Raw genomic sequence first — 72089 nt, forward strand, 5'->3', positions numbered from 1 at the left:
CATCTAAACTCAACACAACCAAGCAGTGCAGGAAGACAGAAGCTATCTGTGTCAGTTATTTTTTAAAGTATGCTGATAGTTCAGGTCGCATTGCACTTGGACCGCACCTCTCATTTTTGTAGCCCTTTTTTTGGTGTTATCTCCTAAAATTGGATTTTGTAAGACATGGTGGTGGACTATAATCAGTAAATCATAATTATTACAGTAAGTCAGTTACAGATTCTTTTACTTCAGAAAAAGTTAATTTGTGTCCTCTCTCTCTTTTTTTAACCATTAATAGTTCCATTGTTTAAAATAAAAATGTCTCTAATTTGAGGTTTCCTCTTTTCCCCTATTTTTCCTGGAAGGAAAAGTCTGATAGCTGTGATGTCTTAACTTGGTTGTTTTGTTGGGACAAGAGCTTTCAGGTGACGTTTGTTTTAATTAATTTATTTTTTTGGGGGGGCTCTAATTTTCCCATTTTTTGTATCAGCAGAATGAGCAAACATCTTTTGTAGCTATTGCTTTAACAGATAATAAACCTGTGCTTTGAGTAGGACCAGGGGCCTAAAAATAATAAAATTCATTCCAGTCCTGTATTCTGTGCTTTTCACTTACTTCATACTCTTTTCTGTGCAGTTGCTGTTGGCTGATATTTAATTCAACAGCATGTCATTTAATCTTTTGATTTTAGGGCCATGGGTTGAAGACAAATATGAAATCACTTTGCTAAAATTGACAGATATTGCTTTCTGAAGGCTTAATTTTACAAAAAAGCATTAAATAGTTAGCTTGTTTAAAAGGTTCCCAGCTGTGCTAATTATATAGCTGTAGATTTTTGCAGTTAATTATATCAGCAATTAGTCACAAGTCAGATTTGCTTTGTCCTATTTTATTTCTGTACAGAGTAATGGCAGTGGGGTTACCAGCCTGCTCGCGATCCATTCATTGTGACATTATGGTGAGTTATGAGCTGGCGAGAGACGGTTGTGATTGTGAAGTGAATTGTGAAGTGGTAACAGGAAAAGGGTTAAACAAACAAACAAAGAAAAATAAAAAAATATTTCTGCCAGTGCATCTCTAACTATAGTTAAATAACTGCAAATTGTACTGATAAATTGCTTATTTATTTATATTTATAAAAGAAAATTGTATTTTAGTTTTACACAAGTTCAAAGTTTGATACAAGTTCAAATGTTAATATAAATAAAGCACTATTGTTTTCTGGTTATATTTTGTGTTTAATATTTTGTCTGTTCTTCAATTTGCATTTAATTGTTGGTATCCCACAATTGCATTGGAGTGGGTGGGGTTACATAATTATGAATGCAAAATTTTATGTTAATCAGCATACAGATTTTTGGCCAGTTGTACCTACTTTTCATGGATCTTTTCCAGATTTTTGATGTTTCCAGGTTGAGAGGTATGATTTTCTCTACAGACCTAATACCTTTCTATTGCCAGTCTACTCAGTAATACTAGTTTTCCACATTGTATAAAGTGACATACTTCTTTTCTATCTCATTTTCCCAAAAATGATGTCCCATATACCAGTTACTTGGGTGAATCTCATAAATGTTATCATTTTCATCTAATAAATAATTTCTCTTCTATTTATAATATTTTTCTACTATGTAACATTAGCTTCCATATTGTGCAAAATGACACACTTGTATTCTACCTCATTTTCCTAGAAATTATCTCCCCTATAGTATTTATTTACATGTATCTGAAACATGTTGCATTTTCATCTCTGTAAATGATTTAATTTCTATGTATAATATTTCTCCTTGCGGTCACTCCTTATTATTCCTACTCACTATGTACAACATTCTCTGTGTAACCTTCATGAATTGTTTCATGTTTCATTTTCATGTATTCTATTTGGAGCTTTTCTCCCCAGGCCTTCACTGAAAATGGGCTGCTTTTGGCCCAGTGGACTGTCCCAGTAAACAAATGCCAATAAATAAATAAATAAACATGTAATATAATAAACATTTGTCAGAACTTTGAGATTAATTACACAGCCTGTGGAAGTTAAGTTTAATAATTTGCTGAATGATTTCATACACAGAGATAACTGTTCTGGTGATATCAAGGCATTGGATTATTTGGTTCAACACTGGAAATACATTTATAAGCTTTATATATGTCAGCACGTTTCATAGCATTTCAGTATCTCACCACGAAATATGACTATGCATGTTACATGTAGGGAACATGCTATTAAATGCAAATGATTCAGATATGGTAATTATCATGTCATGCAGTACCACACAAAAGTTCGAGAAGGCTGAGTTTGCAGTAAGACTTCCAAAACTTCAGACAGAATCTTTTGCATGTTTGGGTTAGATGCTACTGTTCCTGATGTGACAAGCTCTGGGGTGCATGGGGATTTTATTTGGAGCAGGTTTTCAAGCATTCTAAATGCTAAACTAATAAATGTAACATATATTTCACAAGAAATAGCTTAGCCACTTCAGAAATAAGAAACTGCAATGGGAACTGGGATAGGTCACATGCAATATACAAGAGCACACATCACACATAATAAGATGGTCGCAGCATTTCTACTGAGGGGAGCCCGCATCACACAGATTAAAATATACCCAGCATTTCTATTGAGGGGACAGACATCACACAGACTAAGATGTATCCAGCATTTCTAATGAGGTGAAACTATTTGGACCAGTGAAGAGTTTAAGTGGGAGAGTGGATGCCACATAAATTTGTTTAGAAAAATACTCTATTGGAGGAGGTCCAAGATGGCTACTAATTTGCAGCTCCTGTATCACACTCCTGAGAAAGGAAATTATTTTGACCTGAAGTTATTCAAAATATGAAGTTAGAATTCAATAAAAATATCTAACTTTATCTTATAAAGACTGAAAAGAGGGATAGTAGAATTTAAAACATTTTTCTCTCAGAACAACTTCATATAAAAAGATATATAAATAGATTATTTGCTTTACTTGAAAAAATGTCTTTGCATGCACTTTCATCATGTTGTACATCTGTATAAGAAATTTCTCTGAAGATAGATCACTTATTAAATAAAACTGACTTAATACAAAATAATTGTTCATATCATGCAGAGCAACATAAAATAATGACTGGAAAACATAATATTCAAAACACAGAAATATCAATAAATGACTTGAATGACAGAATGAAACATGATGAAACTCACACATAATTTTTTGAAGCAAAATACCAAGCTAAACAACAGAGTAGATGAACTGGAAAACAGAGAAAGAAATGAGGTTTGGTAACAAACCAATTTGTCCAGGGACATCTTTAGAGTAGGGTTAGATAAATTATATATTAGTAGGAATTAAGAGGATGGGGGAAGGAAAGGGTTAAATGGGAAGAAGGGATGATTGGGAGGAAATGAGGTAAGGGTAGGGAGGGGCTTAAGGGGCTTATGCAAGTGTAACTGAGTAAGGAATCATATTTTGGCGTGGACTTGCTACTGCAAGCATGACATCCATGATGACCAGTAGGTACTGTGGAGTAAGTAGGCCTTGGGCTTTAACGGAAGGGGGTAATGTTTGGTAAGTAGCCATGATCAGTGTGAAGTGTTTGGGGATGGCAAGGGTGTGGAGTTATTTGTTATAATTTTGGTGTGGGTAGTCTGGGTGTGTGATAATTATTAGTGAATATATGATGGATGCGGCAGCATTATTTTGGTGGACCTGGGTTTTCGGTGTCAAGTGGTAGATGTGGGAAGAAGTAGTGGTGAATATTCTCAAGACAGGGCTTAGGTAATGTGATCATTGGTGGTCGGGTGGTTATGTGCTGGGCTTTATTGTAGACAGTGGTTGTGAGGTGCTTTATTCTCTCTCTCTCTCTCTATCTCTTTTGTTTCTCTTAAATTAGCAGTTTCAGTTGAAATGGGGCAGATAGTAAGAGAAAGGGAATCGCGCCTGACCTTCTGGTGATACTGTTTCTGTGAGAATCAGTCTGTACCTCTTGTGTTGTTTAGTAGGCTTGACAGACTAGATGCAGTGGGCAAGAGTAGAGCGTGTCTGTCTTCCCTGGGTTGTACGCTTACGTCTAGAGTCTCTGGTTACTTCTGGAGATGAGCTTTACTAAGCTCCGTCTTGTGCAATCCCTGCGTTTTTAATCAAATAAAGGGTTAGCTGAGGTCTAGTAAGCTCATCATTGGATCCATTTGTGAATTTGTGGGTCTCTTTGTTTTTCACAGTGCAACCAAATAACCCTGTTTTCATCAGCGAGTATGTATAAAGAGGCTGAGTCTATTACAATATAGGTTGAAGTACAGAGTGACGGTCATTAGTAATGGTCGGTGTTTTCTAGGCGACCACTTGGAAGGTTATCATGCGTACAAAATTGGGAGTGTGAGGCATACCACTTAACTTTACACATTGGGGTACACTTTGGGTCTTTGCTGCGGGTCTAGCTGCTTTGTAGATTTCTATAGTTTTTGTGTGGTGTTGGAACACAATGTTTACCAGGAGGTAAAGGTAAAGGTTGGGTGAAGGTGGTTGGGAGTATAGTGCCTCGGCTGTTGTCTTGCTTTAGGATATTTTCTTGGATTGCAGGGCACCAGCGAGTAACAAGGCCTTACATGCATGGGTGTGCCATTTGGGCTTACCTTTCAACTGTCCAGAATGGGGCACAGATTTGTGGTTTCTGGCAAATTTGTATAGAGTGTAGTACAAGATAAAAAAAAAAAAAAAAAAAAAAAAAAGAGGACACTGAGTTTATGGCGGAATATCCTTAGTAAACTAATGCAATATCTGTTCTATTAATTCCTAAGCTTGTATGAGCTATATTTAAAAAGTGTTCCTATTTTGGGTCAATGCTCCACTTTTTGTTATGGTGCGTAATGGCGCTGAAGGAGTTCCGGTGGTGGCAGGTGTACGAATAAGTCCCTCTTGCTTTGATATGTGTGTGTATGTATGTGTGTGTGTATATATATATATATATATATATATATATATATATATATATATATATATATATATATATATATATATATATATATATATATATATATATATATATATATATATATATATGTGTGTGTGTGTGTGTGTGTGTATATATATATATATATATATATATATATATATATATATATATATATATATTTTTTTTTTCCCAGTCCAGAGCTTGCCTCAGTGTTCCATTGATCCATTTTGTTTCATCAGCTCTAGTCTGGGTCAAGTCATACACTTCAGGTTCGTTTTTCATGAATTGTGGTATTATGGCAAATTAGTGGTAAACCATTTTAGACTGCAGTTAGAAAATAATCCTGTCATGTTAATGCAAGCCTGTTATGCTATCAACTTTTAAGTTGCTTTGGGGGGGGCAGTTAATGACATCAAAGTTTATTGACTTCTAAGTTTGTAAGAGCAATTGGTTCATTTTTCATAAATTGAACTTTAATGGGAAATTAATGGCAAACCATTGTAGACTGCAATTAGAAAATGAGACATTGGAGGTTCAGACTTACCTTGCAATAAAATTCATGTTAATGCAAACCTGTTATGCTATCGACTTAGTTGTAAGAGCAATATATAAAATTGTCCCTATTTTGGGCTTCATTTACATTTTGGGGCCTTTGGCAGGTCTTGTGCTGTGGTCATCTGATAGGTTGCTGATGGGCTGTTTCTGGTAGAGTGCCTGCGTCTGGAGGTGGGCTGCCCACAAGTCTTTGCTGTGTCAGTTAAGTAACTGTCCTGTCACTTGGCGGTTAATGTCAAGAAGGTGGGTTTGTTGGTGGAGTTTTGACTTTCATTGACCTTGGAGGGGGTATACCGGGGTGAATCTGGTCAATCCTCTAACATTGCACGGTGTGTCAGGGCTCTGTCCAGTTCAGATTTTAGAGAGGGTCCAGGCTTTGCCATGTATTTCATGTCTTCATGGGGCTTCTGTCATTTGAATAAATATGGGGTCATGACATGCCTCCCATCTGTTCACATGTTCACAGAATGGCCAGATTTTACATCAGTTCGGCAATTTCTGAATTTCAGGCTTCATTCCATTTAGAAAAGGCAGGCTAATGCTTAACCTGTTATTTGTTCAGCTTGCTAACTTTGTAGGAAAAGTGCTTGAAGAGTGTTTTCCACCTTTCAGGGGATGGGGAGGGGGCATAAAAATAAGCCATGTGGTAATATTTTGTCCTACAAGAGAGATGTTTGTGCAAGTAGTAATATGGCCTTGGATGTGGCTAAGGAAGATGGATTTATTGAGGGCATTCAAAAGGTGGGCAGGTTGTCTTTAAATGTGTTTCATGTATATCAGATGATTTACATGCGTCTTTTCTTGCAGGCTGGTGTTAACGCTGGGTTTTTCAGTTGGTGGAGTGTTACGCAATAAGGTCACATATGGTGTAAATGCAGAGTTCGTATCAGCCGATGGGCTAAAGGAAATGGTCTCATCAGGTGATGGATGTTGTGGCAAGGGGGGGTTTGATTGCTGGAGCAGCACAGAGTGAGGTCACAGCTACTGTTACAATTTTACCCACCCAGTTCGATGTGTGAGAGTTTGTGCGGTATGGGTGTACTATGAGAAATAGTAAGGATGAGAAATGTCAGGGCTTCTGTGAAGCAGGTGTGTAGCAATGACTGACTGGCTAAGTTTGCCCTGAGGCCAGTGAGGGGATTCATTTCACCTTCTGCTTTTTACTGGGAAGAGGGGCCTGGAATGGGGGAATACATGGATATGTGAATTCACTGATGTGGATGCAATTCCACTGATATGGGGAAGAGAGGTTCGGAATGGGGAGTACTTGGATATGCAAACTCACTGATGTGGATTGGGTTAGTCTGATGGCATTAGGGACTTTAAATAGTAATCAAGGTTAGGAACTTTTAAACAGGAAGCAAGGGTTAAGGATTTATTAGCTTACTGCTTACACATGAGGGGACCTCTGAGTATTATGTTTTCTTAGGCAGTTTGGTTGCAGTAAGATACAGCCTCACCCTTCTTAACATTGTGTAGGTTTCACTCTGGTTTGAAATGAGAGGGTAGGTATTCAGTGGTACAAGTGATAGATGGGGAAGACATTCTGGTTAATTTGAGTTTACAGCATACGGAATTGTGTAGGTTAATTTGTTACACAGACAGTATGAAGGGGTTTTCTTAAGGATTTTCTATTGAATCAAGGAGTGTGGGGACATCATGTAGGATTACTTGTTTCTTATAAAGGGAACTAGGGATTGGAGCTACTGTGGATTAGGAATGGGGAAGAGTAGGTTATTTAGCTTGGTTGTTACTCCTTTCTTTGGACTGAAAGGAGGTTGAATGTTATATGTGCGGCTTTTAGTGTAGGAGGGCTTTATGGGTGTTGCAGGTGCATATGTGTCAGGGATAGGTAGGGCGTATGTGCTCTAGTGGCTAGGCTGAAGTTATGGAGTGTAAGCAGGGCATGGTTTTGGTCTTCTAGAAGATGTTTAGGGCTTGTCTCATATTGTATGCGAAAGTAATGCATTGAAAGGAAAGCTTTAAAGGGTAACTCCAAGGGCAGGCAGTGGAGTAAGGATTGTGTTGATTTTGGCAGCTGCATTGCATAGGTCAGGGGGATATACATTACTTTGCAAATGTAGCAGGAGGATTGGGTCAGGGCATACCTTTGGAGGGACTGATTATGACTTGTCAGTTAAAGGGGTAGGATGACTGGAGGTGGGATGTGGGACTTTGAAGTTGATTTTAAATCAGCAGGCATAATTTTAGCAGGAGAAGTTGGGGAGAATAGGGTCCATTTTCACTTGGTTGATATGACAGTGGTATGGTTTGCTGATGCGGTCAGCTGAGGCATGTTAGTTTGAGTTAGAAGGATTAGATGCTTATGGCAGGATTCTGGGGTAGCTTTTAGAAGTATAGCATATGGAAGGGTGTTGTTAGCTTGGTCATATTGTGTTGCAGCCACCAGGGGTTAGGAAATTGGTTGGATGGATTGTTCAGTTATTTGGTTCTGGCTTGTGAACAAGTTGGGACATTTCAGTTGGTCAATGAGCTTTTAATTGCAATTCTGTCAGTTCTGTGGGTGACAGGATTAGGTTACTTTACTAAATTTGAGGATTTGGGTGGTGGTTCATGCTGAATGGTAGGTTTGATAGTGGGAAGTCTGTCAGACATTGCCTATTGTCAAAGTAAGTTGGTTGCAAGGGTTGGTATTGGTTTATGGAGGGGAATTGACCTACATATCGTCTGCTTATTGTTCATGGATGTACTGATGTCATTAACAGGACGGTTTTGGTTGCCAGAGGCTTTTTTGCCCTATAATAGTGGGTTTGATGTCAGGATTATTAGGTGATTGATCCATTAGGAATGAAATCTCATTCTGGTCATTAGTATATACATTGGGAGGAGAAAGGGGATGTAGTTAGACATTTATTTATATATTTACATTTGTTTACCAGGAACTTCTGACTGGACACAGGTCCTTTTTCAGCAGAGACCAAGGGAGAAAAGCTCCACAGAATGACATGGTAGATGGTAAACAATAACAATCAAGGTAGTTATACAGTAGAGGTGATCATGACATGGAGAAATAAAGGAGCAAATTAGGTAGAATTGACTAGTAAGCTTGAGAAAAAGAAGTAAAACACAGTGCTACAAATTTTCTAAACAGTAACTAGATGACCTATTTTGTTTTGTGTATCATTGGGCTTTTTAGAATTTTGATGGTACACTGTTCTGGTGTAGTTTCGCCCGGCGTGGGTTTAGTGTTTTGGTGGTACATTTGGCAGGTAATGACCTAGAAAATATTGTGAAGCTACTATTCATGGCTGTGTAAGTCAGTTTAGCCAATATACAGAGGTTATGCTAGGTTATGAGGTAATGGTTGGCCACTTTAGCATAGTAAAGTGATTGAGGTTTAATTTTAGCCAGTTAGGCAGTTGGTAATTTGGTTATTTATAAGTTAGGACTTGGAAAGGTGGTGCACAGATCTAGATTGATAAGAGGGGATGTTGTACACTGATGTTCTTAATGCCTTTTAATGAGATGTTAGGTTAGAAGTTTGGTAGGTGAGAGAGGAAACAGCCTGGTCAGGCTGATGGGCACAGAAGAGGGACAGGCGTGCCCTTTTCTGTTCCCCCTCTGGTTTGGATGTTCATCTCAATGAGCTGGGGAAAGGAAAGTGAGTATTTGGAGGTGGCCTGGTAAATAAGCAAGTGGAGGTAAGGACGCTGTTTATTTGGTTGGATGTTAATTCAATAAGTGGTAAATGAAGTGACTGGTGGGACACTGGACAAAGCCTAAAATTTTGGGGGGACAAATGTTCAAAAATAGGGACAGATTTTAAATATTGCTCGTACAAACTTAGAAAGTTGCTAGAATGACAGGTTTTGTATTAGCATGCATTTTCCAAATGATATAAAGTCTGCAACTCTAATGAATGTTATTATTTAGTGACTTCAATGCTCAGTGATTTGCCAGAAAACCACAAATTTTATGAGGAACAGACTAAAAATATCAGGCAAAAATCTGGACATTCTGCAAAAATCTGTACAGTTGAGGGGTATGGCTCTACTGTGTTTCAGTTGTAATTATTAAATATTGGCTAATAAAATTATGTTTATGGAAGTTTAATAAAGGTTGCAAAATGTCATTTGGTGTGATGTGTTTATTGAAGGGGACCGGAACAAATAAGGTTTCGTAACAAACCAATTTGTCCAGGGACATCTTGAGAGTTGGGGTTAGATAAATATATTAGTAGGAATTAAGAAGGTAGGGGGATGAAAGGGTTAAATGGGAAGTGGGATTATTGGAAGGAAATGAGGTAAGGGTAGGGAGGGCTTAAAGGGCTTATGCAAGTGTAACTGGTTAAGGAATCATATTTAGGCATGAACTTGCCACCTACCCTCCCTCCCTTTTTAAGTGGAATAGTGGAGATTGTGGTTATTTTATCAGACTGGGTAGGGCAGAGAAGACGGACAGGCATGCCCTCTTCTGTTCCCCCTCTTGTTTGGATGTTCATTTCAATGAGTTGGGGAAAGGAAAGTAAGTATTTGGAGGTGGCTTGATAAATAAGCAAGCAGAGGTAAAGACACGTCTTATTTGGTTGGATGTTAATTCAATAAGTGGTAAATGAAGTGAGTGATGGGATGTTGCTTCATAAGTAAAATAAGCAAGTGGAGATAAGGACACTGCTTATTTGTTTGGATGTGTAATTCAATAAATGTTAAATGAAGTGAGTGGTGGGACGCTGCTTCATAAGCAAGTGAGTGATGATATGGGCGCTGCTTACTGGGTAGGATGAGCAAGGTCACACAGTCCTGATTAAAATTACATGGATGTAGATGCTGAAATTCAGTAATCTATACTATGTTTCAGTTGTAATTAATAAATATTGGCTAATAAAGTTATGTTTATGGAAGTTTAATAAAGTTTGTCAAATGTCATTCGGTGTGATGTGTTTATTGAAGGGAACCAGGACAAATAAGAATTTTGAAGTTCCTTAGAAAATTAATTGGATTCCGCAAATACTAAACATAAAAAAGGTTCATATTTTGGAACAGACATAGAGAGAACATAGATCAACTGGAAAAGCTGTACCTGTAAATCCTTAGTCATCTCCTAGAGCTGTTATAGTCAATTTTCTTTTACATCAAATTAAGAAATTAGTACTAAAACAGTCTGGGTAGACAGCTCCAACAAAAGTGGACAACAGCATGCTCTAGGCTTGATAATAACTACGCAACTAAAACTTTAGATAGAAGAAGAGAAAGTCAGTCATTAATTAAGCTCTTCAGACAAAATAACTTCAATGTTCATTTGTTATATCCAGCAAAGTTAATCCCCGGATTTACTAATCTTCCGTGTAAGACTAGATTAGTTTTGCATGGAAGCGCCAATGTAAGCGTATGATGGCAGCGCGCCATGCATATTAATGAGGGCGGGTTGCCTCAACTCTAAAGCTTACATGGATCGTGGATGAGTTTAATGGGCGTGTCGGACTGCCAAGCAGTCCAAATATCCATGCCCCTGCAATGAAAAATGCTGCAACTTCCATTTAAATGAGCGAGTCCACTCACATGTGTACAATGTAACACTACACTCCCCCATATGTTAAAAAACTTACAGAATAAAAAATAAAAAAAAATTTTTTCTTCCAATATAGCTGCCCATAGTTGCGCAGGTTTGCCTGGGTTTGTCCATTGCTTAGCTACAGTTACAGCAGCTTAGACACCAGAAGAGGATAATAAGAAAAATATATGCAAATGACACAACATAGTGATAGCATAGTGGTTAGAGCCTTCGCATAAAGAGAAGGCATTCCTGGTTCGAGTCCCACTACTGCACGTTCCATTTTCTGTGGGAAATATGTATACAAAAACATTTCCTGACATTTTTTTATGTATAAGTTTTGTAAAAAGCATTGAAATGTTAAATGTAGTAGTGCATGAATTATATATATGAAGGTGAAATGTTTATGCATTCTGAGGCATGGGTACCCTATTTTAAGCAATATAAAGCACTGCTAAGCACATTTTGCCAGTATTGAGCATATTTAAATACATTTGCACATAGCTGCGCACCGCGCTAACCAGCACAACATCTTTGCATGTAGCTTTGCACCGCGCTAACAAGCGCAACGTTGGGCAATGTCGGGCAACATCAAGCAACGTAGGGCAAAGTCGGGCAAAGTCGAGCAAAGTCGGTTAAACACGCTCACACCTGCTTTAATGTTCCTTAACCAGTCAGGTCTGCCCAGCAGGAAAATAAAAAGCAGTGACAGGGCTCGAACTCAGGATACTGTGCACTATAGTCACAGTACTTAACCACTAAGCCATGATAGCACTTCACAAACATGCACTTTCAACAGACACATATCTATTAAAGGGATTTTAAACATTGTTAACATTAGCTAAGCAGGCATGCCCACAGCTGAGCGTTTCCAAAACTGGCCAATCACAAATAAGTTCGGGAAATGAGGCATATTTAAGCTCCACAGGTGGGGATACTTGCTTTAACTGGTTGTAGCTTCCTTCTGCAGTCAGCATGGCTGGTGTAGGTGAAGGCACTCAATTTAGAGCGCAACGCTGAGGCATCCAGGAGTCCATAATTATGGTTTGGCTCCTCGTCCACAAACATGAGGAAAGACTCCTGCAGGGCCAGTACCAGGGTACCCAATATAAAACGGAGGCCTGGAACAGTCTTGCCCATGAACTCACCAGTGCCACTGGTGTTCCTCGGATTGGTGAGCAGGTCAGGCACCATTATTCTGACCTGAAGCGGCGTAGGGGGGATGAACTGGACTGGTGGATCCAGAAATCCTATACAATGACTAATGCCCCAGTACTAAGTAGCCATTGTATTAAATAGTTAAGAATTTCCATGCTTGTCTATACTATGCATAGGTATGTCTCAATATCACTGCATTTACTTCACAGCTGCAGGTGACTGGGCTATGAACCTGCAAGCACATGAAGATAGGCTGCAAAGGCTGCATCATGAGGCAGGTTAGTAATTATTCTGCATCTACTGTTATATAAAATAAATGAGAGAGCCTTCAAAAAGTCTTTTAACCCAATAAATAAAGGTGTAATAATCCTTTAATAAATGTATGATTCATGGAGTGTGTCTGTGTCATTTTCTTTGATATGTTGTTGTACTGTTGCATTCTACAAATAGTAGTGTTGTATTAAGCAGTATCAACCCACACTTGGGTAGGCCCATATAACATGGATGAAGGGAGTGCTAGTAGCTTGTATGCATATGTACAGCCCTCAACTGTTGGCTCATGGCCAGCATGTGCAGGTTAATCTGGCACATGAGTAGCTTGGTATTGTGTTCTCCAGAAATGTCAATGTGCTGCCAGAAATGTAGGGAGCTGTCAACATATAAATGATACTTTCACCTGAACATATCTAGATAAGTATATGAATGTAGAGCTGTCAGTGTACCATCTTAGCAGTAGTGTATGTAAGCAATTCTCAAAATATGTTGCAGTAACATCTGCTTCTTGGACAGTTTGTATGTAAGATACAGCTCATGTATATAATGATCTAGCAAAATCCAATTGCACAATATAAGGACATTGGGTAGTGTAATAATACATGTAAGGGACATATAACTGCAGTTAATAGGAATGTAGTGAAACCTAGAAGGATATATAAGTTGTTAATTGAGCTATCTTTTTCCACCCTACTGTATGTGCATAAAAAATGCAATTCCACACCTCAATTGATATGTCTAATCACAAAATATTTGTTGGGACATATGTCCTATTGGTTTATAAATATTTGCATTTATTTCTATGCATGTGCCCTGTTAATATACCACAATATTGGTGGCCTGTTACCATCAATTAAACCTGCATGCTGTTGTAATGTCCACTATTGTTCTATATATGCATGTGTTATGCTTGCTTTTCAACTGTTAAAAATCTGGTTTGTTGGTTTAATGGGAATACTTCTGCATGCTGTTATAACTAGCTGGGAATGCTGTTGACTGTTACTAACCCATATCTTTATTAAACTCTCCAAAACATAGTTCGTATGGGAAGGCCGGTCCCAACGGACCCACCCGTCCCACCTCAGCTGTCCATGGCACCTGCACCAGCAGATCCGGTGCCCAGCCTGGGACCTCTTCCTCCATTGGCCCTGTGACACCTTCAGGTGGAAGCGCTGCAGGGGATGGGGCTTGGCCTCCCGTAGAAGCGTGGGTGGAGAGGCACCTATCACCCTTTGTACAGTCCGGGCTGTGGTGCGTAGAGAGATTGAACATTCTGTTGCAGAATCTCTATGCCAGCTTGAGGCTCGAGTGGTGCAACTCCCGGGTCAGCCTGCCCCTCCTACACAGCCCCAGCACAGCCACCTTCTGGGCCGTGAAGGTGCAGTGGTGACTGCCCATGGGTGGGGACCTCAGTCCCACTGTTTCCATCTGGAGGCTCATGGGCTTGCGATTTCCAAACATCCCTCCCCGTCAAAGGTGTTCACCCACCACGTGTCATATGCCACCTCTGTATGCGTCTTGTTTGTCTTGTCTGTTTACCTCCCCAACCTACCTCCCCAAATATACCTACTTCCCCTACCCCACATTCCACTCTCACCTGAAAATAAAAGGTCAATCTGCTCCCAAAAAAAAATTACGCCCCATACATAGCTTCCCATTTTGCACATATGTCCACTGGACACATGAAATGTTATTTAATTGGCATTACAACATACTTTGTTGTTCTCACCCCTCTCTCAGGGGTTGAAGGATTCATATCTACCTCCAAATTTACTGCATATGCACAGCTGTTGAAGAAATGGGCAGCTATGGACCTTCCCTACACCTGTCCTGCACATCCCAAGCTATTTTACATACTGTCTTTCCCTCTTTGTGCCCCTTTTTCACCACTTCCTATCTCCCCATTTTTCTTTTCTTTCAAAGAAATTAGCGGGGGGGGGTGAGCGGGAGTAAGCAACATTAAGAAGTAGTGAACGGGTTTGCATGGGTTTGCTCTTGTTTGTGCTTGGCTAAGCAATGCGGTGCATTGCACAAACCCACGCAAACCTGCTTATAACTGCTTAAAAGTGTCTTAGTCACTCTGTATGTGAGGGCCCTTGTTCTGCTCAGGAACAAAATAAAACACCTCTGTAAGTCTCGAACCCCGGACCTTGGACACACTACACAACATGAAGTACCACTAAGCCACGGAAGCTATACATCATGTTGGTGCTTAAATAATTATATCATGCATCAGAATGAGTGAATGTAAAGGAAAATTCGGAATACGATACCACACAACTTGTTCTGTGGATGTTGACCAACAGTTGTTGTGGGATTACATTACATGACTGTGATAAGAGAAGCAGCCATTCTAGCAGGAAATAATGTCACACCACCACCTTACAACCCCACACAGTATCACAGCAAGACAAACACTGGCATATATGTTTAGGGCAGAGGCCATACCTCTCAAATGTCCCTAATTGTCAGGGACATCCCTGCTTTTGACCCAAATTTTAGCTTTGTCCTTCTGAATCCCTCCTAAAACTACTGACTTTGGGTAGAAAGGTGGTGAATTACACTTAATGAATAATGACAATAATTAAGAGTTATACACTTATTTTACTTCAGAAAAGGTGTATTAATTCATATGATCTGATTCTCTCAATGTTTCAACTTAATGGCACTAATATTTTAAAAGAGTCCCTGATTGTCCCTGAGTTTTTCTTGACTTTTCCCTGATTCTGTTCACATTTGTACCTGATTGGTTGAGAGGTCTGGCAGAGGCAGAAACACAGAGGTATATTTGCCTTTCTGCTGTTACACACTGTGCAAATAGCTTTGGAAGGAGTTTTGGAAACATACTCTTATGTAGGAATAAAACACTGAAATACAAATGGATGTAGCCATGTACTGGTAGCAATCAACTATAAGAATGGCATTGTTCTATTGCTGAAAATACCTGTGTGGTGCACAGACAAAAAATAACAGGCTATTCTCTGGCTATCATGTGGATAGGTCCACAGTTGGGAGTTACGCAGACAGACTACATGCCTTGATAAACTAACATGTACACAGCAACCCTGTAAGTCCAGCAAGATAAAATCCACACAATACTACTTACGCTCTCTGTACTTCTGCAACCCTACCCAAATGTAGAATATACCTGTGTGTGCAGGGTCTACCAAGGATGTAAGTAAGCATATTCACTGTACTGAAATGTTTCCAGTTTTTCTAAGCAGCTCGTGCTAATGTCAACACTAAAAAAGCACAAACTGTTTAGAACTGTGTAAAGGAATATTCACAGTATAGCAGTTCACAAACAATTCTTGGCCAAAGGAATACATCTCTATAACTAGCTTTGTATGGCAGTTAATTGTAACAGTTGAAAAGAAAGTACATCTTTCCATGTATCTTGGGGTAGCATTTTGAGGGGTGAGTACATTTCTATACTGACAAGTGGGTACTGGAAGCAGCAACATTAGGTCTGAGTACAAAATGTAAATCTCTGGCTACACCCCTGGCTTCTGATATAAGAACTATATCAACCTTCTGTCTTAAACAATGATGTCCACACCAAACAAGAATGATCTCCATCTTGGAAAGCTGAAAGGGCCATGCCTACATGAGTCAGCAATTTATAGTACTGGGTTGCTATGGCAGTGATTACTTCAGTTACTACATAGCAGGCTGCATGCAATTAGCAAATGGTGGATACTAATTGGTGCAGAGGCCATCACATGTTCATGTGCAATTCCTACAAAAGCAGGCTGCAATCTCTGCCAGCAAACTCAATCACTCTATTGCAGAGACTGACAGAGAGAGAGAGACAGAGAGAAAGAAAAAGAAAAATAAATATTACCAAATTATACAAAGGAAAGGTATGTGACACATATGTATTTACTGACATGTAGTAGATGTTATTGAAGAATAGTCTACATAATGTGAAACATTCATATGTGGCAGCAGTACTTCTTTCTGCACAGATGTTCTGCTTAACTACTGCTATGGACAATACTGTGTGTACCTGTAGGCAGTGGGACATACCTGTGAAATGTGTAGCTCAGCATTAAATGTCACAGATCTGATCCATGTTATCTGTATTCTGTACAGCAGTGTGGCCAATGGCTGTTGGGGGGATTAGCGCTGATATTATATAAACATGAGTGTGACAGAACAACACATGCATGATAGTCATATTAAAGTGTAGTTTAGCATTGGCAACTGCTGTAGCAGTCTAGTATGCTTATCTAGCATATGTTGCCATATATACCCCACCTTATGTTAGTCTGTGTTTATATGTGACACCTGTTTGTTTTGCAGCAAGGCCCAACAGTTCAGCTGTGAGGTCCAGGGACTTACAACAGTGTGGACCATGTGTGTGTATGCCACACACATACAGAGAAATATGTATGTGTCATACATACATATTCACATCTGTATATGTGCATAGAGCAGGGGACATATTGCAACTGTTTGCGAAGGGGGGAGATATATATGTTGTTGAAAGTTAGTATGCACATATTTGTATGCAGGTTTTAGTGTGTGACAAACAAGACAGCATACAGTGCTGGTATATGACATGTGGTGGTTAAACACTGTGGGTGGTTCGTTCAGTTTGCAATTTTTGTGGCCAGTACAGCCTGCTAAAGCTACCTGGGCTGTGAACACCTTCAATGCATTTATCCCAAGATTGTGCGATTTTATTACATTACTGTACACGTTACATCCTTTGTATAATTGATATTCTTACTATGAAAGGTGAAATGTATATGTGCCTATATATATATATATATATATATATATATATATATATGTAGACAAATGGATGTGTATATGTATATACATATATATATATATATATATATATATATATATATATATACACACACACACACACACACACACACACACACACATATATATATATATATATATATATATATATATATATATATATATTTAATATATATATTTATATATACTCATACACACCTACATCTACTTGTTGCAATAGAGTCTCTGTAATGTTGACTGACTGTGATGGTCAATATGTTTGTGAATACGTCAAACATATGTATCTGTGGGATAGCTTACTGGGAAACTGTTTATGTTCTGGTATTCTGGGTCCTTGCTTTGATCCTAGCAAAAGCTGTGTATTCTGTTGCTAGGCAGAACAAGTGCTTTTGCATACAGTGTGATTAAGTCCCTTGGTTTTTACTAGGGTGTGTCATTGGAGGCTAAAGCACTACATCTATGATTATTGATTGGTACCGATGTTGAATGCAAATCCTGTGTGTACTGTAGTACTAATTGAAGCTCTGGGCCTGTAGATCAGAGTACGGTGTATGTCCACATTGCTTGCATCCACTGTTTTGTGTGGTCCCTGTATTCATCACAGATTACATTTCTCAAGATTAAGGTTGTGTAGGTACTGACACACAGTACTGTATAGTACACACTGAAAGCTTATCTGGGTTGTCATACCTTTATGTCCTGTAATTATGTCTGACGTGTGTGTGGGTATGTCTGTAACATGTCCTTTGACATATGTGTGGTAATACATATAACTGTGTATCTAACAACATTCATAGTGTACTACAGCAGTATGTGACCTATATTCCCAATTGTGCACATATTTAGGCCACGGGTTTGGCATTATCAAGTTGTGTGGTATAATATTAATACATTTACTGGACCTTACACTGATTGTGATGGATGATATATTTCTTTACACATCAGCTTGATGTATATCTGCTGTGGCTAGGTGGTGCATCGTGTTGCATACAGTGTGCCAGTTACTCTTGTATAGTCTTATATACTGATTTTATTTTGTTGCTGTGCAGAACATGGTTCATTGGATAGAGAGTAAGCAAGGCACTTTCAAGCAGTTGTGGGGTGAACAGTGATAAGTGGCAGTTACAGTGTTTCACTCTCAGTTAGCTTATAGGTTGTTAAAGGTCCATAAGCTGTGCTTACCCTTCTGAAAACCCACTTGCAAATGCTGAAGTGTGCCTTATTCTGTCTGTAGCACCTGACCTTTGTTTTGTCTAGTAACAAAATAAAAAGCATTTACTAGGAAAAAACCCACAACCATTCACATCACAGCATACGTGATTTGCCACTAAGCCATCTGAGATATACATATCATGTATGTATTCACAAACATAATATCCAGTACAATCACAATCATACAACACTACAGAAAATGTACTCCAATATGTAGATGTATGTGTGTGAGAAATCATTGTAATCTGTGCTCAGGTACAACATATTGCATTATGTATGTAAGCATATATATATATATATATATATATATATATATATATATATATATATATATATATATATATATATATATATATATATATATATATATATATATATAAATATATATATATATATATATATATATATATATATATATAGCAGTTCAGTGATATCTGTACTGTATAATGTTAAATGTGCCATATGACTTGCTCAGACATATTTTTGTATTTATGTCTTCCAGGGATCATGGCCCACCACAGGAACCCAAGCTACAGTAGGGCTGAAGAGGATATCATCACTAGCATTATGATTCAGCACTACCATGTACTGTTTTCATGAACCAGCCAGGACCAGCAGGAGCGTACTGCAATGTGGCAAGATCTTGTCTGCAGGGTCAATGAGGTAGCCTGCATAACTGCATATATGAGCAGGTAAACCACCACTGCAGTGGTCTTCTCTGACATGTCCGTCAGCATGCCGCTGATGTGCGTACGGAACAGCTTGCAACAGGGGGTGGTGTTAGCATCCATCCCCCCCTCACCAGAGTGGAGGAGCTGCTCATGAGCCTGGTGGCACCTGCCCAACAACAACAGCAGCAAACATACACCATGATGGAAGTTGGAGCCACCCAGCAAGCACACATGAAGCATGCAGGTAACATGGCATATCTGTAGACTACTGTTATCTGTATTGGTAGATCATGCATATGTGAGATGTGGAGTGTGTCGTTCAAAGATGTTGAGCCTGTTGTTGTGCAATACTAATCATTTGGAACATAATCTGTAGCCCTGTGAATGTAAACTGTTGTTGTACTGTAAGATTGCAAACACACAGTAGCAATGCCACAGTTGTGGCCACTGACAAACGGTCTCATCTCTATGTAGGTACCTCTCGGGTGACGTCAAGACAGCGGACAGATGCTGGTGAGTATGTTCTACATTTATTATTGGAAATAAAAAGTGCATGTCATAGTTAAGCTGTAGGCCATGTACACATGTAACACACCTACCCATAATGCATGCTGTGCATGTTTGGTGTAAGAGCATGCACATCTCACTAATGTGATTAGCAGCCTCAAACACATGCAATACCCAGACCATCTCAAACAAATGTGGCTAGACTGTAGTGACCATTGGATAGGCACAGTTGATACTCAACTTGCACATAACATACACATCTATGTCATACACAGAGCATTTTAACATGCTACACATAAGGGATTCCCAAACCCTCTGTAAAGACACACTCCAGTATCCAGAATATCATCCACACATTACACAATATACCTGAGGGGTAGAGGCCTATCCCGGGGCATTTAAACACTCTGCAACACACTACACATTCATATCAGGGAATGCTCCTTATTGGCCTTCTTATAAAATCATGTAACAGCTGGTTGTGAAATGGTGAATTTAGCCAAGGTAGTGCAATTCCGGCACAGCATGATTTGTGCTGGTTTGTGAAACATTTGTAGCCTTGAGTGACCACCTGATGCCTCATGATGATGGCCTATGGTTTTATACCCCATCCAGTTATTGCAACCACAGTACTACACATAGCTGTCATTGCTACACACCATAATGGTGCGTGTCTGCACACATATGCATCTCTAAACAATATGCATACCAATCACCATTTGCACAACTGACACATATATGTCTTGTGATGCTATTGAGTAGCTAGGTCATATGGCACATATTGGGTATGTGTAGTGTTTAAATATGCAGTCGTGTTTTAGCATGCCATGCCATGGATGAGACTGGCATGTCCACAATATGATCTACACTCACCATAAGTACCGTACATTGGGTATGTGGCCGAATGGTATTCTATCAGTTATCTATGCACCCCTGATGATGTTGTGTGAATACTCATCATGCATGTGCTAAAAATGTGTCCACAATTAATACATGTCCACAATTATTTGCTAAAGACACAGAGGTTGTAATCAGCATCGGATACCTATCTGACACACAGATACACATCCAGCAATGGTATGTACACCTGTAAATTATAGTGCACAGTACATCACAGGGTTATGAATACCTGCACAGAAATGTTGTGTCCATGTATGCATTGTGTTCCAGGGGGAGGGCCATCACCAAATAACAAAACACATGCATCAAAGCCATGTATACTGTTAGTTACAAGGATTGACCACACTTGCATTGCATGCTGTTGAGCAACACATGTCCTGCATGCTGACAGGTGTGATATGACTGTTTTGCTTGTGATACTGTACTCCACCATCACCTACTATTGTGTATGTTCTGTGATTGCTGGTGTTGTGTGTGTCTGCTTTCAGGAAGAGTGTAGTTTTGTGTGTGTGCATGTGTACATGTGTGCATGTGTGCATGTGGTCTGAACTCATGTTCAGGTCTTAAAGTGTGTTTCCTGTTTTCCTCTCACAGGTGGTGAGGTGGGGTTGGTTCAGTACAGCAGGGAACCTGATGTCACTGACACAGACAGTGATCATGAGGATAGGTGTGTTGAGGTACAGGCAGGTTTGTCATGGTCTGTTGCTGGACCACAAATTGACAGTACACAAGTCTCCACCCCATCCATGCACACAGTCATACTGCTTGTACATCCATCATCACCATTGCCCTTAGCTGAGGGATAGTGTACGGTTGGCACTGGCCAGGACAGTGTGGTATCTATGGCACATGTATCAGGACACAGCAGCCATAGCCAGATGTCTGGAATGGTACCACATAGACAGATGCTCAGGGGTTCTCATCAGAGCACTGCTGGTTATCATGCCCTTGGCAGATGTGCCACACCTCTTTCTACCACACACATGTTCCAGGCTGTCATGGAGGCACAGACACGAATGGTACACCAGTCAGAGGCTAAGGGCACAAAGGGTTCATTACACCTCTGTAAATGACAGTATCCATGACCTAGCAGGTGCCATACGTAACTACACTGAGGTCATTGATAGATGTTGGGGTGAGACATTGGATGCCCTCCACAATGTCATATCCATGTGTCAGGACAGTGAGGGATGGTTGAGACATTGATGCAGACGTATGCCAGCAACATCACCAGCTGGAGGTCGCTGTGGACGTCCAGCAAGTCACAGCCACTCCCGTAGTGCCAGTACCAGCCCCAGCAATGTTGGGGGGGTGCTGTCCATAGACCGTCCTAGCAGACCACGTGCGCATGTCTCTGGCCAGTCCCAGCAGGGTCCTGGATCCAGTGGACATTTGTCAACCTCTGAGGATAGTACCCAATCTGAATTAGTACCTGATACTGTCTGTAGCACCCGTGCCAGGCACAGGTTCCGTATCCATGGCCAGAGACAGTGATCTGTAAAGCCTGCCAGGTACAGTCTGTAGCTGTCTCACAAATCCCCATATATGGCAGCCACATGGTGGAATTGTATGCATGCAGACACACGCACATAAACCAGAAACCTAGGGCAAACACATACCCGCACACATGACATTAACATTGGCCCATAACAGTACTCATGGCCCTCACACACACTCACACACACAAGTCAATTGTATGGTTCAGTGTAGGCCTCTGGCAAACCAAAAACACACCCTGTGCATATGATGAAACCTGTGCCACCTCCTGTCATCTGTAACATTGATGCAGGAGCAGGCTAACATGGTGCTGATGCACAGTGTGACTTTAATAAAGTATAGCAATGGTTGAATGTGTAGCATGTTGTCAGCAGTAAAGTGTAATGATATCCTTGAAGGTGTAGCTGAGCAGGCATGGTGCATTAAATCTGTAATTAGCAATGTTGTATTGTTTTCACCAGTGTTTATTCCAATTGTGTTTTGTTTGCCCATGTGCCACTTGGCTGATGTGTGTAGTTGTGTCAGCATGCATTATACAGTGGACAGTAAGTGTAGGGTGTGTGCAACACAGGTTCGCAGGTGTCCATTTGTGAACATGGTGGAGGTGCACTGTCTGCATGTTCATGCATATTGTTCACACGGGCAGGGTGACATGCCCTGTATTGGCCAGTGTTAACACTCCATAGTTTCTATTGGTGGCCAGTATGCATTGTACTACACACATTTTGGAACTTGAGTACGCATGTGTGTGTATGACATGGGTTGACACTGTGCTGTGGGTGATGCTGTTGTTGCTATCTGTCATTGGTTTGCATTACTAAGGTTAACACTGTCCCAGCTGCATAATCCTTTAGTAATGCACACTGTTCACCTACAGGGTTGCATGGACCGTGCTATCACAAACACAAGAAATACTCACTTATACAGTAAAAGTGTATTAGTCTCATGGACCCCTGCCATAAACTAAATATATAATAGAAGGTGTGAAGTTGTACCAAAAAAGAGTTACATACCAAGAAGGGATAACGTCTCTGGTCAGTATCATTGGGAAAATACAAGCTCTCATTAATCATACAAGGCAAGCTTCAAAATACAAATTGGAAAGGATTCCAAAGACAACACTAAAGCTTTCCTTAGTGTTGTTTATAATCTAGAGGGGAAATCTCAGATTGGGTCAGAGTTAATGTAAATGGTCACAAAGTACACTTATCTGAATGACATTACCAATATATTGTCAGACAGTTTGAATTTGGATTTCACCACCCTGTCGTTACACAATGGCCACATTTCCAGACCTGAAGAATGTAAAACCTGATGATTCACAGACACTCTAGTTAAAACATCTCTTTACTAAAGTCCAAACCACAGTGGCAGTGGTACTGGACAGTGTCCCTGGCTGTGTCATACACAAGCTGACATATGAAGTAACCACTCACCTAAACACTCTGTTCAGATGCAGCCTCTATACAGGTTACATACTTGTGGAACGATGCACAGTAATGGTGTTCACAGTCCACAAGGGTTGAGTTACAACTTCTTCTTCTTCTCCTTTCGGATGCTCCCATTAGGGGTCACCATAGTAGATCATCTGTTTCCATTTCTTCCTGCCTCTGCATCTTGCACTGTCACACCATCCACTGCATGTCCTCTCTCACCACATCCATATACCTAATCTTAGGTATTTCTCTTTTCCTGTTACCTGGCGGCTTCATCCTTAGCATCTATTTCACAATATACTCTGCATCCCTCCTCAGCACATGTACAAACCAATGTAATCCTGCCCATCTGGCTTGGTCTACTAACCTTCAAACTTGGGCTGACCCTCAAATATACTTATTCCTAATTCTGTCCACCCTCGTCACACCCAGTGCAAATGTTAACATAAATTGATTAAGGGTAGAGCTACAACAGATCCTGGAAACTCTCACCCTATAAGCCAGACAAATGTTATCTGGAAGGCTATAGAGCACAGCATTATGAACTCATTAACAGAGACATTATGAACCTGCAAACACTGCACCATACCCACTTAGGTTCTCTAAAGGCCAGATCATGGCTTCTACACCTAGCAGATTTAAATCCAGTTAACAAAGCTATAGGTGAGAGAGGGGAGGTCCACACAGCCAAGCTATAGCTCACCCAGCAATTCAGACCCATCCCACATTCAGGTATTATACATAACTGCAACAGACTGACCATAAACGACTGTTAGATGATGGATTGACAACTGACACACAGATGTAGGATACACAGTAACATTTGCAGCCTCCGTGTACAATTCTATGCCAGTAACAAGTGGTATTCACCTGCACTCAGTCCTGGGACCACTCCTGTTTGGCATATAGCTTTCTTAGGTACAGGCAAACACAGTAGGGATATGTCTGCCCACATTTGATGAAAATGCATACTGTGGGCTATACTTTATTCTCCAGGTGACACACACATCCTCCAAAATGGTATCATAGAGACAGATACCTGGTGTCAAAATCATGCTGAAAAGCTATAAGCCAAAGAAAGCATAGTTATCCACTTTTAGAAAACAAAGTATCCCCAGAGTACCACATAGGTAGTAGCCCCCAAAATGTGGAACAGGTACTAATGTATGCATAGAGCCATGTGTTTACTCATCTCTCCTTTAATAATCACATTACCAAAGGGTTTTGGAAATCCCTCTGTGGAGCACATAAGCAATAAAGGGTCTGCATGCAGATCAACAGAGGTTGTTGCACATCTATAATGAATAGTCATCTTTGCCAGACTTTCCTTGCTTTGGAACAGGATTCAAATATACCTCAAGCATAAACCCTCACTCACACTCTTCAATAGAAACCGTGATAAGTGGATGTGAAACAGAAGATGTACCCCAGGGATCACTGCAATGGCTAAGCTTGTCACAAGCATACAGAAGTAACCTAAGGTCCGGAAAGCACCAGCATGTTCTGGCAAGGCTAACAGATGCTTTCATGGAGAAAGCATAGTACCCACCTATGAAAAAATTTAGGTCACATGTATGTATATGGCTTTGCCCCACAGCTACCTTACATGTGTTATGCACATACAGTTGTCATTGTGATATGTCATACACTAGAAAAATCAAAACCCACTCCACATTGACCAACGGTGTCACACACTCTCACACACCTGGAACACACGCACAGTTAGCAAGTGCAGGATTCAAACTCCTATCTAACTACATTATGATACTATAGCAGTACGCATTCGCACAACGCACTATATACATTACTGGACTTTCACCTTCTCACAGGTGTATTTGTAGGATGGTGGCATCATCAGACTTGACAAAGATGTGTATATCACTTTTAAGGGGTGTGAGTAGTCTCCAAAAAGGTTGCTCCTTCCCCAAGGAGAGACAGACACAAACACAGTTGGTAAGTGCAGGATTCAAACCCCTACTTAACTACATTACAATACTACAGCAGTACGCATTTACACGACGTGTTATATACATTATTTGTATTTCACCTTCCCACAAGTATATTTGTAGGATGGTGACATCATCAGAATTGACAAAGATGAGTATATCACTTTTAAGGGGTGTGAGTAGTCTCCAAAATGGTTGCTCTCTCCCCAGGGAGAGACAAACACACACACACACACAGTTAGCAAGTGTAGGATTCAACCCTCTCCCTAACTACATTATGATACTACAGCAGTACGCTTTTACATGACATGCTATACACATTACTGGAATTTCACCTTCCCACAGGTATATTTGTAGGATGGTGACATCATCAGACTTGACAAAGATGAGTATATCACTTTTAAGGGTTGAGAGTAGTCTCCAAAAAGGTTGCTCTCTCCCCAGGGAGAGACAGACACACACATACAAAGTTGGCAAGTGTGGGGTTCTTAATCCAACCTAAGTAATTTTTTACACTTCAGCAAGCATTATGGAGTTACAGGATGCAGTATAGACATTACTCACTGACAGTTTGCCCAAAGGGGTTTTTCACATTTGCTAACCTCAGCAGGCTTATAATACTAGGTGTATTGTGAGTGTATTGTATGCATAGGCCATAACCATATCATATATGGGTTGATGCACAACATGCTGGCACACACAGGGTCAAACTGGTGGCTAAGCTCTGTCAACCCAATACTGGACAATACAGTCAAGAGGAGTAGTGTCATACAAGCACAACACCAACAGTCTCACATAGACCTACAATATAAGCACCAGCAAAATACACACATAAATACACATTATCATACCCGGAGAATACAAATATTAATCTGAAAAAGAGAAAGTGTCCCCCTAAGCAGACAAGGAAGCAAAATGCACCTCCAAGCACATGCCAGAAAACACATAATAAACCAAAGCAGTGTGCCTCACAACAGGCCCTAAGGCAAAACAACATACCCAACACACTAGTAATAGGTGACTCCAAAGTCAGGCACACTGATGTTCCACTCACTAGGCTGGACAAGGGGAAGGTTACTGTCAGTTGTCTGTCAGGTGCTATGATCCGCCACATAACACAAGCACTTACATCACTCCAGAACAGGTACATATATGACGCGGTCTTTGTACATGTCAGTGTGAATGATCTGAGACATACCTTCCAGGACAACATGACAAGAGATATATAGTAGCTCTATGATCATGTAGCCCAGGCTGGTATGACCCTGACCTTGAGTAGCATCTTACCTTCACCTACATGACACTGCACTATAACAGAAAGATGATAAACTTCAACAATTGGCTGAGCTTCTGGTGTCATTCAGAGGGATTCCAGTCTCTGTCTGCCCGTGATGACATGATAGACAAGCCTTGTTGCTTCACTAGAGATGGTTTGCACCTGTCACCCCTATGCTTCTGAGTACTGGCCAAGGCTCTTGCTGTCCCCATATTACCTTTTTTAGGCAAGGCTCTAAAGGTTCATAGGTTCATAGGAAAGGTAATGGGCTGCTGGCCCTGGGGCCTATACAAGCCCAGCCAAAAAGGTACCCTGGCTTTTGCCACCCAAGAAAATTATTTTCCTGTGCCACTGTCAAGCAGAGGCACAGAGGTGATCCCCAGGGTGAATCTCCTATTTCCCATCCAATCATCAAGATTTTTCTTGAAGAGTGCTAATGAGGAGCTTTTTTTGATATAGACAGGTAGTTTATTCCAGAGTATGGGAAGTCTCTGGGACAGGAATCTATCCCTCAGGCATGTTCTGTTTATTGTGGTGACAAGGTTTAGGTCCCTAGAGCATGTAACTTGGAGGGATTGGGATTTCTTTAAGTGGAGCATGTCCAACAGCTCTGGGTTTGACATAGCTTTGTATGTTAGGCAGAGATCACCTCTGAGTAGGTGATATGCGATGGAGTAAAGCTGGATTTTTTTGAGACAGTCTGTGTAGGGCATCTCTTCGAGGCCGGTAATCCTCTTTGTGAGGTATTTCTGTGGCCTTTCCAGTTGTTGTAGATGTCTTGTGAGGTACATACGAAAAGGGGTGTTGTACTCTATAATGGGTCTAATGAATGATGAGTAGAGGGGAACAATGACCTCTTTTTTTCTGGATGAGAAACCTTTTGTGATGAGGTGTGGCACGTAGAAGGATTTCCTGACTACTGTGGCAATGTGATTATCAAAGGAGAGACTACTGTCCACCTGTGTCCCAAGGTCTCTTATCACACTTTTGGTGTTAAGTATACTACTGCCTATGTTGTAGTTCATGGGTACAGAGTTTTTACCAAAGGGAATGACAATGCACTTTTTGGCATTGAGCTTGAGGCCATGGCTTTGACTCCAGGCATCTGTCTCAGTGAGGCCCTTTTGTATGATGTCCACATCATTAGGAGTTTTAATTATGGCTCCTAGTATGCAGGCATCTGCGAACATTGTTAGCCAAAGTCCTTCTGTGTTAGCCTGTACTTCAGAGAAGTAGGTACAGTGGGTGAGATGTGCACCTCATGTATTTTGTGCCATTGGGATGTGTGCTGGGTGGGACAGTCCTGGATGGCTACCTGTCATGGTCACCCTCTTACACACATCTCTGCCCATCCATCTTTGGCTTATTATACCGTGTTCCCCCTACATATATAGGTACATAGGTAGGTAATAGGCTATCTGCCTGAAGGCATATATTTGTATGGCCAGAGTGTGCAGCTATCACCACACCTGGGGTTAGTTCCCTATGCCTCTGTGTAATAGAGCTGATGAAGTGATCCATGGTGTAACAGTTCAGTTTCACATACACTCATCAAGGCTCCTCTGAAAGAGTGCCAGTGAGGGACTCAGCTTAATGTAGGTTGGGAGCTTGTTCCAAAGCAAGGGAAGTCTGTGAGTTAGTAATGTATCCCTCCAACATGTTCTATTTATTGTTGTGATGATTATATCCCTAGAGCATGTGGCACAGTGAGCTTGGGTTTAATTCAGATAGAGCATGTACATCAGTTCTGCATTGGACATGGACCTCTCTGTTGGGCAGAGATCGCCTGAGTAGACGGTATGCAACAGAGTACAGATTGAGTTACTTCAGTCTTATTGCATCAACTGTTTGAGGCCAGTAATCCTCTTGTTGAGGTACTTCAGTGGTCTTTCCAGCTGCTGAAGATGCCTAGTCAGATTCATTGCAAGTGTGTTGTGGTACTCTCCGATGGGTCTGATGACTGATGAGTAGAGGGAACCTCCTTTGACCTACATGCAAAGTCTTTGTCAATTTGTGGGAACACATAGCATGATTTTCTAACCACTTTGTGAATGTGTTTCTGAAAGTAGAGATGACTATCCATGTGTCCATAGATCCCTTACCGCCATATTTAGGGTGTTGGCACCTATGTGGTATTTGTATGACTGTAGCTCGAGGCCATAATTTTGATACCACATCTGTCTGACTGAGACCCTTTTTAAGGATGTCTCTGTTGTCCCAAATATTGATTATGACAACCTTTTTGCAGTCAACCACAAACTTTGCTAACCGTAGCCCTCATGTGTTTGACTATACTTCTGAAAAGTATACACCAGACAAAAGGGGTCCCAGGACTGAGCCATGGGGGACAGCACTTGTTACCAGCTTACAGTCCAACAGCGAGTCCACACTTCTTACCTTGTGGGATCTATCTGTACCCCAATTGGCAATCCATCAGATGACATACATGTTTATGCACAGGTTGTTGATTTTGTGGATACGACATGTGTGTGAGATGTTGGAAAAGGGCTTTTGTAGGTGTATGTAGGCCATGTGGAGCTCATTTCATTGATGTATGTCCTGGGTAACTGCCTTGAAAACTGTTTAGCAGGTTTAGGGACCATGATCTTCCCCTGACCAAACCAAAATGGGTAGGGTTGGGTGTTTGTAGGCTCCCAATAGCTCTGTTTATGAGTTCCATAATGATGGACTCCATGGCCTTGCAGATCAGGCTTATTAGGCGTATAAGACAATAGTTCCCATGGTCTGTTGTGCACCAACACTTGTGGAGTGTGCTAACCGTTGCTGTAACCCATTCAACACTTTCATATCCTGTACAGAGGGTTAGTCTCGACAGACTGTTCAGGGCAGGGTCTGTTTGTTTTGGAGTTTACATATGACACAGCCAGGGACACCATGTCATCCCATAGATGCCATGTTTTTAGGTTTGCATAGAGCTGTTTAACCATTGTATATGTGATTTCTGGGTTTTCACAATCTCCAGGTATGGTAATGGGCCCTTTTGTCAGTGAGAGGGGGGTAAATATGTATGAACCTGTTTGACAAGATGTTGGCAATGTCAGTCATGTACATGTATTAATTTACCCTTTGCACTAACTCAGAACATATATGAGTTTACACTGATATTTATGACATAGCTAAAGAAAGCTTCATGGATCTCTATGGAATCTTTGGCAATATTTTTGGCAGAGCTTGGCTTGGATAATGTTAGGAGTGTTCATTGTTTCTTGATGATACTGATCATAGATTTATTGATCTTCTTTGGATTTTAACTTTCTTTGACCAACTTAAGTACTTGTATTACATAGGTTGATTATGACAGGGGTCCAATATACTATATGGGTCTGTTTTCATATCACTGTGTGCGCAAGGCAGGATTGGTGAATAGTGACATGTGTCTGGAGTAAGAACTGCAACTGGCAGATATGTGTGGCCCACTGCTGTACTCAGACATGGCCTAAGTGTGTGAGCATGCCCAGTATGACCTTTCAGTATGTTGTTTACTGAAATTAGCTAAATTTGTTTAAGTGTGTGAGCATGCCCCCTATGGGCATATATACTATATGTGTGTGAAAAATCAAGTTGTTTTTTACTTCAGGGCTCTCATTTTGTGTTGTACATCTACAGGAAACACGCTGTGCCTGCAGGGCTTCCATGAGTCAATTTGCATAGACTTATCAACATTTCTACATATGGAGGGACAGCTATTATTTCTACCTGGGGGGAGCACACCTGATTGTTACTGTGGGTGTACAAAGGAAGAGGGGTACACCTGACATTTATGCACATTTGCTAGGTCTGCACTGCTATGTCAGGTACTCCATTTCAGTCTGTACTGTTGCCTATTGTACTGGCTTGAGGCATACCACTGTACTATGGACCTTAGCTTCCAATTATACGCATATTAGTTTGTGACTTCATAGCCTACCCAACCCACATCACACTTCCTGGCCTGCTTTTATCTGTCTGCATAGGCCTGGGGGGATGTTACCCATATGCCTCTTCAGAGGGTAAGATACAGTATTTGTTTTTGTTTGCATTTGTCTACAACTGTCCTGCTGGCTGTGACTGTTAGGTATGTGACCCCCCCCAACTGGTATGTGTGAGTGACTTAAGTTGTGTCTGTGCCAGTAAAATGCTATCATGGCTTAGTGGTTCAGTGCTGTGACTATAGTGCACAGTATCCTGAGTTCGAGCCCTATCACTGCTTTTTATTTTCCTGCTGGGCAGACCTGACTGGTTAAGAAACAGTAAAGCAGGTGTGAGCGTGTTTACCCAACTTTGCCCGACTTTGCCCGACTTTGCCCAACATTGTCCGATGTTGCCCGACATTGTGCTGGTTAGCATGTTGCACAGCTATGCGCAATTGTATTTAAATATGCTCAATACTGGTAAAATGTGTTTAGCAGTGCTTTATATTGCTTAAAATAGGGTACTCATGCCTCAGGTGGTGCTGCAGGGCTGCCTATGTAGGATGCACATAGTTCTTACCCTATATATGTTTGAAAACAGGTAGTGTCAAGTTATGCATCCCTTTTACTGTATGTGCTAGTCAGAGAGAGGTGTCGTTTCCAGAGTTCCTACTGAGTCAGTGTATGTGCTATGTGTTGCCTCTTTGCCAAGGCCAGGGCATACTGGGCATGCCTCCTTCTGCCTACTGGGGCAGGCTCAGGTTGTTCCTCCTCCAAGTCATGCTGTGCCTGTGCAGGCCTTGGCAATGGTGGGGGGCTGTTTGGCCCTGCCCCATGCTGTTCCTGCTGCAGCTGTTTCCGCAGGATCATATTGTGTAGCATGGCACATACCATAACAATTTGAGTACATGTAGTTGGTCAGTACTGCAAGGCTCCACCAGATGTGTCCAGGCACTGGAACCGTGACTTGAGCATCCCAAACACATGCTCAGTTATGATTCTTGTTTGTGCGTGTGCCTCATTATGAAGTTCTTGTTCAGGTGTGGATGCATTTCTGATGGGTGTCATCAGCCATGGCTCCAGTGCGTATCCAGCATCCCCTACTAGGTGACCGTAGGGAATGTCCCCATTGGCAAATAACTGGTACAGCTGGGTCAGATGTCAAATGTGGGAATTGTGATAGCTTCCAGGGCATCCAGCACACACATTCATTATTATGCCCTGGGTATCGCACATGAACTGGCAGTTGATGGAGGGGAAGCCCTTGCGGTTGATGTAGACCCTACCCCACTCACCGGGTGGTGTTTGATGCATATGTGCGTGCAGTCTATTGCAGTCACTACTTCAGGGTATTGTGCTATTTGGTGGAAAAGACTCATATTGCTGACCAATGCCTCACGGGAATTGTGGAAATATATGTGGTCACCGACATGTGCTGACATGGCATCCAGGAACTGGTGGAGTACCCTGGATACTTATGCCTGTGAAATCCCCATCATATCACCAGTTGGTCTTTGGAAGGTGCCTGTAGCTAGTATTCTTAGGCCAACACATACCTTGGTATCCACTGGGATGGGTTCCCCTCTGTTGGTTCTGTGTGTGAGGCGTGACCGACACAGCTCAACAATTTGCTGTAGAAGGTCCCTGTCCACCCAGTAGCACTCTACTATCTCCAGCTCATGTAGCCCCTGGTAGGTTACCCTGGGTCTGTACACTCTTCTCCATCTCCTCATTGTGGGTTGCTCAGCAGCATTCACAACATCACCACCCTCAGCACCTTGCATATGTTGGTTTATGATAGCAAGAGCAGACCCTAACATGTTGTCTGACTTAAGCTTTTTAAGCTTTCCCTCTTTTGTATACTGCAGTGTTGCAGAGTTCTTGAGAAAAAAAACAGGGGGGGATGGTGTTTGCAGAGTTTAAAGTGCTGGGCTGGGCTAGTCTGCTGCCTGTGTAATTGGCTGATTCTGATATATTTCACCTGGCAGCTCTGCTAGTTCTCCTTGGTTAACTTCCTACTATTCCTTTTCCTTACTTTTGCCTTTCTGTTTCCGCCTGGGGCAGTGCCATGCAAATGAGGGGGCACATGCGAGCACATGCTATGTGCATGTTTGCAAGGAGTTTCCTATCTTTTAACAGTGTGCACCTTGGGTTTGAGGTTTTCAAATAGGACAACTGTAGGCACGCCTTTTTGAAATCCTGAGCAACTCAGGGCAAACACGAGCCACTGTGCTCCAATTAGCTTACAGCCTGTCTGACACACCCTCTCATGATGTCACCTATATTCTAGTCTTCTTCTCACCTACTCCTAATCCTATACTCTTGGGACATGCCGCACATGCTAGGGAAAATTGGGATTCACTATCCTTATCCTCATTTGCATAGGATTGCCTAGTAATGCATAGTTACATCTCTCACACTGAGCTTCCCCCCCTTAGCAACCACTAGTCAGTAGCCATGTTGTCTTCAGCCTGCCATTCACCTGCATGGCAGAATAAGCTTTTTAGTGAACATGCCTATTTTTGGCTTTTTTTTAATTATTTTCTTGTTTTTATAAGCACCACATTTTTTCGCGGTGCTGCACTATGTTTAAACATCGGAGATCGATGGGGAAAAAGTTTAATTTTTATCTTTTTAAACATTTTGCAATGTCAATGGCCTTATATTTGGCCATTGGCATGCTTCCTCAACTGTATGCATCCTTTATTTGGAGCTGTCATAGCTCCATTTAGCTATTTGCAGAAATGTACGCCGTTACCAACGGAGTACATTTCTGCAGGTAACACTAATCTTCCACTGACAGGTTAGTGTTTGCTGGATCACAAATTTACCTCATTTGCATGGCTTTCACCAGCAAATTAGGTAATTTGCATACCATGATGCTGTCCATGCAAGACTAGCTTTAACAGCTCTCGTGCACGCCTCTGACGGCTGTTCCTGGATCACACGGCAGACGTATTGCCGGAGTGAGCTCCTACACTCATCTTGCACTCCATGCAAGCTTTCATGAATCCGGGGGAATGTTTTTCCTTCCATATGGACTGAGGGCATTTAACACCTTTGTCTTACAGCATGATAGTCTCAGACACTTGCTCCATTCAAGCCTTATATCTAAGCAGTTAAAATGACAGTGGATACGTCTTTACACCTGTGTGGAGGCAGGGAAATTAAAAATCTGTTTTATACTATCACCCTTGTGTTCACATGTTATAATAATGGTAAGTGACAGCTAATGTAAGCACAAAGTATGCAGACTGACGCCACACTTATAGCAGTATTTGATTGAATATTTATTGAACATATGGATGGAACCATATCCAGTTTAGATCGTTAAGCAGATCTCCAAAGTAGCATCCCTGAAATCAAAGTTAAGGAGCTATATCTATCTCTATATATCTATCTATATATGTATCTATATGTGTGTTTGTACATATATGTATATATATATATATATATATATATATATATATATATATATATATGTGTGTGTGTGTGTGTGTGTGTGTGTGTGTGTGTGTGTGTGTGTGTGTGTGTAGATATATATATATATATATATATATATATATATACACATACATATATACATATATATATATATATATATATACACATATATATATATATATATATATATATATAAATATATATATATATATATATATATATATATATATATATATATATATATATATATATATATATATATATATATATATATATATATATATATATATATATATATATAGGTTCATAGGTAGGTAGTAGGCTATTGGCCCTAGGGCCTATATAAGCCTAGCCAAAGGTACCCTGGCTTTCGCCACCCAAGAAAATTATTTTTCTGTGCCACTGTTGAGCAGAGCCACAGAAGTGATCCCCGGGGTTAATTTCCTATCTCCCATCCAATCATCAAGATTTTTCTTGAACAGTGCTAATGAGGAGCTTTGTTTGCTATAGATAGGTAGTTTGTTCCAGAGTATGGGAAGTCTCTGGGACAGGAATCTATCCCTCCAGCATGCTCTGGGTTTGACATAGCTTTGTGTGTTAGGCAGAGATCGCCTCTGAGTAGGCGATATGCAATGGAGTAAAGCTGCAGTTTTTTGAGACGGTCTGCATAGGGCATCTCTTTGAGGCCGGTAATCCTCTTTGTGAGATATTTCTGTGGCCTTTCCAGTTGTTGTAGATTTCTTGTGAGGTACATACCAAAAGGGGCATTGTACTCTATAATGGTTCTAATGAGTGACGAGTAGAGGGGAACAATGACCTCTTTTTTCCTGGATGAGAATCCTTTTGTGATGAGGTGTGCCACATAGAAGGATTTCCTGACTACTGTGGCGATGTGATTATCAAAGGAGAGACTGCTGTCCACCTGTGTCCCAAGGTCTCTTATCACACTTTCGGTGTTAAGTAGACTACCACCTATGTGGTAGTTCATGGGTACTGAGTTTTTACCAAAAGGAATGACAATGCACTTTTTGGCATTGAGCTTGAGGCCATGGCTTTGACACCAGGCATCTGTCTCAGCAAGACCCTTTTGTAGGATGTCCACATCTTTTGGAGTTTTGATTATGGCTCCTAGTTTGCAGTCATCTGTGAACTTCGTTAGCCAAAGACCTTCTGTGTTGGCCTGTACTTCAGAGAAGTAGATACCAAACAGGAGAGGACCCAGGACTGAACCCTGTGGTACTCCACTTGTCACTGGTCTGAAACTGGATTTGGAGAATTATATATATATTCTCTACTCCTTCAGCTGTCGCAAGATGCTTGCTAAAACTGCAACAAGCAGCTTGCTACAGTTACTACTACAAGCAGTCCCCCTCATGGTAAGCACTTAATCACTTTAGCTGTGCAATAAATTCAGTATCACATTCATTTACAAACTGCAGTATATTCGCAGTTTCATAAATCGATGCCAGAACTGTACTTTCACACCACTGACACCTGTCGATCATGCTTCATGATAGACTGTGACTAGAACTGCCACCGAATTCCCCTCATCTTAATTATGACTGTTTTTAGATGACAGGTTTAAAATATAGCATCTTATTTATGTATTATATAAATGTCATAGGCTCATAGGTATATATTAGGATAACAACCACTAGGTCACTTATAAGTCTAGTCATACAACCCAAATCAGACCAACAGATTTGATTTATATAGGTGGTGATTTACTAACAACCTCCATCCATCAGAGATATAGGAGCAAGACCAAGGGTGAATTTCTAATTACCTATCCTTTGGTCCACTTTGCACTTACAAAATGGATAGGGAGGAGCTCTGTTTCACATGGATAGGAAGCCTGTTCCAGAGAATGGGAATTCTCTGAGAAACATATCTGTCTATCCAACTTGTCCTATTTATGTCTCAAGTGAAATTTAGGCATTTTTCTCTGATAGTTCTGATGCTATTTGTTTTGAGGATGTGTAAAAGATTCATCAAAACAGGGTCCAGGGATGCTCTGTATACCAGGAAAAGATCACCTTTCAGACGTCTGTAAGATACAGAGTAAAGGGACAGGGCTGTGAGGTGATCAGCATAGGACATTGTGTTTACTCCCTGCATTCTTTTTGTACGTAAGCCTTGTGGATGTTCTAGTTGCTGCATTTGTCTGGACAAGTACATATGGAAGGGGGTGTTATACTCTATGACAGGTCTGATGAGGGCCAAGTACAGTGGTATCACGACATATCTGGACCTAGATGCCATGCCCTTACTTATAAGTTGAGCAAAATAGAAGGATTTTCCTACTATCATGGACACATGCTGGTTGAAGATTAGGTTACTCACTGCATGACTTCCCAGTTTCCTGACTACAGATTCAACTTTTAGGGGTGTTTTATTGATGATGTAGTTGCCTGGGGATGGCAGACTTCCAAAAGGTACTATAATGCATTTCTTGCTACTGAGTTTTAATCCATGGTTTTGACACCAAGCATTTGTCTATATTAGACCTCCTGAAGGGTGTTCTCATCTTGGGGAACGAATCAAGGACTGCTCCCAGTTTGCAATTATCTATGAACTTGGTCAGCCAAAGGCCTTTTACATTGCATCTGCCATCTGAGCTGTAGATGCCAAAGAGGAATGGGCTCAGCACAGAGCACTGGGGGAGACTCCACTGGTGACTGAACTCTTTGTGGAGGTGGCCTCACCAATTCTAACCTTCTGGGACCTATCAATGAGCAAACTATCTAGCCACTGTATTATAAATGTGTTTATACTTAAGTTCACAAGTTTGTTGGCAATGCCTAAGTGGGGTATTGTATTAAATGCTTTAGCCAGATCTAGGTAGGCAGTATGCACTGTTTCCCACTCATCCGTTGCCTTAGTGACCTTGTAGAAGTTCAACAGGTTCAGTAAGCATGACATTCCTTTGCAAAGCCAGACTGGGATGGATCCAGTGTCTGGAGGAGGTCTCCTTAGTCCTTGTTGATGATTTCCATGATAACTCTTTCCATGTCTTTGCAAATAAGACTAGTCAGACTAACAGGTCTGTAGTATCCTAGACCTGTTGAAGATTCTCCCTTATGAAGGGGGGTGACTGTTACAGGCTTCCATTTGCATGGCACAAAACCTGTTTTAAGAATATAGTTAAATAATGACTCCATAGATCCTGATAAGTCATACTTTAGAGTATTGAGTAGGCATCCTGGGATGTTATCTAGGTCCACTGAAGCCACATTTTTGGCTTTAGTGTATGCAGCCCATACAAGTTCCCTAGTTACAGCTGGAGGGGTTATGTTTGAATGTGTTTTTGAGAGGATGGTTGGGGGTGAGGGGGTAAAGTTGGAACTGAATTTGTCTATTAGCAGGTTTGATGCATCTCCAGGTTCAATGAATGTGGCACCATTAACCACCAGTTCATCACATTACTCTGTGCTACCTTTGAGGTTTCGGACATAGTTGCAGAAGGCTTTATGGTTATCTTTCATCTGGGAGGCTATCTTAATCTCAAAGTCAGTTTTGCTTGATTTGATTAGCCCTCTTAGTAGCCTATTTATTTTTATGAGAAAGTTTCAATTTTGATGGGAATTAATCTGCCTGATTTTTCCCATAATTATATTTGTTTTTGTTGTATATCCTGTTTAATTTAAGATGCCACCAGGGTAGTTTGTTTCAAGGGCTAGACTTGAACTTACTTCTGGTAGGTACAGCAGCCTCTATGTGGCCATTGACATGGTTGTACAGAGCTTCTGAGAGCAATTCAGCATAGGCTGCTGTGTTATTTAGGAATGGAGGGACATTGAATTTTGAAAATTCATCACGTAATAAAGTGTAATTTGCCATGGAATAATTCCTAACTGTTGCTGGTTTTAAAGTGATTATGGAGTTGATTTCAAAGGAGACATCTTTAGGGTGGGACCTTACCAGGGAGGAAGAGATATTGGGATTGGGGGGGTGGGGGCATTGTAAGCAGGAAGTCCAGTGTGTAGGAGCTTCTAGTGGGTGTATTCACTATTTGCTCAAGGGTGTTTGCATTTACAAAGTCCAGAAATCTCTCTGGCTGTAGAATGAGACCATGTAGGATTCCTGTCTTCTTCTTCTTTCGGCTTTTTCCCGATTAAGGGTCGCCACAGTGGATCACCTGTCTGCTCATGATTGGCAGTGGAGTTTTACAGTGTCAAGTTGCCAGCCCGGCGCTCACCCTTCCACAGAAGGCACACACATGTGCACATTCACACCTAGGGCGAATTTAGAGTGTCCAATCCACCTACAGAATGTCTTTGGGATGTGGGAGGAAACCAGAGCACCCGGAGGAAACCCACGCTACCACAGGTAGGACATGCAGACTCTGCACAGAAGGTACCCTAGCCGAGGATCAAACCGGAGAACCTCTTGCTGTGAGGTGGCAGTGCTAACCACTGCACCACTGTGGCTGCCCATGTAGGATTCCTGTCTATAGAGAAATAATTAAAGTCTTCCATGAGTAGGGTGCTAGGTTCGATGGTAAGTGGCTCCAGTAGGTACAAGTATGCATTGTGAGCTTCTTGGGACATAGAGGGTGACCTAGATCTAGCTAGGATATGGTACAGGATTTTGTCTATGGTGATCTCCACATGGAGGAACTCCAGTGCACCATCTTGTCTGACCACAGTATAGGTATGCTTGTTATTGATGTATATTGAGACACCTCCTCCTTTGGCCCTTTTCTGTGCCTCTACTGGTCTAAAAGTGTGGAAGGCACTGAAACATTGTACTGCCAAGGGACTGTCTGCCACTTTAAACCATGTCTTGGTAAATGCACAGATGTCTATATTCTCAAGTGTGAGGAGAGCTTGGAGGGAATCTAGTTTTTTGTTAAGGCTCATGGCATTGAGCAGTAACATCTTGAGATTCATTTGAGTTGATTTTACTATGTCAGTAACTTTGTCAATTTGGCATTGCCTAAACAGGTGCTATGGAGATAGACAAAGGTTTAGCCATTATTTGAAAACCTAAAAGGAAGATGTGCAGACCATCCTTAGAAAAACAACATGGTATGTTAACCATATTCTCTCAAGCCTACAATTATTCTATCCCATTAGAATGACTCCAGAAAGACAGACAGTTGTTGAAGTCTATCATTTTTGTTCATATTGTTGCATCATGCTTGGTGATAGTAATATGCTGCTCAGTGCTAGACTCATACCAGCCTAAGACACATAGTCCGAAAGCTCCATAACGTGTCTCTTCATATAGTCCAGGGAGATCCATCTCAGGTCATTTATACCTACATGGACTATGATGGAATCATACTGGTTCATGTGGTATAATTTTGAGTGTATGTGTTATTTGGTGGATATTGGCTCCAGATAATTAAGAGTTATATCTTCTCCTTGCTCAGCCTGGTTAGAGGGGCATCAGTATATCTTAAAATTGTGTCACCTATGATGAGAGTCCTAGGAAGTGTCCTTGCTTGCCTTAAGAGCTTAATGTTTGGGACTTCACTAAGATTGACAGTTTGTGTGGTGTTAGGTGTTTTTTCTGAGTTCCTTTGGTTTGATGAGGCATAACTTTGACAAATGGGTATCTAATCAATCTTTGTTGTTTAGGAAGATTACTTTTAAGTGCCTCAGGATACATCAGTCTATATGTGTGCTGTATACTATGTGAGGTGGGTGTTGTGTGTGTGTGCTTTCATCAACCTAATGTGCACTTGCATGTGACAGTTTAGCCTCCATTGTCATTGTGTAAGCACACCTCTCACATATAGCATCTGCTTCCTTAAGGATTAAGTGGTTGTCAGTAAACATGAGACAATTGCTACATTGTCTCAAGATGCCCATATCCACCAAGCTGGCTACAGAGAATTTAAAAAATTGCATATCCATACTGTCCAGTTGTTTGATTTGTGAGCTACATGGGGGTGGTATTTTGGGTTTAGAAGGTTATTAAGGGTGTTTATCAGAGAAAATTATGCTAAACAATACTAAGTTATTCTAACTGTAATGTTTACACATTACTGAACTTAACTAAATCTGTAGGTATTGCTACTTGACTCCCAACTAGCTGCTCTAAGCTTGTTGGCCCACAAGGTATTTGTGCTATATTGTTGCTTTACAGGATACAGTTTTGTGAACTGTTCTTTCTAGATATTTGCTACTGTACAGGGCACTGCTAACCCATGCAAATGTGCAAAATGGGCAGCAGCACAGAAAAAAAACTAATAAGTCCAAGCAAAATAAACAAGTTAAAGCAGTGAAATAACCAAGTGGCAGGAGAACCATAAAAACTTCAATAATTTATTGATAAACGGTAAGCGCTTTCGCAATAGCTTCCTCAGGCCATTAAAAAACACAGATAAAAATGCCATTTAAATAGAAAAGTCAACCAATCAGGAAAATACATCAATTAAACAATTTAAATACAATAAAGGGCATTCACTAATAAAGACAAATCTAATAAAACATATGCATATAAAACAAATATTGATGGTATGTAAGACTGAATTCTCAACCCAAGGTCACAATTAATTAATGGTTATTCTCCTAGATTTCAAACTGGGTCTCAAGGAAACTCTTTAATTGAGACCCTTACCCCTATCAGTTCTGACCCTCAAGATCCATGTAACTTCCTTACTTTCTGTAAGATTCCTAACATCCCCTTCTCTTATTGTAGGTGTATTTATATCTATAGCCATAAATCTAAAGGTATGTCTGTCTCCAGATATAATTATGGGTTTGGAGAGCACACAAACACCAGAACCTGTTCTAATACTATAGCTAGACCACTAAATGACAGGATACATGACCATATCAGTCTTTCCTACATAGAAAGAAGAGCATAGTTCACATACTGCTAAGTAGACCACATGCGAGGTATGGCATCTAGCACTGGCCATGAATTTAAACTCTTGGTGCATATCAGGATGTATAAAAAATCCATCTGAGTTAATGTATTTACAAAAATTACAGCAACCACAGGGAAGTGTAACATTGTTCAGAGCCAAAGAGCGCTCCCTCTGATGCATGTTATAGCATAAAAAGTTTCTTCAGATTGGGTTTATTTTTAAATCTAAATTTGGGTGCATCTCCAACTATTCCCCTGATGGTAGAGTCAGATGTCAAAATTCCTCACTTATTCTTTATAATGCTAGAAACAACATCTACATAATTAGTATAATACATAGGAATTCCAAGTTCTTTTGATATATTACCTACAGTAATGTTAGTATTAGTATCCAATCTATGAGCATAGTAGGGTTGCGCTCTATTATTACGCAGTTCACATATGTCACAGAGTTCCTTTCTTAATTCAGAATCTGTATAACCTCTGTTCTTAAATCTCTCCTTCACGTTGGACTCATTATAAAAGCCTTAATCTGAGGCATTCAGTCTAGAAACTCTCATGTGTTGGCCTCTAACAATGTTTTTAAAAATATATTGTAGATGCATACTTTTTCTAAAAAGTAAGGTATTTCTAATACAGTCCTTCCTATACACCCCAGTATTGACTGCTCCATTCCCCAGTCTTTCAACAAACACATCTAAGAAAGTAAGTTTACGAGTGGATGATGTTATCATGAATTTAAGATACTCAGTAGTTTCATTCAATAGGTGGAAAAAAAGACTGTAACTCTCTTTCACTGCCTGTCCATATCAAAAGGAGTCGTCCACGAAATTACAATAAAAAGGGACATATTTCTTAAATAGTTGCATGTGAAATAAAGTGCTCACCTCCCATAAAGCTAAAAACATATTGGCGTAGCTACTGGCACATGAGGCGTCCATAGCTATGCAATCTTTTTGTAAGTAGATGTCTCTATCAAACAAAAGGATGTTGTTTTCCAGGACTACTTCTAAAAACGAACAGATGAGATCAATACGTGTTGCATTATAGTCACTAAACCTAGTAAGATATTCGTGTATGAAGTCCATCCCTATGGAATTAGGTGTAATGGTAAATAAAGACTGGAAATCCAAGGTGACAAAATAAAATTCCGATTCAGAAGTTAAAGAACAAGTATACATGTATAGATCCATCAAGAACTGTTTGATGTCTCTCAGAACATAATTGTTTTTATCTAAGACAGGTCTAAGACATTTCTCAATATATAGGGGGAAGGGCTGAGTGAGACAACCTCCACCTGAGACTATAGGTCTCATGGGTGGATCTAGACCATTTTTATGTATCTTGGGTAGGCCCTGTATAGTCTGTATCAAAGGATGTTCGCAAGATAATAAATTAGATAATTCCAAAGGTATACATTCACTTGTGAATAAGTCTTCTATCATATTCTTTATCTACTCATTAGGACATGGACAAAATCACTGTTTATTTTCTCATAGTACTTAGTATCGCTCAACATCTTTAACATGGAGCATAAATAATGTTCTTTATCCATAACAACAATGGGCCCTCGCTTGTCAGCAGGTTTAATCACAGTATTTGTATCTCCCCTTAAATACTTCAAAGCACAACATTCTTTATACTTAAGGTTATACTTCACTTTCCTATAAGTATTCATATTTCTTCTCTCATCATAACATTTGTATAAATCATCCTCAACACATTTAGGAAAAGCTGCTACCAATGGATGAGAGTTAGGTATATACAAGCTGGGTTTTCTAAACTGGGAGGTAACATTATTATCAGTAGAATTTCCAAATTCCAATTTCAACATCAAATTTCTACTAAACATTCTTACATTAAGTACAGTATCAGTAACATCACTACAAGCAGTAGGAATAAAAGAAAGTCCCTTATTTAACACAGATATTTCAACCAAAGTTAACACACGATGTGAAATATTCCAAACTAGTGTGTCACTATTTGGTTCCACATTTTTTTGAGGGACTGATTTGATTGTCTCTCTCTCTCTCTCTGTGGATAATTTGCATTTCGTGCGGCCTCAGCTGATAAAATAAACAGTGATTTTGCCCATGTACTAATGAGTAGGATAAGGAATATGATAGAAGACTTATTCAAAAGTGAATGTATACCTTTGGAATTATCTAATTTCTTATCTTGCAAACATCCTTTGATAGCGACTATACAGGGCCTACCCAAGATACATAAAAATGGTCTAGATCTACCCATGAGACCTATAGTCTCAGGTGAAGGTTGTCTCACTGAGCCCTTCTCCGTATATACTGAGAAATTTCTTAGACATGTCTTAGATAAGAACAATTATGTTCTGAGAGACACCAAACAGTTCTTGATGGATCTGTACACATATACTTGTTCTATAAATTCTGAATCAGAATTTTATTTTGTCACATTGGATGTCCAGTCTTTATTTACCATTATACCTAATTCCATAGGGGTGGACTCCATACATGAATATCTTATAATGTTTAGTGAATATAATGCAACACGTATTGACCTCATCTGTTTGTTTTTAGAAGTAGTCCTGGAAAACAACATCTTTTTGTCTGATAGGGACATCTACTTGCAAAAAGATGGTGTAGCTATGGGCACCTCATGTGCCAGTAGCTACGCCAATATGTTTTTAGCTTTATGGGAGGTGAACACTTTATTTCACATGCAACTTTTTCAGAAATATGTCCCTTTTTATCGTCATTTTGTGGAGACTCATTTTTGATATACACAGGCAGTGAAATAGAGTTACAGTCTTTTTTTCATCTATTAAATGAAGCTACTGAGTATCTTAAATTCACAATAACATCATCCATTCATAAAGTTACTTTCTTAGATGTGTTTGTTGAAAGACTGGGGAATGGAGCAGTCAATACCGGGGTGTATAGGAGGGATTATTATAGAAAGACCTTACTTTTTAGAAAAAGTATGCATCCACAATATATTTTTAAAAACATTGTTAGAGGCCAATCCATGATAGTTTCTTGACTGAATGCCTCAGATGAAGGCTTTTATAATGAGTTAGATGACTTAAAGGAGAGATTTAAGAACAGAGGAAATCTGTGACATATATGAACTGCATAATAATAGAGCTCATCCCTACTATGCTCATAGATTGGATACTAATACCAACATTACTGTAGGTAATATATCTAAGGAACTTAGGATTTCTATGTATTATACTAATGATGTAGATGCTGTTTCTAGCATTATAAAGAATAATTGGAGAATTTTGACATCTGACTCTACCATCAGGGGAATAGTTGGAGATGCACCCAAATTTAAATTTAAAAATAAACCCAATTTGAAGAAACTTTTATGTTATAGCATGCATCAGAGGGAGCGCTCTTTGGCTCTGAACAATGTTACACTTCCCTGTGGTTGCTGTCATTTTTGTAAATACATTAACTCAGATGGAATTTTTATACATCCTGATATGCACCAAGAGTTTAAATTCATGGCCAGTGCTAGTTGCCATACCTCGCATGTGGTCTACTTAGCAGTATGTGAACTATGCTCTTCTTTCTATGTAGGAAAGACTGATAGACCACTAAAAGACAGGACATGTGAACATATCTATAGTATTAGAACAGGTTCTGGTGTTAGTGTGCTCTCTAAACACATAATTCTATCTGGAGACAGACATACTTTCAGATTTACAGCTATAGATATCAATACACATACAAAAAGAGAATGGGATATTAGGAATCTTACAGAAAGTAAGGAAGTTACATGGATCATGAGATCATGAGGATCAGAACTGATAGAGGTAATGGTCTCAATGAAAGAGCTTCCTTGAGACCCATTTTGAAATCTAGAAGACTAACCATTAATTAATTGTGACCTACTATTTGGATTGAGAATTCAATCTTACATACCATCAATATTTGTTTTTATATGCATATGTTTTATTAGATTTGTCTTTATTAGTGAGAGACCTTTAAGGTATTTAAATTGTTTAATTGATGTATTTTCCTGATTGGTTGACTTTTCTATTTAAATGGCATTTTTATCTGTGTTTTTTAATGGTCTGAAGAAGCTATTGCGAAAGCGCTTACCGTTTGTCAATAAATTATTGAAGTTTTTATGGTTCTCCTGCCACTTGGTTATTTCACTGCTTTAACTTTGTTTATTTTGCTTGGACTTACTCTTTTTAGCAGTGATTTATTTATCCTGAGGAGTGCTACTTTTGGTTTTTATCTAATAAGTCCTCTGGCCAATAAAATGGCTACACTATGTATTTCCCAACTCAGGTAAAGCAGACAAGCACCTGCCACAAGAGCAATAAACTAGTCCTCCTAATGTAAATACCCAGTAGAAGATACACACAAGTGCAATGCTACCACAGGTCACTTAAACGCCTAGCTAGAAATCCCTTTCTGAAGGCAATATCATACAGTTTTAAACCAATAATTATGCAAGGAAGAGCATTTTTTAACAGAAAAAAAAAACAGTGAAATGCATATATAAAAGCAGGAAATGGCAGTGATCACTCAAAATAACTTGTGTGATTTAGCAATCAAAGGAAACTAACTTTGTCTGGATAGCACTGGATACAACTAAAACACATCTTGAATGCAGCTGGAACTGCAAGCTTTACTGAGCTCCAGGAAAATGAGCAGGATCAGTGTGTAGTGATGAAAGTTTGCTAAAGAGTAATACTGGTTTGCTGGGTGAGCAATCAGTATCCTGGCTCTGTGGAAAACAGTGGGTGGGAAAAGTGCATAAATAGCTTATACAACAGTCAATGACAATGAAAGAGGGGAGGGAGGGACCTTGGAAATCAGATTATCATAAGAGGTGGAGGCCCCAGACACAGCCTTATTATAAAAACCACACCAGCAACAAGGGTAGGAAAGTTGGGGAAACCTAACTAGGCTAGATAGTGGGGCATGCAATCAAATGAAGGCAATATTGGAGCTCTCAGAAACTTTAGCTTAATGTGTTAATGATGGATGGGGAAGACACAGTATGCAACTTTAAGCAAGTAAAATATAAGAAGGTTATAAGAGCATTAAGAGAATTGAGAGACACAATTTGAACAGAGATTTTTTTCTCTATTTAAGGGCACCAGTCTATTTGATAGAGGTTGTCAGTAAATGACCATGTATATAAATCAAATATTTGAAAAGAACTGAAGTAATTAAAATAATTTAATTCTGTCACTCTTTCCTTTTTTTTTTTTTTTTTTTTTTTTTTTTTAATAAAGAAGTCCTGGATAAAAGTCACTGAAATGTGCTAGTAGGGGATGGGGAGACACAGAATGCATCTTTAAGCAGGTAAAGGATAAGCAGATCATAAAGGCAATAAACCACCAACTGGAGCTGAAACAATTCTGTCACTGTTGACATTCCACAGTTTAAGGCACCAGACTATGCATACATTTACCAGTAAGACTATTTACTGGAAAAAATGCAATAATAAATGACTAAGGCTCAAAATCTCACAGGGTTACAAAGCTCTGTCACCACTGTGAAATTAATCTACTAGACTATGGGCCAGCAGAGTTTAAAATACAAATGAATAGCTTTTACAAGTAATTGTTCTTGTGGGATTAGAAGAGCAGAATAAAACAGAAAAAAAAATCTTTCAACTGTTAATAACAACAATAAGGTCCCAGAACAAACATAAAATTCAAACAGATGGAACAGACTAGAAAAGTACAACAGAATTATTACCACATATGTCACTAAGTGCAACTCAAATATTTAAGTAATACTGAAATAATTAAAAAATGTAATTCTCTCGCGTTCCTTTTTTACCTTAAAAGCCTGTTACAAAGAGTTCCACACCTTTCCAAGTCTTCTTTTGGCCATTGCAGATGAACACACCAGTCAGTATCTTTAGTATGTTTGCTTATCCCTCTTTCTTACTCCACTAAGGTAAAAATAGACTCTTTTAAATGATACTAAGAAATGTTTTCATTTCTCAAAATGTTAATAACTTATTTTGAAATGAAAGGGATTTTAAATCTATGGTTTGAAAAAGCTACTAAAGGTTTAGATATCATTTGCAAAATCAAGACCACATATATTGTGCAAAAATGCAGAAATTAAAAACACTGGTTACTCATTCATATGGCCATGGCATAATGTAGGTCAAGTCTTCAAAGTCTTTTCTCTAGCTGTTAAAAACTTACTACCTGCTCTTAAAAAGGGCAAGGAAAGTGGCCATTCTACAGAGAGTGGAATTTTGTAATATTTTTTAAAGATATTTCTAGCAGGTAGAAAACAGCCATTATTCATTCTGTTATTTCAGAAAGCATCTGAAATATCTGCTGGAAGGCTAAAGCTCTTATTCAGTTCATAAATAAGTTAAAATTTGTGAGTATGAATTTGAGAAGTTTGCAGAGGAAAGACTAATGCATGGGAATTTGTTTCAAAATATCTAATTTCTTTGCTGCCTCCCACTTCTTACTCTTTTAAGTATAACTCCTGCATTTAATCTATTTTATAAAGTTGACTCTTTCTTAATTCACATTTTTATGCATCAACGGTCTATGGTCCATACCCATGTCATTCTCTCTTTCTCCCTGTCTATCAGTCTTTCATTCTGTGTATGCTTGCTTAATCAGGTTGGTGGCTGTTGTCAAGTTGTGCCCCCCCCCCCACACACACACACACAATTAGACACAACTGGGCACACGCATACTCACACACACAAATATTCACCTCTCCATGAACATATGCACACGTGCACCACCCCACCATCACTACCTGCCTTCTAAACTCCTTGCCATTTATCTCTAATGCAACGTCACCCACTGAAAGTAATGCAATTACTTATGCAGCCAAGCTATTCTCTGAATCATTGGCTACCTTACAGCAGGCATATACAGGGGAATGAACATGACTAATTAACATCGATCATTCCCCTGGAGTGTCTCATTAACAGATACGATATGTGTGTGTGTGTGTGTGTGTGTGTGTGTGTGTGTGTGTGTGTGTGTGTGTGTGTGTGTGTGTGTGTGCGTGTATGTGAATGACTGAGCGAGTATGTCTGAGTGTGACTGGGTGAGAGGTGGGTCTTGGTTTTTGTGTATATGTGTGTTTGTGTGTGTGTGTGTGTGTGTGTGTGTGTGTGTGTGTGTGTGTGTGTGTGTGTGTGTGTGTGTGTGTGTGTGTGTGCGTGTATGTGAATGACTGAGCGAGTATGTCTGAGTGTGACTGGGTGAGAGGGTGTCTTGGTTTTTGTGTATATGTGTGTTTGTGTGTGTTAGTGTATGTGTGCATGGATAGTTGTGTTTTCTGTATCATTTCACTTTTTTTTGTTTGTTTTTTAGTATTTGCGCTGCCAAATCAAGCACAAATCTATTTGAATCTGTCAGAACTCTAAACTTCCCTAGCTTACAAAAGCAAGTACTGCAGTAAGGGGAGGGAGGTCACTAGACACCAGAGAAATTTAAATTCTATACTATAGTCACTAGATAACAGCAGACTTTGGAGTGCAAAAGCTGTATTGGCAGAGGAAGCACTAGATATCAGGGATACTCTATAAACAGTACCCCAAAGCCTCTTCAAAAGTTAATACAACAGTTTTGCAGCATGAAAGATGCATATGATGGGGAAGGATAGGGCAATAGATGCCTGAGATTTCAAATATTATCCTAAGTCATTTAAAAAGTTGTAATTGGAAAAGTTTCAAATCCTGTACCTTCAGCACATAAAGCAGCTTGTTAATACTTCAGGGATTTTGTTCCATGTGATATCACAATACCATTACCTTAGCTCTCTTAAAAATGAAGTAGTGGAGGAGGGAGTTCAAAGCCTATACCCTTGGCAGGCAAAACCAGCTGATTAGCAGAGCTTTAGTCCTCTGCAATACCGCTAGATACCAGGGGTACACTTTCAATATTGTTTTAACTGACTTAAAAAAGTTACAATAAAATGGGGAAAGTTTCAAACCCTGTGCTCCTGGCACAGAAAGCAGCTCCTTAACAGTTCAGAGCTTTATTCCTCTGCTCTGATTGAAGAGGATTTACACAATTATGTATTTTCTGAACTTTAAGAAGTATGAAATTCGTAATGCCTGACATTAGTGACTGACTGATGTAGTCAATGAATACTGGGGCACATTAGAGGTAATCAGCTAAAGACTTTCAGACAAAGCCTGAAGGAACACTATGCTATACTAAAAGACAGGTTTTACATGCTACCTGTGGTCACTTGCAAAGTTAATAGAGCAGCATGTTTACATCACTATGCAGTTTCCAAAATATAAGAAAAATGAAACTCTATTGTCTAATGTCATTGACTGACTATAGCCATCCATGATTCATGAAAGGGGAAACAATACAGAGGATGTGTGCATGTATGTGTGTGTGTGTGTGTGTGTGTGTGTGTGTGTGTGTGTGTGTGTGTGTGTGTGTGTGTGTGTTTGAATGTGTGCCTTTGTGTGTGAAAATGAATGAAGCAGGTGGCTATGCCAATGCAATGCATGTTCCGCCACAAGTGATTACCACAGGAAGGTGCTGAATAGCATGAAGGGCAAAACCACAAGTCTCAAAGACGTGAATTACATGATAATGAGAGAGCCATGTGCCGTAGCTCTCAGCACCCACAGTAGAGTTCTTTTTGAGTCTCAGGAATTTTTTTTTGTAATTAAGACAATAACATGGCTTAGGAATCTTTTAGGTACCATTCACCTAGTAGTACATTCCCCTTCCAGTAAAATGATGTATCTGTTACAAAAGATTTGCAAAAGGCAATTCAATTATTACTGAATGTAAATATTTTGCTCATTTCTCCTTGTATCTTCTGATATGGCACTTACAGTACTCTTATTTTCATCACTCATTGCAGAAGTGACTAATCTAACTATAGAAAGGCTGTGGAAGAATCATAAGATTTTTCTTTTTCTTCAGCTATAGCCGGAAATGTATTAGCCACATTTTGCATGCATTAGCCTTATTGTTGGTATCTTTTTATTATTTCATTGTTCATAAAATGTTTTGTTTATGCACAGTAGAACTCTAACTTTATACACCCATTCAGCATAGCATAAGTTATACACAGCTGCATCACTTTGAAACAATAAGCAACATCTAATGCTGCAAAATAATTTCTACTTTTAGCACAATCAATTGCATTCCAATTCAGATTCTCAAGTGACTCTAGCTTGTGTGAAGATGATTTATTTCACAACGCTGTGAGCTAAATTGGTAATCGTTCATATATGCTACCTTCAATTTTATTTTAGCAAAACTGATGCAGTGATATTGACAGTTTCCACTTGTTATACTGTGACTGAAGTACAAAAATATGATCACATCAGATTGTCGCAACACTCTAAATATGATTGAAATACATTGCAGATATGATGAACCAGAACCTTGCTGAGTTATTCACTCTGGCAGGCTACTTCACTGTGATATAGTATAGACATTCTGCAGTATGCAGCATTTTTAATGAAAATATTAACTTGAGTACTGTATAAAATAGAATTAATATTCAGCCACAACATAAGCCAAGTAGCTACATGGTCATAGCTTTACTTTGCTTTATGTGTCACATTTCAAGAAATATATATTTCTATATTTCAATTTGTATAATTAGTTGAGGCACATTTTGAATGAAGCATTTGACATATATTTTATAAATGACTGTTAATAATGTGATTGAACTGATCGATATTCTGTCATTATATCCTCAAATAAAGTAATTATTATCAGTACCTTCAATTCACCAAGACTGCTATGCACGAAAGGTAGCATTGTGATGCAGAGTTGATGGCTCATAATGCTTAGTTCTCCAGTCCATTTACTGAATGGGGTGATACCTGTATAAGGTATGCATATTCTTCTTTGACTGTGTAGGACTGCAAAGGATCTTGCCATGCCCATCCACTTTCCTTAGTCATAAAAGTAGATGAACTCATATCTTCTACTTGGTATAGACACATTGCACTTTAGAGTATTAATGTATCTTCTGATGGGCTGGCATTTCAATCAGGCCTAGTTCCAGCTTTCTGCTAATTGCCACAGGGATAAACGTTGTCTCCCTGAGATCCTAAATTAGATAAACCAGGTACAAACAAATGTTGAATGTTGAATATAGGATCGTAGATGGTTACTAGGCTAATGGACCTAGAGCCTTTTTAAGGCTAGCCATTCATGGCTTAATCTTCCCAATTATCAATGTCCATTGATTAGAATGGCTTTCGTATATGCCTGTTTCTTAGGCCACATGTAAAATGTCCCTGTCCATAAGGCCCACATGGGACAACCTAGTGCTGAATTTGTTACTTTCCAATATTGGTCCCAAACTGCATTTGAATAGATTTAGGGAAGAGGCTTAAGAGATCTTTTTCACAAGAATGGGGAGTCTGTTCCAATGAAGGTATAATCTTTTCAACACATACCTGTCTATCCAACATGTTTTGTTTATATCACAGATGAGGCTGAGATCCTTAGTTCACCTTAATTCCCATAATTCTAGTGCTACTTGTTTTGTGAATGATGAATATGATCAATCAGGGTTGAATTGGAGAATGACTTATATGTTAGGCATAGATCACCCGTCAGTAGTTTGTAGGAGACTGAGTACAGGTACAGGGCTTTGAGGTGGTTTGCATGAGACATATTATTTACATTCTGTATTCTTTTAACAAGGAACGTCTGTGGCTGCTCCAGCTGTTGCATATGCCTGTTGAGACAGATGTTGAAGGGTACATTCTACTCAATTATTGGTCTAATGAGGGCTGTGTATCATGGGACTCTGATCTCCTTAGATCTGGATGCCACTCCCTTACTTATAAGTCTCAATATTCCAGTATGCTTGTGAGTATCAGATCAAGGATATTTGCACTCCTAAGTGGGTGTGCAGACAAGCTGATCCAGGAAGTTTGCATTGAAAAGCTCTTGGAATCTCTGAGCCTGCATACTAGTAATTGTGTATGTATCCCAGTTTATGGTGAGATAGTTGAAATCACCAACACATATTGTGCTAGGCTAAATTCTGAGTGATTCCAGTACATTTGTACATGGTGTGGTTATCCTGGGTCATAGATGGGGACCTATAGTTAGTAAGTATATTATACTGTACTTTATCTAAGGTTAGTTGGACATGGAGTAGCTTAAGCATGTCATATTTTTTGGTGAATCTTGAGGTGTACTTACTTTTTGGGTAGATTGGTACACCACCTCTTGCCCCTTCTTGTGTGGTAGCTGGTCTAAATGTGTTGAAGGCATTCTAGCCTTTTGCAGCCAGGATGACTACCACAGCTTTAAACCATGTCTGATTAATTGCACAGATATAAACACTCTCCAGGGTGATGAGCACTTCTGAGGAGTGGAGCATTTTGGTGGGAGTCCTAGCACTGAGCAGTAATCTTTTAGTTTATCTTCCATAGACTTTACTATGCTGGAAAGTTTATTAGGCTGGCATTGCTTAAAAAGCACTATATGAGTGCATAATGTTTTGGCCACTGTCTGAAAATCTAGGGAGGACAGGAGCAGATGATCCCAGGCAAAGCAGCATGGTCTGCAGATCATGTCCTCCCAAGCTGACAAATACTGGACCCCCTCAGAATGATACCAGTAACTAAACAATTTTTTAAAGGTGAATAATTTTCTGCTTTTATTGTAGTATCATCCATGGGGAAGGTAGAATGCTCCTCACTTCTAGTCTCATACCTTCCTATGACACATAATCTGAAAGCTCTGTCATGTTTCTCGTCATACAGCCCAGGGAGGTATGTCTCAGGTCATTAACATCCACATGGACTATGTGGCTCAATATCTTGCGCATATGTGCGATCTGACAGATCCTTGCCCCTAATAAGCAACTGACCATTACTGCTTTCGTGCTTAGTCTGGTAAGGGGGGCATCAGTGTGTCTTACAACAGAATCTCCAATGACCTATATATTGGTTTGTGCGGCAATTTGCTTCAAGAGTGTAGAGATTGTAACACTACGAGATGGGGTTATATGTGCCCTGGGGAGTGTTGTCTTTGTAGAGTGTTTGTGAGGTATCTGAGGACATTGTATGGAAGGCCTTTGAGGTTTGGTAGGTTGAATTTAAGAGCCACAGCATATGTGAGTTTATATATCATCCATAGAAGGTATGGTGTGTGTATGTGCTACTGGCAACCAGTTTGGCGATAAAAAATACAAGCCATCCTAGTGGAATCAAAAAATCAATAGGCTGTATAACAGGAGGAAGAAAATCATGGCAAAAATTAAGAGGTGCAACTCTCAGCAGGACAGAAGCAATCTCATCAAATTAAACAAACAACTCAGAGGACAAATAAAGTCTACCAAAGCCAAATCTGAGGTAAGTTTGGTCTCCCAGGCCAAGGACAACCACGAATCATTCTTTAGTTATGTCCTCAGCCTCAAAGGCAATACACAATTGTGTGTAGAGCTGATTGTAAATGGAGCCAGCAATACTGAGCCAGAAGATATAGCAAACCTCTTGACTGATAAATTTAGCTCCAACTTTACTCCTGAGTCCCTCTCAACCATCCCTCAGGAAATGTCATCAAATATGATTCCCCCTACTATCACTAGGGAACAGATCCTTAATGCTCTCTCTCTAAGAACAAGAACACTTCATCACTGGGCCCACACAATATCCCAGGATGCCTTCTAAATAGCATGAAACATGACCTATCTGGGCCTTTGAAGTTACTATTTAAGTGTAGCCTCCAAACGGGCTTTTTGCCTCATGAATGGAGGAAAGGCAGCAGTCATAACTCTGCACAAAGGTGAACCATCTGTGGACCCTGGAAACTACAGACCCATAAGTCTCACTAGTCTTATATGTATACCTTAGAAAGAACTATTATGGAGATGATCAATAGAGATATAGTAAACCTCCAGACGGTGGACCCAAACCAGTTTGGTTTCATCAAGGGCAGATCATGTCTACTCAACCTGGTGGACTTCTTTGAGAAGGTCACCAAAGCAATGGATCAGGGCAAAATAGTTCACACTGCCTACCTTGACCTGTCCAAGGCATTTGACAAAATAGCATTGTTGACAGACTCAAGAGGTTAGATATAAACCCATATGTTACCCGGTAGATAGCCAAACTGGCTCACAGACAGGACCCAGGAAGTTAGAATTGATGAGTCCACCTCTACAAATAGGCCAGTCACAAGTGGAGTCCCTCAGGGCTCAGTCCTTGGACCACTCCTTTTTGGCATTTACTTCTTAGAAGTCAAGGCCAATGTCAGTGATCTCTAGCTGACTAAATCTACAGATGATTGCAAATTAGGAGCTCTCATTAAATCTCACTCTGACATAAATGTTTTGCAAGAGGGGCTGACACAGACAAACAACTGGTGTCAGAGCCATGGACTAAAACTAAATGCCAAGAAATGCATAATAGTATCCTTAGGGAAGTCATCCATCCCTGGTAACTATCATATTGACAACACACCCCTTAGTAGTCAGGGAATTAGAGCCACACATAGATAGTAATCTAGCCTTTGACCATCACATGTCTACAGGGGTGAGGAAATCATTCTATGTTGCGCAACTTATAAACAAAGGTATGGTATCTAAATTCAAAGAAGCCATCATTTACACTGCATTTGGCATTCATCAGACCTAACACTGAGTACAATTCCTCCTTTTTTATGTACCTAACCAGGCATATCCAACAACTGGAACATCCACAAAGGTTCCTCACTAAAAGAATACAGGGCATAAGTAAAATGTCCTATGCAGACCGCCTCAAGGACCAATCCCTGTATTCTGTCTCCTGCAGGCTTTTTAGGGAAGATTTATGCCTGGCATACAAGGAATTGGCAGACCCCACTCTGATGAACCTCCTGCATATCCAAAAAACAAACAGTACTAGAGTTACCCATTCTAAAGACTTAAACCTTGTCTGTGATATGAATAGGATCTGCTGGAGAGATAGGTATGTATCACAGAGACTACCCCATCTATGGAGTTCTTTCCTAACCTAATTCAAGTGCAACTTGGACAATTGGATGGGAAACTGGAAATTCATCCCTGGTTTGACACCTATGTCTCTAATGAACAGAGGTAATCTGAAAATAGTTCATCTCCCAGGTCCATGCTTACACTTATCAAGGGTACCAGAACTTGTCAGAGATTTGGGATACATGGCAAGGCTTAAAAAGGCCCTTGTGGTTGTTAGCCTTGTACCTATGAATCTATGTATGTGAGAGTTTGCCTCTAGAGACATAGTGTAATTACATCTTTTACATACTTTGTCAGTCTGCTTAAGAATAAGGTGGTTGTCAGCAAACATGAGACAATTGCTATGTTGTCTCTGGATGCTCATTTCCACCAAACTATCTATAAAGAGAGTAAAAAGTGCACATCCGTGGCTGTGCATCCTCTTTTTTATGATCTGTGAGAGGTGGTGCAATCAGGGTTTAGAGATATTGGGCTGGGAGGAGGTCTAGGATTTATCTAAAACATCACTCTTGCTGTAGTGTTTCTCAGATGCCAGACTAGCTGCTCTCACTTAGCTAGATGGTTGAGAAATTAACAGAGTAAGTTTTATACGGAACATTACAACTCTAGGTGCCCATGTCTATACAGGGCACTGCAAACCACTATTACACATCTCAGCATAGGTTATAGGAGGCTAGTTAGAGAAGAATCCAATCAATAAATAGTAAAAATGCATTATAAGTATATACATAAGGTTCATATCCTGCAAAACTTCACAATTGTCTCACTATTGTGAGTGATACTACAAGGCTAATGTTCTCAAACTAAGTCAAAGGCAAACAGGAAAAAAATGCAGTAGAAATGTACTAAATAAGGTACAGATCCTGTAACAATTCACAACGCTATCACTACAAAACTAAGGCACCCCCAGACCAAGTAAAATACAAACAGTAGAAGCTAAATAAATGGGTCTTATATTCCACAGCACCTCACTACTATGATACTACAAGGCTAAGTTCCCAAACCAAGTTAAAAATGCATACAGTTGACTTTTGGTTAAAACAAGGAAAAATGTGAAAAAGAAAAGCCCACAAGTCAGATTAACACTCTTAAAACTGCAGTGTGAGCTAGATGAAATGGTATATGAAACAGAGATAACATGAGCTTTAAGAGTCTAAACTTAATTTAATCTAAGGGGTGCTTTATTGATCTGAGCTATCAGTATCCATTACAAACAGCACTAGGAGGGCCTTGCAAACTTTAATTTACAGTTGGGATGGGCAGATAAAAAAGCACCAAGTTTAAAAGCACAACAAGACTTTTACAATTTCAAAAATCAATGCAGTCAAACAGCAGTTTTAAACTCAGAGCTCTTGTAGCTGAAGAGGAATGTAAATGAGTACCTTAAATAAGAAAACGTTCTCATCTCCTCCCACTAATAAGCAAGATCGAATTTGTATTCAATCAATTGAATATAAAAGCAATGTTAAACTGACCCTAGCTAACAACTTTTAAGACTTAAAGAAAAAAATGTAATGGAACTATCAAAACCTTAAATGTAAAAAAATTCAAAAATCAATGTAGCCAGACAGCAATTTTAAACTCAAAGCTCTTGTAGCTGAAGCAGAATGTAGGTGAATATCTTAAATAAGAAAACTGTTACTCAGCTCCTCCTATTAATTATCTAGATCTAATTCCTATTTAATCAACAAAAGCAAAACAAATGTTTCTTACGTGACCCTAGTCAACAACATTTAAGACTTCAAGAAAAACAATTGCAGTAAACCAACATGAAAAATACAGCAAACTGTAATATAAGAATGCAAAAATCAAAAAGTAATGGATACATGATATGCATGTACAATTCAAGTGTCAAAAGACAGAGACAAGGGGAAAATGTAGTACTTTTAATTACTTTTTAGCCAATTAATAAATGTTGCTTTGTTCTACATATATATATATATATATATATATATATATATATATATATATATATATATATATATATATACTGAGTTGGCAAATGCTAATGAAAACACCACCTGATTCCTGTTACTTAAGTACGTGAAAAATGATTGATTGGGTTGTATTCAACTGATTATGTGGCCTAGCATCCAAAATAATAAACTCTAGATTTATGACCTGATAGAGAAGTTCTTCACTGTAGTTAGATCAAATGCTTTCTTGATGAAATGTCCACAGAATTCTAAAAACTGGAATGACATATGTCCCAAATTACATTTCTGTGTGCCATAAAAATGATGGCATTTCAAAAGTCCTAGCAGTCTGCATGTTTACAAGAAGCTCTGTTAGTAAATCAGCAATATACACTGACCATTATGATGAAGCACTTCATTAGTGTCTAACTGCTGAGGTTTGCTTCTTTCTGAATTTGGCAAGTTCACATGCATCATCAAATTTCATAGCCTACCCTATCCTGCTTTTAAACTTTGAAGACCTGACTCTAAGTGATCCTGCAAATTTAGAAAGACAGTAACAACACAAGAAAAGCAGATAATTATGCACTCATACATGGCATAGATAGCTCATTCAAGGCTATTCAGGTACAGGCACAACATTGTCTTTTTTTTACTTTAATTTTTCTACACCCTAAGAATGTGATACAAATATTCATTGCCATTCTACATGCATCATCAACCTCTTGGACAGTTAAACCTACTCCTTACAATAATACCCTCTCTTACCCCAGTTACGAAAAATAAAAGTAATGAGCTGCTCATGGTGAATAAATGATTAATATAAACAACAAGCACCCACACAAATAACGTCACTTAAAGTAAAACCATATTAACCAAATTCAAATTTATTTGAATAAGACTTTAAACATAATTAAAAGTAAAATAAAAATGGGCTTCAAAAGCAAAATCAGAAGATAGCATAATCTATGAAGATGACCTGATTCTAAGTCACCAAAGCCTTACTGCAGAAATTATACTGCAAACTAATCAGGATAGCAAAATAACTACACTTATAAAGAAACATAAAAATCACTATAGAATGTAAGTAGAAAACCACCCATCAAATAAACGTATTCTTTAAAATCTACAGAAACCTCATAACCTCCTATTCAATGCATAGCTTAAACAGATAATATTATGACTGGTTTACCTTAATAAGTTTGAAGTGCACATCTGCAATGGTCAGATGTGTGAAAGTATGACTTCAAAAGTTTGTAATTCAAAAGTTTGTAATAAACTATGAATTGATGAAATCACAAATGAGTGAATGCCAGTGTGCATTCGCTGATGTGGATTCGGAATTCTGAGTGGAGATCGCACTACAGTGGGGATCGGAACATGTACCTCTTCCCTCACTGTAGTGCAATCTCAGAGTTAATAAATTAAATTAGCAGGGGGTGTGGGGGTGCAGCCCCCCATATGAGGGGTACAGGCGTGTTTGCCCCCTGCATAATGGTGTTTGGAGACATCCGGAAATGTTGGGTGTTTTGAAAACATTCGACATTTTGGGAATGTCAATTTTTTTTAGCACTTTTGGTGTTTTCAGCATTCGAAAGTGCAGTTTCCGACCTTTATAGTCAGATATATGATGAGTCGCACATGTTATTTGTGATGTTGTAAAGGTAAACCATTATGACCACATCCCAATGCAATGACTTGAAAATAATGGTTCAAACTAAAAGGATATATCTACAGCTCTATGGAGTATGTCTGCTTTCTAATTGATATGACAAATACAATATTTGGTGCTGTAAGATTAGAAAATTAGTTTCAGCGCTTGTCACGAAACCTCATTCTTTAGCCTTGCAGTATCAGCTATATTTCATATATTATGCATCGCACTCTACAAATATGCCATATTTACTAACATATCACATGCACCATCAGGCTGTGGTTACTGCTGTGTTATAGACTGAAAGGGCTGCACATGGGAAAGTAAGATTACAGGGTGGATGGGGCTCTTCCTCCCAGACCTGTCATATGTAGATGAGGTGGATACTTCTTTAGGGTGTGCAGAATGCTAGTGCATTCTGTGTGTCACAAACATTCTGTCCTTATGCAGTTGTAGTCCATGTCAATGGAATCAAAACACATTCTTTTTTTTTTTTTTTTTGCATAAATATTGTACTGCCTGTTATAGACCAGCGGCAGTAAAAAAAATGAGCCAGAATTTCTGTGAAATGCTGGAAAGGAGTCTTGTCCCAAATGAAATACTCTGCATGGATCTGCTATGTAAAATGTGTTTTCTCACTGAGAAGAAAGAAGACTGGATATGACCATACTACCCTTGTTTGCAAATACTGAAGAGAAAAATGTATAAGTATTTAATAGCTACTAGACCAATGTATGAAAGTTAAAGACAAAGAATGAAATAAAATGTTGGAAATATATGAAATGAAAATATTTTATCTCTATGTATTATGGAAAGAAAATGCTCATATATCTTATATATTAGGATCCGAATGGATCTGTTGCTTTCCTTCAAGGTGTGCATTTATTGGAATAAGATTTGGAGTATTAAAAAAAACAAGGCTTGAAGACAAAATGTTCAATTGAATCCAAGTATGCCTAAGAAGGCTAAGATAATAACAAAATACATTTCTAATGGTTTATAAAGTATAAGTTCATATGTTTATAGGATGTTACAAGGCTAATGGCATAGGGCCTTTACAAGCCTAGGCATCCTATACCCTTATTCCCTAATTGACCTAGTAAGATGGTCATTATTTGTAGAGTGAGTTTATGATCAGCACTGACTGCCCCATCTATGAAGGTCATAGGTGTCATCCCTGGGGTGAATTTATGGTCTCCAATCCAATTGCCAAAGTTGTACTTGAATAGGGTTAGTGAGGATTTCTGACAAACTTGAAATGGAAGTTTATTCCAGAGGATGAGCAATCTCTGGGAGATACTGCTGTCTCTGCAGCTTGTTCTGTTAATGTCACAGGCTAGGTTGAGATCCCTGGAGTGAGTGATTCTTGTGCCATTTGATTTGGAGATGTGCAGCATTTCCATAAGGGCAGGGTCAGAGATTGCTCGTTAAGCCAGGAATAAGTCACCTCTCAACAGCCTGTAGGATACAGAGCACAGTGAGAGGGCTTTCAGTCTTTCCATGTAGTTCATGTTTTGGAGACCCTGAATTTTCTTGGTGAGAAAATTCTGTGACCTCTCCAGCTGCTGCACGTGTCTGGTGAGGTACATGCAAAAGGGAGCATTGTACTCTATTACTGTTCTGATGATGGTCGAGAGGAGTTATAACATTCTTAGTCTTGGATGCAATGCCCTTACTTATGACATGTAGACCACAGAAGGCTTTCCTTACCTCTGTGGACACATGGTGATTGAAGTTTAGTTTGCTATCAACCTGTGTTCCTAAATCTCACACCACTGGGTTTGATGTTAGGAGAGTGTTGCCAATATTGTAATTTGCAGGGACTTCTTCTTTGACAAAGGGAATAACAATGCACTTTTTTGCATTTAGTTTTGGTCCATGGCTTTGGTGCTGATCATGTGTCTGTGTTAGCCCTTTTTGTAATATGTTAATATAATTTGGGGATTTAATGATTGCACCCAGTTTGGCAATCATCAGTGAATTTGGTAAGCCACAGGTCATCTACTTTCACCTGGTCTTCCAAGAAATATTCCAAACTGTAGAGTGCCCACCACAGATCCTTGTGGTACACCACTGGTAAAATGGTCTTTTGGTAGAGGCTGAATCTCCAACTTTGACAATATGCATTCTGTCAGTGATCCAGTTGGCTACTCATCTTGTGACATATGGGTCACTTCCCAGCTGGGAGGGTTTCTCAATAACACTTGAGTGGGGGATTGTGTCAAAAGACTTGGCTAAGTCAAGATAGGAAGTATGTACTGTTTTGCCTTCATCCAGGGCTTTGGGGACATTCTCAATGAACCACAAAAATAAGACAACCCAAAGACAAAATAATCTGAACCAGGGCAGCTGTTCAGTTCAGGAATAACAACCAAAACCACACTGGAGTAAGAGGTTAAAATTTATTAACCATGAACCAAGGATTTAGCACTTTCATAAAAGAACTTCAATACAATATGAAATAAAAAAACAGAGTGACAAAGATTTTGTTAATTTGAACCAGTTTGTCTATTACCTGTGTTTTAAAATTAAAATCATACATAGTGTAGAGGAGGCCCTGAATCTCAATAGCAAGGTAGTGTACGTTTTCACATTTTTATATTTTTAGTGGTGTTTATTACACTGTGAAGTTCAAATGTACAAAATAATTGTCACTCTGTTTTTTTATTTCATATTGTATTTTAATATTCAGTTAATTACTATATGAATAGTTGATACATATTTTTTCATGTTACTTTACTTTTTGATGTATTTATTTGTTTGATTTAAATGTTTAATTGACTGGGTATTTTAACTGGATGTGTGATTATGGGTGGGGTATTTAAATGTGGAAAATGGAAATGTATGATGATTCTGATTAAGTTCTTTTACGAACATGCTAAATCCTTGGTTCATGGTTAATAAATTTTAACCTCTTACTCCATTGTGGTTTTGGTTGTTATTCTTGGACTGAACACCTGCCCTGGTTTGGAATATTTTGCATCTGACATTCTCAATGAAGTCCACTAGGTTCAATAAGCATGATCTACCCTTATAGCCAAACTGGGTCAAGAGACTGAAGGTCACCTATGTCCTTGTTGATAAGGTTTATGATGATTCTTACCATGGCCTTGCAGATAAGGCTGGTTAGACTTATGGGTCTATAGTTTCCTGGGTTGGTTAATGGACTCCCTTTATGCAAGGGAATTACTGTTGTTGTTTTCCAGTTTTTTGGAACAAAGCCAGTGCTCAGGTTGAGGCTAAACAGAGTGCCAAGTGGTTTCACTAGGTCTTTTTTTAGATTGTTTAGTAAGCAGCCTGGGAAGTTATCTGATTCCATAAAGACCATGTTTTTGACCATGGATATGATCTGCACTTTGGAGATGCTAGGCAGAAGACTGGTTTCAGGTATGATTTCGGGTATGGCTGGTGGAGACAGTGGTTGAAGTTTGCTTCAAATCTGTCAGCTAGCAGGTTGCCAATTTCCTCCAGTTCAGTATGAGAGGTACTATCCACTATATTTTAAGCACATAGTTGGGCATTTCCTTTTAGATTTGGATGTAGCTAAAGAATGTCTTATGATTATCCTTAGCTAGGGATGCTAATTTAGCTTTGCAACTAGCTTTAGAGGACTTTACAAGATATCTGATTTGCTTGTTCAAGCTGTGGAGGGTATTCTTATTTTGCTGTTTAACCTCTTTCTTGTTCTTATACATCAGTTTCTTCCTTTTGTTATATAACCTATTTATACTTGAGATACTTGGCCTCTTTTGTCAGGATGAACTGGTTTTGATCCAGTCAGATAAAGTTGAGTCTATGCAGTTGCTTAGGTAGTTATACAGGGTATCTGTGTAATCATCTGTATAGGTGTCAATATAGGGTGGGTTAGCAGTGGGTTTGAATTTTTTTATACTATTGCCTAGTAGGCTTTAGTTTGCTCTGTCAAAATGTTTCAGTTTTTTTTTTTGCTCCTGTGGGGGTGTCAGGTCTGATCGTTATGTTAAATGAGACAGATTTATGGTCTAACCTTACCAGGGAGGGCAACACACAGGGGGTAGTGCAGTGACCCCTATGTTGGTGATTACTAAATCTTGGACATTTGAGCCCTTGTGGGGTTGCAGACTAGCTGTTCCAGGGAATTTGTATTGACAAAGATGAGGAACCTCAGAGTGAGCATGTTTGTGCTCGTGTGTGTCAAACAATCAATGAAAGGATAGTCGAAATCTCCATGACCAAAGTGTTCAGATGTAAAGTGAGTGACTCTATTTAGTCCAGGTAGGCAGCATGCTTCTCTTGGTTCATGGTGGAGGACCTGTATCTAGCAATTAATTGGTAGGGTGTTTTACCTATAGTTAGATGGACCTGGAGTAGTTAAAGACAGTCTTACTGTTTAATCAGTTTTGAGGAGCATTTGGCATTAATAAAGATGGATACACCTCCACCTTTGGGTCTTTCACACTCGTTTTGGGGTCTCAATATGTTGATGGCATTGTAGCCTTGCACAGCCAGGGTGATCTCTGCGACCTTGAACCATGTCTCAGTGACTGCACAGATGTCAGCATCTTCCAAGGTAAGGAGTGCTTCAAGGGAGTGTTGTTTCATATTTAAGCTACTAGCATTAAGCAACATAACCTTGAGTTTGTCTCGAGTTGATTTTTTAACATCAGAAATGTTGTTGTTTTGACATTACCTAAAAAGGCACTATGGGGAGGCAAGTGCCTTTGCTAGTATCCAAAGACCTAGAGGAGGCAGGTGAAGATCATCTCTGGTAAAGCAGCATGATCTGTTACCCATGTCTTCCCAAACTGACAGATACTGGATCCCCCTGGATTGACACCTGAAGCTTTTTTTTTACTCCTGGAAAGCTTTTTTAGCTGAGGTACTAGAGAGGGAATACAATTCTTTTTAAATAGGCAATAGGAATTGGCTTCTATGCTTCTATTAGAAAAAAAAAAATTCTGAGCATAACAGATACCTTTAACTGATATGGCTATATGATCTTCATGTTGACAAATAAACTGATATGTCTAAAAATTCATAGTTGTAAGGTCTTTAGAACAAATACAGGAATGTATTCTCCTGGAAGGCTTTTTGAGTTGAGGCACTAGAAAGGTGAATACAATTCTTTGTAAGTTTATCTGTGGTGGTCATATTTTGGCTTTTTTTGGTTCTTTTCATGTGTGGTTGGTTCCTGTTGCCTATTTACTGGATCAGCAGTTACTTGCAATACTAAAATAATGAAATATTCTGTTTTTGAAAACTAATTTAGATTATCAATTTATGTTTGAATGGAACAGAAAATATTTTAGAAATTATCCATGACTATGTTTGGGTATATCAGGATTTACCTACAATTGGTGTGGATTGATCACTAGGATGAAAGCCCAGTGATTTAAAAGAGCCAGCCATGGGTAAATCCTGATATACCTGCATACAGTTGTGGATCATTGCTATTATACAATCACATTGTTTAATTGTCTTCAACTTTCATACAGTTGTCTATTAGTTTACCTTTCTTAAATAATCCAATTGTATAATGGAAGCTGTAGTGTTATTCTGCCTTCTACAGCAAAAACGGATTTACTGCACATGCATATGGCATCTGTCAGCATGCTTGCACTGTACATCAATTTAGTGCTTTAGGTGCACAAAACAGGGGATCTATCTTTGAGGTTTGTCCCACTGTCTATATTTTTTTAAGAATGGAATTTTATAAAATATTTGTGAGAGACAGGACAGGAATAGGAGGAAAATAAGGGACATTATGCAAGTATCAAGACAGTTCTCGGGTATGATTTTGATACTACTGGTAGTCATATCTCTCAACCGTGTAGAATTTTGCAGACTGTCCTAGATTTTTCCTGTATTTTGCCCTGCCCCTTGTAAAAAATGGTAGAATGGTTGCTGCATGTGTTGATTCATTGATACAAAGTCCAGTTGCTTAAGAAATCATCAATAGATGGACTTTTTTTCTTTGAGTTTTGTTTGATTTACACTCGGCATTCTGATTGCACTATTTGATCAGCATGCTCACTTTGAAAAACTAACTTCCCTTCATTTTATAATTTTATAATATACAATAAGAAAGTTAAGAACAAACCAAGTAACAGAACTGAAATGTAAACAACAATTTTGGATAAAAATTTAAATTAGATATACAAGCTGTTGAATGAAGCATTATATAAATCTGCCCATATATGGAAAGTTATATTGGAAGAAAGGAAGAAATTAGAACAACAGTGATATGTTATTCATAAAAAATCTAATTATGTGTACTATATATACTTTATTGGATACAAGTGGAAAATCTTTGTCTTGTCACGTTTAGTGCACTACGGTGAAAGACATTGATAAAACTAGACAGCTTGGATATCAGATATTTTATAATGTATTAGGCTACCATTATAAAATGTACAACAAAACGGGCATACCATGAGCAAAGTCTTGGAAAAATTGCTAGACTCCACATCATGCATATCCTCCTTCGATAAAAGTTAATGACATTGAAGCAATTAGTCACTTAAAAAGGAAAATATCAGGACTTGATCATCTTCAGAGGGATCAGGTCATTTACAATCTCAGATTTTATATTATTACTTAATCCTGTGCAGCAGGTCAGTTTGTCTTGCTTTATAAATTTTTTTAAAACAGAAAAGCACTTGCTTCTTGACAGTGTTTTTACAAACTCTTCAGTGCTACACACATTTCATAATACCATCAATATCCGATAAACAGTGTAAGTTACACAAATATAAAATATGAACTCTTTGATAAACAGTGGGCCTCCCACAGTTAGAAGCACTAAATGTGTATTTGTAAATGCAGATTTTATATGGCAGAATTATGAAAAAAGGAGCATTTCTAGACAATAATTGCTATTGTTATGGTTAAATGTGAGATTATATCACTGTAAGTGCATAAGATTGATCTGAGATATCTGTGGGAGAACTATTCACTTGTTCAAGAACATTGGAATGATATATATATATAACAAGAAGGAATAACATATTTCCATTTTGTAATATTACATAATCTAGTTAAATTCTGAATATAATATTTTCACAACATTTTAAAGCAGTACTAATCTACTAAACCATGCGTGTCTTGGAGGCATCCATGTGTTACATATTATCTTGCATAAGATGATACTATTTCTTTACCTCTAGGCCACATATTATTTAAAAAATTAATGCAGCAATGAAAATATTACTGATAGTCGTAACTACTTACCAAACAAATGGTTTATTTATTTATTTATTTATTTATTTGTTTGTTTATTTATTTTACGTTTGTTGACCGGGATTGTCCAACTGGATATATGTCCATTTTCAGTGGAGCCCCAGGGAGAAAAGCTCCAAGGAGACAAGTTAACAGACAAGCAGATAATTCAGGATACATATTTAAACTAGGCCCATTAGGTATGTAGTTGGGCACACATAAAGGAATTAAGCATCAGTGAGGTACAGTTGACAACAAGTCTAAATAACAATATATAGTGCAAAATAACACATATAAGCCATCATTCTTCAGTTGTGGTATACAAATTTTATGAGGATAAAACATGAGAATTACAATAGTATAAATGAGTTACAAGTATTAGTCTGGTGAGGAACAGGCACATAGCCATTTTATGCTTAGGTAAGATTTGAGAGTTATTTTAAATTTAGAAAGGGATGCTTCTAGGGTTAAGTATGTAGGCAGAGAATTCCAGAATTTGGCTATATAAGAAGAATATAGGGAGTTACCAGCATGATTGTGAGATCTGGTAACTGCTAACACTAATTTATTAGTGGAGCAGAGTTGCCTAGGACAGGAGTACTGTTGGATTATGTTTCTTAATGAAGGTGTTGTGATTGGATGATAGAGTAACTTGTGTGTGATAATCAGCTCATTATAGGTTAGTAGGTTTGGTAGTTCAAGCCAGCCCAATTGTTTTAGATTTTGGCAGTGATGAGTTCTAAAGGAGCTGTTGTTGGCAAATTTGGCTATCTGATTATAGCAGGAGGTCATTTTATTGGTTTCTGTTTTGGATAGGTTGGTCAAAATTGTTGATGCATACAGTAGAGTTGAGAGAAGGGATGTTTGTGCTATTGTAGTTCTAGCATTGTGAGTCAGGAATGATTTGTGCTTGTAAAGACTTCCCAGCTTTTTGTTAGTATTTTTTATGGCCAGATTAATATGTACATCAAATTTGAGCTTGTTATCAATAGTAATACCTAGAAGCATTGTCTGGTAGTCAGGTGAGATAGGGTTACTGTTTATTGGGTGGATAGTAAAGGAGGAGGTGGGGGCAGTAGTGATTGAAAGATGAAATATGAGGAATTTAGTTTTTTTGGGGTTGAGTATCAAGGCATTCTCAGTAAGCCAGGTTTCGACTTGGTGAAAATTTTCCTGTGTTTTTTTGTGTAGCTCTGCTAGGGTAGGGGCACTGCATATTATAGTAGAGTCGTCAGCATATTGGATGAGGTTTGAACTATTTACAGCTGAGTGGAGATTGTTAGTAAAAATTAAGAATAGTAAGGGGCCCAGTATGGATCCCTGAGGTACACCAAGTGTCACAGGTAAGAGTGGAGACAAGTTATTGCTCCATAGTACTGGCTGTTGTCTATTGCTGAGGTAGGTCTTAAACCAGGAGATTGCCAATTTATCTAGGCCTAAAATAGAAAGTTGGGAGAATAATTTTTCATGCTTAACCATGTCAAATGCCTTTGATAGGTCTAGGAAAAGGGCTGCAGAAAATGTGCTATTATTTCTGTTGTGGTTAATGGTATCAGTGAATGCTAGCAGGGCAGTGGTTGTGCTATGACCTGGGCAGAGCCTGTGTTGGGTTTGGGATATAAGATATTGCTTAATAAGGTGGGTCATTAATTGTTTGTGAATACATTTTTCCAGTATTTTAGCAAGTGGGGATAGGATAGCTATTGGCCTGTAGTTAGATATGTCATAAAAATTGCCCCCTTTATGAAGGGGTATAATATAGGCCGTTTTCCAGATCAGGGGTACTGAGCTTTCAGAGATGGATCTGTTTATTAGGATAGAGACTGGTATGGCTATTTTAGTTGCCACCAGTTTTAAGAATTCGTTGGGGAGGGAGTCTACTCCTAGTGTTGTTGGTTTTAATTGAGAGAGTAATTTTCTTACGTAGGAGGTTGGGGTGGGTTGAAGCTTAAAAGTTGGGTTATTATTAGGTTTGGGGTCAATAGTAGCGGTTTTGGTATAAGTTTGTTTTTGTGAAAGGGCAAGAATGGTCTCAGTAAAGAAAGTATTGAATGATTCAGCTATGTTTTCTTTCATTAACCCGGTTGTTGGGGGTGGAGTGGTGATTTTTCCAGGGCAAAGTAACCTGTTTAATCCTGCCCAGATTTTTTTTGGGTTGTTCATGTGTTGATTTTGGTAGTTGATAAAATAATTTCTTTTATCTTGCTTGACTAATTTTTTGGTTACATTTCTAATCTGTTTGTAGGCTTGCTGTGTACTTGGAGTTTTGATGGATCTCCAGATTTTCCAGGCTCTGTTCCTTTCTGTTATTTTTTGTCTTGTTTCCCTAGTTAACCATGGAACTGCTTTGGTCTTAACTCTGGTAGTTCTTTCTGGAGCATGCCTATTTAGTATTTCTAGAAATGTGGAGTTAAATTGATTGATGGCTTCATCTAAAGGCAGGTAATATAGTTGGGACCAGTTGTAGAGTTTTAGGTCATTTAAGGAAGTTTGATAGGTTAAAGTGTTTTTTGTTCCTAATTGTTTGGAGTATAGGGGTTTGGGGGTGGTGGGAGTTGTGTTTAAGTAAGAAGGTAGCCTGATGGTCGCTTAGTGAATCAGGAAGTGTGCCTGCTAGGTAGGAGGAAGGAATTTTATTTAGTAAAATCCAGTCTAGAAGAGTTTCTTTTTTACTATTGTTGGTTATCCTAGTGGGTTCTTTGATTAGTTGAGAGAAGGAAGCTAGGTTGATATGATTAGTGGGAGCTTGGGAAGAGCATATTAGCCAGTCAATGTTAAAGTCCCCTAATACAATAGTCTCATGTGGTAAGGTTTGTGATAGCCATTATCATAAACTTTCCATGATAGGGATATTATTGCCTGGGGGGATATAACCTGTTACTAAGTTGATAGTTTTGTTGCTGCCTATCTTGAGAGTAGTCAATAGTATTTCTGCTTTGTCCAAGGGAGGTATTGGTAACTCTGTTTTAGCTATAGTAAGTGTATTTTTGTAAAGCAGGGCAATGCCACCACCCTTCTTTTTCAGTCTATCTTGTCTGAGGATACTGTATCCAGGTGACAGGATTTCTGTATCTTTGTTAGTTGGTTTTAGCCATGTTTCTGTTAAGCAGATTATGTCAGGGTGATATTGTGTGATCTCAAAATATTTTCGCAATACCGACCATGTTTTAATGTCATATTTTATTAAATGACCACTGCTTGCATACGCCACTCCTATATTACAGTACCACACTGAATCTTTGGATTAATAATGAAAAAACAGAAAATGCCGTTATTTTTTCAGAACTTTTTATAAACACTCCATAGCACCTCTAAACATGTATATCCCACTCTGACCATTTTGTCGTGTAATGGGAGAGACTATAAATGTTGGTTATGGGATTTAAATTTAAGGAGAGGGGTGGTGGAGTTTTAGGGTTACTGAGTTGGGGGGGGGGTTATGAGCAGAGCAATGATCTTTAGGTTTAAGGGTTGGGAAGGAAGTTTTAGGTTTAGAGACCGAGAGAGGAGTTTAGGGTTATTTATTTGTTTACTTAATCTTTGTTTAATCTTTGTTTAACAAGAAAGCCCGACTGGAATTAATCTAATTTTCAACAGAGGCCCAGGTCTAAAAGCTTCAGAGCTATAACAGATACAAGCTCAGAGAACTTTACAAAATATGTCATAAAGTAAAATAGCAGGAGTTTTTCATTGTACAGGGAGAAAAAGCAGTACAGTTTTTCCAATTCCAAAATACAGGAGACATACACTTTACATACATATATTAAAACACTGCAGCATTTTTCATTGTGAATGAGATGAAGATTTATAGTTGAAGTGTCAACATTGTGCATATCAATATTGAATATATACAGCTCCTAGAGCGAAAGAGAGAGATGTTTAGATATGTCAGAAATATGTTCCAATGTTATATCATTTCACTATTAAAAAAATGAGTCTTTAGGAGTAAAGTAAATAGGTTAGGGTTTATAGAGGAGATTGTAGTGTTTAATGTTAGTATGTTTATTTTATAAAAATATCAGTATGCAGTGTGACATGATGTACATATATAGAGATGTTAAATGAGATAAGGTCATATATATGAGTTAGAAGAAAGAGATTAACTATACATGAGAGGGGAAAATGTTTGTAATTAGTATTTATATACTGTTCTGGAGCAGTGCAGGAGTAAAGCCAGTTCTCTAATAGGTGTTTTTTTAGTGAAAGATTAAATTAATTTGTCTATTTGCCTTGGTTCTAAGGCGATGGAGTTTCATATTTTTGCAATATAATAAGAGTAAAGTGAGTCACCACTGCAATTATTTGATTTTGTGACAAAGAGCAGTATTTTGTTGCTGGTTCTGTTGGTCTGGGTTGTATTACAATGATAAGTTGTACCTTGTAGAGATGGACATTGTTCAGGGTAGTATATTTGTTTGTGGGATACAGTGAGTTGTGAGTAGTTGAGGCAGTGTGAACGTTCAAGCCAGTTAAGATCTTTTAGGGGTACGCACTGGTGAGTCTTTTATGAGGAGGGTATTTGCAGCAAATTTTGCAGATCTTCTGAAGGCCATTTCCAGTTTGTTTTTTAGTGTGGAGTTGAGATTAATAAAAATAGGTGATGCATAATGCAGGGATGGGAATAGGTATGTTTTTGCTATTAATTTTCTGGATTGGTCAGTAAAAACATTTTTCACTTTATAGAGGCCGACTAATTTCCAGTTAGATTTTTTGATGACTTGGAGGAGGTGGTGATCATAGCTGAGATGATCATCAATTAATATTCCAAGGAGTTTTGTTTAAGAAACACATTCTATTTTTGTGTTATTAGATGATAGAATGTGGAATAAATAATTTTGTTCTAGAGAGCTTTTAGCGATAAATAGCATTAGTTTTGTCTTTTTGGGGTTTAGAAGAAGGTCTGAGTTATCTAGCCAGGATTCAGTGGATGAGAAGGCTTGTGAGTTGATGTTTTGCAGGGAGGATACTGTTTGAGCAGAGCAGATGAGTGTGGCATCATCTGCATATTGTAATATGGTTTCTTGTTTGGAGGGATAATGTAAAGTGTAAATAAAGATATTTAAAAAAGGACACCAGAATGGATCCTTGTGGTGTTCTGACTGAGACTTATACAAAATTGGAGTAGACCTAGTGCCATTACATACTGTAGCTCATTTCCTATTAGATAGATAGGTAGGTGTGAAACCAAGCTAAATTTTAAGCAATGAGATATAGAAAAACAAGTTCATGAAGACATTTTTGTTGTGTAACTGTATCAAATGCTTTTGATAGACAGATGAGATTAGTTTGCTATTGTTTCTGAATTTATTGATGATGTTGTCAAAGGTATGGAGGGCAGTTGTAGTACTATGATAAAGATGGAAACACTGTTGAGTGGTAGAGACAAAGTTCTGGGTTAGTTAGATATTTGATTAGTTGGGAGTGCATGCATTTTTTATAATGTTAGGTAGTGGTGGAGCATAACAATTTATTTGTAGTTGGTTATTGACAGTAAAGTTCCCACCTGTAAGGAGAGGTAAGATGTATAGCATTTTCCAGATATTAGAGACATAGCTTTCTACTATCAATCTATTGATTAGAGTGGAGATGAGAAACAGTATGTCTTTCTATGCTGTTTTCAGATACTTTATTGGCAATTCATCAGCAGCTAAGGTTGCAGGTTTCAGCTTTTATAAGTATTATTTTATTGTTGAGGTAGGGACAGTGTTGAGTATGAACTCTGTATTGTTAGTCTGGGGTTCTGGGATACAGAGAGTTGTTGAGACATTTTGTTAGGTGAGAAATAGGATTGAGTTTATGAAGTGTGAGTTTAATTGCATTGCTATATATCCCTGGGCTGTTTGTTGCTGGGTGGCGGTCGAGTTTTGCCCTGGTGTGAGAAGCTATCTTATTGACTGCCAGATGAGTTTAGAATTGTTTTTATTTGTGTTTTATAGGTCTACAAAATATGCTTTTTTGTCATTAAGTATATTTGTAGCTAGGTTCCTTTATAGGTTCTTAGGTAGGTACCAAGCTATCAGCCCAAGGGCCTAGGTAAGCCTAGCCAGCAAGGTTCCCTGGCTTATGCCACACAAGAAAGTTATTTTCCTGTGCCACTGTTGAGCAGAGACACAGAAGTGATCCCGGGGTGTATTTCCTATTTCCCATCCACTCATCAAGATTTTTCTTGAAAAGTGATAATGAAGAATTTTGCTTGACATAGATCGGTAGCCTGTTCCAGAACATGGGAAGTCTCTGGGAAAGGAATCTATCCCTCCAGCATGTCCTGTTTATTGTGATGACAAGGTTTAGGTCCCTAGAGTGTGTAGCTTGGAGGGATTGGGATTTCTTTAGGTGTAGCATGTCCAACAGCTCTGGGTTTGTCATAGCTTTATATGATAGGCAGAGATCACCTTGGAGTAGGTGATATGCTACGGAGTAAAGCTGGAGTTTTTTGAGGCGGTTAGTGTAGAGCATTTGTTTGAGGCCAGTAATCCTCTTTGTGAGGTACTTCTGTGGCCTTTCCACCTGCTGCAGATGTCTTGTGAGGTACATTCCAAAAGGGGCATTGTACTCTATAATGGGTCTAATGAGTGTCGAGTA

The sequence above is a fragment of the Protopterus annectens genome, chromosome 2.part0 (genome assembly GCF_019279795.1).
Source record: "Protopterus annectens isolate FY-2018-M chromosome 2.part0, PAN1.0, whole genome shotgun sequence".
Lineage (NCBI taxonomy): Eukaryota > Metazoa > Chordata > Ceratodontiformes > Protopteridae > Protopterus > Protopterus annectens.